The sequence below is a fragment of the Lynx rufus genome, unplaced genomic scaffold (assembly GCF_022079265.1).
Source record: "Lynx rufus isolate CCGP_SWC_20201006 ecotype Redwood Valley unplaced genomic scaffold, mLynRuf1.p SCAF_8, whole genome shotgun sequence".
In the NCBI taxonomy this organism is placed as follows: Eukaryota; Metazoa; Chordata; class Mammalia; order Carnivora; family Felidae; genus Lynx; species Lynx rufus.
The window spans coordinates 28,799,495-28,870,347 of NW_025814896.1; the positions used below are offsets into that span (position 1 = coordinate 28,799,495).

Sequence of the window (70,853 nt, forward strand, 5' to 3'; positions counted from 1 at the left end):
TGAGAGAAAAAAGTTGCTAAGTTGGACACCTGTTAAGCCTTTGCTCTGTAAACTGCACTGTTGTTTTTAAATGTTTTTATTTATTTTGAGAGAGAGGGAGAGAGAGAGAGCAGGGGAGGGAAAGAGAGAGAGGGAGACAGAGGATCCGAAGCAGGCTCTGTGCTGAGAGCAGAGAGCCCTATGTGGGGCTCAAACTCATGAACGGCAAGATCATGACCTGAGCCGAAGTTGGATGCTTAACCGACTGAGCCACCCAGGTGCCCTTGTAAAATGCACTGTTAAGAGGATGAAAAGATCCCAGCCACAGGATGGGAGTAAATATTTACAAATCACGTATCAGATAAAAGATCATATCCAGAATATGCACAAGAACGTCGCAAACTCACCAGGAAGAAAACAAACAACCCAATTTTAAAATGGGCAAAAGATATGAACAGACACCTCAGCAAAGAAGACACACAGGTGGCAAACAAGCCTACAAAAAGATTCCCAGCCTCATTTATTTTCGGGGAAATGCAAATTAAAATAAAGCGCAAATGTAAACAACGACTACACGCCTATTCAAATGGACAAATCCCTCCCCCCCAAACTGGCAAAAGCAAGTGCAGATGCGAAGCAGCGGGAACTCTTACTCGTTGCTGCTGGGAGTGAAAAATGGCACAGTTACTTTGGAAGACAGTTTGGCAGTTTCTTACAAAGCTACTTCTCAACTTACCGTATGACTCAGAAGTTTACCCAGCTGATTAGAAATACTACGCTCACACAAAAGCCCTCACACATATTTATAGCAGCCTTATATTCCCGACAAAGCTGGAAGCGGCTAAGAGTTCCTTTCATAAGTGAATGGATAACAGTGGTACATCCATCCATACGATAGAATACTATTCAATGATCAAAAGGAAGCCGCTGTTAAGCCGTACAACAGTACGGATGCATCTTAAATGCGTATTTGCTAAGTGAACGAAGCCCGTCTCAAAAGCTATACACTGTTTGATTCCATTTATATGATTAACAAAAAGCTAAAACTATAGAGAGCAAAGACAGACCAGTGGCTGCCGCAGGTTTGAAGAGAGCGGGATAGCCGATTAGGTGAAGCACCATTCTAGAGCCGTGAAACCATCCTGCCTGGCCCTGTAGCAGTGGGCACGTGACTATCCACTTGTCAGGACTCGGAGACCTTTACGAACAAGAATCGAAGCGAATCGTAATGCAGGCAGATTTGAAGAAAGTTTAACTGTATCATAAACGTATGACATAGTCTCACCGAGTGATGTGGGCAATAGGTGTGCCGACCTAAACAACTTTGGGAATATCTGGAGACAACACTAGAGGCCAAAGAACCGTCTGTCCATAAGCACTGTACTCTAGTTGGTAAAGTTATTTCTCATGGGAGTACGGGTTGAGAATTCCGAAACTCCCATGCATGTGTGCTGGAATTGCCCAATTAAATAAATTAGGACGCCAGATGGTGGGAGCAGGTGTCTCGCTGTTGAAGTGGGGGATTCTAGATAAGCAAGAGGAGAGAGATAGGATGAACGCTATGAATGGGGTTGAGTGGGAGGCATTAGCATGAAGTCATGTTTCGCTTAATATAGATGCTAATGAACAGATATAGAAATACAGTTATGTGTATATACGTGTGTGTGTGTGTGTATTACACATAGTACCCACTGAGAATGGACTCCAGTCACAACAAGCACACCCAGGGTACAGACCTTGATTAAAAAAAATTTTTTTTAATGTTTATTCATTTTTGAGAGACAGAGTGTGAGGGGGGAGGGGCAGAGAGAGAGAGAGAGAGAGAGAATCCAGAGCAGACTCTAGGCTCTGAGCTGTCAGCAGAGAGCCCGATGTGGGGCTCGAGCCCACGAGTTGTGAGACCATGACCCGAGCCGAAGTCAGACGCTTCACCAACTGAGCCACCCAGGCGCCCCAAGGTCCTGATTTGCAATACCACTCTCCAGTGAAAGGAAACAGGCTCCGTGGAGAAATGGCTGATTGTAGGGCTGGGGCCAAAAACAAAGGAGATGAACTTGGAGGTAGTTACAGTGCCAGAAAGTAAGCAAGTGCTCAAAAATAAAAATAAAACCAAAAACAAACGATGAGGGTATGTCACAAGGGCACGGGGGCCACTCATCTTACTAGCCCAAACGAGAAAAATGTGAGCAACAAAACATATAACATAGTGTTAGATGACGCGAAGTAAAGAAGAAATACCCATGAGTCCACGCTGATATGATACATGACATAAACAAGTAACAGTAGAGTTCCGAACACCTTGTGTAGACCCTGCCCCCTCAAGGAAGTGGGGAATAACTCTTCCTCTCTTAAGTGTGGGCTATGCACAGTGACTTCCCTTTACAGGGAAAAATATGGAAAGAGGGAGAAAAGAGAAACCTAAGGAGCTAAGATGATTAAGTGTAATATGGTACTCTGGATGGGATCCTGGAATGGAAACCAGACATTAAGGAAAACTAATGAAATCTGAATAGAGTACGGAGTTTGGCTAACGGTGATGCATCACTGATTGGTTCTTTAGTGGTGACAAGTGTCCTACAGTGATATAAGATATTAGCAATGGGGGAACCTGGGTACAGGGGTATATAGGAACTCCCTGTATTAGCTTTGCAACTTTTTTGTAAATCTAACTGTTGTAAAATAGAAACATTATTTAAACATATTGTTCAATGACCGCAACAGTTCACATCCCCTGCATCATCCCTTTTGCAATGTGACTTTGCCACCCTTCCCTTGGAAAGCTGGTTTCTATCTCCCCATTGAATCTGGGCTAGCCCGTGACTTGCTTGGGCTGAAAGAATGGGGACAGAATGTGGCACCAGTCATGGAGTTTCAAAGGCCTTGCACTATGGATTGAGACATTGCCCAAGCACCCTTCGTAGCCCAGCCAGGAGCCAACCAAACACCAGATACGTGATTGAGTCCCTTCCTCCTAGACAACGACCTGCAGACCTGCCCTCTGCTCCAGCCACAGAGAGGCAAGGCAAAATTAGCTCAGCCCTACCCAGATCCGCAGGGCCACAAGTGATTCATATGAACCATAAGAAAAGCTTTTTATTATACAGCAATAGCTAAGTAATGCATTCATACTCGAGCACACTGGTGTGTGTACAAGGTTATTTTGTTGCAACAATATGATTATAAAAGATTACGAGCAACCTAAAGGCTCATGCGTGGAAAACTGATCAAATAATTATGAGATCTGTACCAGGGAATATTATGCAGCTGTTCAAAAGAACGAGGCCGCTCCGTACGAATCGCCATGGAACAAATCCCATGATACATCTACTAAGTGAAGCTTCGAGATGCCGAGGAGCATACAGGGGCAGCTACCCATCCTGTGAAATATTTATATTTGCACAGACTTTCTGCTGGGGGATATACACAAGGTGCGTGTCAATCGCCGCCTCTCAGAAGGGGAACTGGCTGCTGGGAACAGCCGTGGAAGGGACACTCCCTTTTCGCTTTACCATCTTTTTTTTTGTCTTTTGAGACGTGGAAACGTGTTGTCTATTCAAAAATAAATAAAAGCAGAATGAAAGAAAAAAACCCCAACAACCTCCCGTGCCTTTCCATTTCGGCCTGTTATTCTCCACTCGCAAGATTCCCCAGATCCGCGGGGTTACAAAGAGCAGCGGGGAGCCAGGCTGCATTTTCTCCCGCCCTCCCCGCCGACAGCCTCCACCACGCGCTAAGGGAAGCCTGTTTCCGCGGTGCCCTTGTTTGCGAGCCCGGCCAGGCCGCCACGACCGCGCCTGCCACTAGGGGGCAGCAGGAGGCTACCTTCCCGGGCAGGAACTGCGGAGAGGTGGAGGTCGGCCCGAGTAGCATAGCAGGCTGGCTGGCTCCTCCCGAAAGGGCTCGGGCTTTACGTATGAAATATAATAATATCAACAGTAACGATAGAGAAAATAAATGGTTTCGATCTGGAACCAAAACTCATCCCCAAACCCCCTCCAGGCACTGGATCATCCAGCCAGTTCCCATAGCGTCCCCAGGGGAAGCCTGTGCCTCTGTAGGGGTTGGGGGGCAGGGTTGAGGGTGCGCGGCCGAGAGGCAGGGGGGGAGCGGAGGGAGATGACCTTGCCCTCCACCTGCACCCAGCTGTATAAAACCTGCCGGAGATCTCGCCCTTCAGGCTGCCGAGACCAACAATCCTTACACTCAGGAGATCTGGAGGGTTTGCCATTGACCCCCCCCCCCCCGCGCGACCCTGAAAAAGCCCCTTTCAACCTTGAACCTGCTCCACCTCTGTAAACTGAAGACGTGGCTGTAAGAACGAATGAAGGGATTCATTTGTGCCCTTGACCTAAGGACCTTCTGGGCTGTCTTATCCCCATTCTACAGAAGCTGTGGCTTCAGGGGGCAGAGCAACTTGCACCTGGCTGCACACCTGGCAAGTGGCGAGCTGGGTTCGAATCCAGATTTCCCTGGCTCCTGACTCCCAGCTCTTACCGCTTAACTTATCCTGCCTCCGCGGGCCGCCGAGAGGGATTGCACCGGAGAGGTGGCCGCGAAAGAGCGTTGGAAAGGGGCACGAGGCCGCGTTCCCGAGTCAAGTCTGCGTGCCCGGCGCGCACCCCTCAGGGAGGTGCTTTCCCCTGGAGATGGGCCGTGTGACCTTCGCGCCCCCTTGGGACAGGCGAGGAGCGGGAGGCGCCCTGCGTCTCCGCCCCCCCCCTCACCCCCTCCCCGAGAATAGTCTAGATGAGCCGGCCGCGGCTTGCTCCCCGCCAGCGGCGCCCGCGGCCCCGCCGCCCCCAGCGGGCCCGAGGAGGGCGCGCGGCTGCGGGGGGCCGGGGCGCACGCTGCACTCCGCAAACCAGGCCCTTCAGCAAGCGCGCAGTTCTTGTTGGCGTGCACAGGCCTTTGTTCGCGCACCGGGACAGAGACCTCTTTTCCTCGGTCGCTTGGGTCGCGTCTTGAAACACACACGCGCCAGGAACAGAAACGCCGCGCTGCGGCACCCCGCGCTCAGAGCGCGTCTCTGTGCCCGCCCGGCGGGCGGCGGGCGGCGGGGCTGGTCCCTGCGGCCCTTCGCTCCCAGGCGCTACACCCCTGCCTCAGTTTCCCCATCTGCACCGGGAGGTGGCGTGCATCAGGGCCCAGCCGCCGGCTGGAATTCGGTCTTTGCGAGCGCCGAGCGCGGGAGGCGGCGGGGAGCGGGGCAGACAGGGCTGCCTGTGGGTCGTCTGTGTTTCCAAGACCGTAAACAAGTAAAGGAGAAAACAGACAAGATCATTTGAAATAACACCAAGTGGTAACATAATAGAAGCACAGGTAAGTGTACAGCCTGTGCCAGGCTCCCTTCTGAATGCTGTCGTGTCTGTGTCGGCCCCAAGCTCACAGCAAACCTGAGTGAGAGCATGACCCCCTTTCACAGATGGGAAAATGGAGGCTGAATCGCCTGGTGGAGGGAAATGAGAAGTTGAAGCAGTTGAACGATTTCCCCATTTCCTCGAGCGTCCAGTACGTGGTGGAGACCAGATTCGGACCGCAGGTGACAGCTGGGCTCCAAGTGTGGCCGCGTAATCACTCGCACTGTGGCTGTGCGAGGAGGGATGATGACTTCAGAAAGAGAGTGCTGAGGCTAGAGGAGGGCTCTTCCCACAGGGAGGACGGGGAGCGTAAGTTGGTCACTTAGCTCTTAAACCCACCCCCTAGCCTTCTGATCTCCTGGCCTCTAAGAGATTGCTGGTGACATTCACCAGCCCTTGGTCTCCGACCAAGGTATGAGATCAGCTAAGTCCTCCTTTTATAGACAAGGTGACACCGAGGCCCAGACTGAAGGAATGGGTCAGGTGGCTTGTTGTTACCAGTTTCATTCGCTGATGAGCCCCACCAGCATAGGCCTGACCTGGCCCTTAGATCCAGGCAAGGGGGACCCTACCCTTGTCCTCACGCATTAAAGGGCCTCTCTCTGGCCCTCCTCCAGCTGTGTATGACCCCCCCAGGGCCAAGGGGAGATAGCCACCCAAGCCTTTATCTCTTTTCTAGACATACTCTGGGTTCCCAGGATTCCTGAAATCCAAAGGTTCCAAGCTGGCTTTCAGGGCCTGTGCAAGCCTCTTGCTGGTATGTTCTCTGGAGGCAGAACACTAGGCCTGGGGGGTAGGCAAAGGGCAGTGTGGAGCATGGGGGTGGAGGGAGTTTGTAAAGGCATGGGATGTCTACACACATGCATGTGGGGTCTGCATAGCGTGGCCTGGGGCTGGGGATGAAAAGGGAAGGGGCCAGCCCTCCCCACTGCCACCATTCTGCACGTCTGGGGGGTCTGAGGTTTCCAAACTGAACCTGGCCTTCCAGGTTGTTGTGAGGTTACTTACATTCATCGAGGAGAGGGATAGAACATGTTAAAAACAATATATTAGCTTGATGTATAATGTTTAAACATTTAGATTTGGGGGGATGGGGGGGAGCCCAGACCCCACCAATATCAGGAGTGGGTCTGGCTTAGCACATAGGAGATATTCAGCGTTTATCAGCCAGATGGATTAATCTCATTTAATTTAATCCTCACACAGACTCTACAAGGGAAGTAGGCATTGTCTGTTTTTTATTGATGAGGAAACAAAGCTCAGAGAGATTCAGTGGCTGGTCCGATTTTTCACATTAGAAAGTAGCAGAGTTGAGCCTCCAGTCCCAACATATCTGATTCCAAAACCCATTGCAGTTGGCCTCCTGACAAGTTCGTATCTGATTACCGACACATGAAATGTATCATAACGACTTGGGCACGCCCCATGGTCTTTTTGGATACGCACTGTTTGTGTTACATGCAAAAGGAGGCAACAGGGCAAGCGTTAATGCTCCAATGAATAATTGTGGGGAAACTGAGGCCATGAGCCACGACCCAAGGTATCATCAAAGCTTAAACAAACAGAGTCTACTTTTCGTGTAGGACAAAATATCCGGAGGCGGCCAGACCTCCAGATGGTGTAATTGTTACAGCATCCTCAACAAATACCTTCTATCTCATGGTCTGTTCTGGTTATGTATTGGTACCCAACAGACACTCCCCAAACAATAATCATGTTTATTATTTTCTACAGTTTTGTGGGTCTGAAATTCGGCCAGGGCTCAGCTGGGCGGTCCTTCTGATCCATGGGCGTTGACTAGTCACTTGGCCGCGTTCAGCTGATGATTGGTTTCATCTGGAGGACCAAGACGGTTTGGGAAGACCGCAGTGCTGAGCTCAGCCGGGTCCCTGATTCCTTTCCGTGAGGTCTTAGGGCTTCTCCAGGGGGGTCTCTCCAGCAGAGTGGTTTGACCTTTTCCTTGGCAGCCATGGATCCAAGAGACCGTGGCAGAATCCGCCAGTATCCTTAAGGGCAAAGTCTGGAATTGGCAGAGCATCATTTCCACTGTATTCTGTTGGTCCAATAAGTCACAGGCAAGCCCAGATTTAAGAGGAGGGGAAGTCCAAACAAACTCTTCCTCTTGAAGGAAGAAGGACCAAAGAATCAGTAGCCATCTTTAATTCATCACATGGTCCAGCATGGCTGTTTGAGAGCCAGTCGTCACGTTTCAGATTCCAGCCAGCAAAGAGAAAGAGAGGAGTGAGATATCTATTCTCCTGTTTAAGACATTTTCTAGAAGCCACACAAAACATTTCTCACTGGTAAGAACTCACATGGACATACCTAGGATTCGGGAAGAAAGCAGGGAAGTGTAATCTTCATTCTGGGCTGCCACGTGTCCTGCTGAAATTAGGGATTCTGTTGACAAAAGGAGAGAGTGGATATTGAGGAAAAACTAGAAATCTGTCGCACTGTTGGATTTTTTTTTTTTTTTTTGCTACCAGTAGCCAAACACACACTTAGCGGACATGTTTCAATTCCATTCTTGTCCCTCCTGCGACATCCTCCACGCTGTCACCAAAATAATAACCTTTCCTTCTTAATTATTTTTTTTATGTTCCTGAAAGGTAAATCTTTTAATCATTCCCATGCCAACAGCAAGTTCTGAAGTTTTTTGTGGGGGGGGGACCAGGGGATTTTAATGCCTAAAATAACAATAAACGCGTAGGCACTTTAACAAGCACCATATGAATATATCTTACTCTGTCCTCACAGTAACCCAATGAGAAAGGATCATATATGAGGAAAGAGAAGCCCCGAGAGGTTAAGTGGCTTGCCCCAGGCCACACAGTGAGTAGGTGCAAGGTGGAGATTCAAATCCTCGTCCATCAGATTCCAGGGAGGTGCTGAGGCACCCACACATGTGCAGCCCGGGATCATTTATTGGAAATTACCCTGGAGCACGGACAAGGCCCATGCTTGGAATGTAAGTGCCAGAAGGGGTGAACATAAGCCGTGAGCCTGCAGATGCCCCCTCCTTCCTGTGATCCTTTGGCCGGGGTAGCGGGCATATTTCATTAAACTAAGCTGGCACCAGAAATTCGTGTCATTCCACTTTCTTTATACCCTGAATGAACTCCGGACCATGAGCATGAGTAGGAGACTGTAGAACTGGCTACATTGCTAAGCAGTGGTCAGGATACAGGCCCAGTGACTTCCTGGCCTCTGTGGGCCCAGTGCAAGGAAGCGCCTTCCAGCTCTAATCCCAGTTTCTTCTCGCCTTAATTTTACCCAGTTCCAGAACATCCAGTGGCTCCCAAATTCCCTTCAGTTTTGCCCTGCGGGGCGTGGGGAGGATAGAGGAAGGGAAAGGGACAAACCTGAGTTCGAATCCTGATTCCCTTTTGGTGAGTCTCAGTCTTTGCATCCGTTAAATGGGAGGAATAATCCCTGCTCTGCTGATTTACCCAGGCGTTAAGGACCACACAGGACAAGGGATAGGAACGGCCTTTGCAGATCAGAGCTGGTGACCTGTGCAGAACGTACTTCAGCAGATTGCATTGTCTCTTTGGAGGGCAGGGAGAGCTGGCGTGGGGCTGGGGGCAGTTTCAGGCAGAGTGCTGCCCCTTCTGGGGGGGCTCCTACCCGCAGCCTCACGGAAGAAGTGGGCCACAGTGGGCAGTTACACATAGATGCGCCCGTCAGGAGACATGATGATTTTAGAGCAATGGTTCTGAGTCAAGGGCGAGTCAAACCTGGGTTATAAACCCGGCTCTACCCCCTCACTAGCTGAGGGACCCTTGGACAACTCACATAACTCCTTTGTACCTCCATTTTCACGTCCGTCAGGTGGGATTAAAAACACAGCCTGTTGCATTGGCATTTTTGTGAAGAATTGAGTGAGAACGTGCCTTTAAAACACTTAAGGGCAGAAGAACTGTCCGACCAGTAGTAATGACAACGGTGATTACATTTTTAATTACATTTTTGAATGCAACCCTAATTAAATATGTCCTGTAGATGTTTCATTGCCTAGCTTAGTAGTCCTCGCCGTAACCCTAAGACGTAGTTAACGTTATTATTCTCCACTTAAAGAGGAGGAGATGGGGACCCGGTTAGGTTGAAAGCTGCCCAAGGTCACCGTAAGTGGTAGGGGCAGGGTTTGAACCTGAACCCAAACTGCCTGATCCAGAGTCCACCATGATCAATACCTCACACGGCTGTTATTACTATCGCCATTGCCACGGTGGCTCTTAGAGTCTGTATCCACTTCCGTAAGTGCCCCAACAGCCGATTGGAGCAGGGGAAGTCACCTGACCCAAAGGCTGACAAGAGATAGGCTAGCCAGCAACCAATGATATAGCCTGGGGCAAAAGCTCCACCCAGCACAGCTGAGGGTGGTTCGACTAAACCAATCAGCATTAACCAAACCAATCGGCACCCCTCCGGGCTGCCGGTTGGGGTTTGGGTCGAAGACAGTTGGGTCAAATGCACAAAAGCTGGAAGACCAGGCCAGGTCGGATGGTGCCAAGACCGTATGAAGGCGCAGGATTAATGAGGAAGCCCAAACCTCCGGAGAGAGGAGGGAAGAGGGAAGGCGGAAGGGGAGGTGGAGGCCCGCAGACACCTGCTGCCTAGGAGGCCGAGAGTGAGCTCTGTCCTGGGTCCTGAGCCCTGGGTCCTGAATGGTCTCCCAGCGGCTAAAACAACTTCTGCGAGGCGCGCTCAGAATTCCTGCCTTCCAGTCCCTGCACGTAGTTTGACAACAGCTCCCGCGGCTCCAGTTAACTTGAGAGTTTCAGCCCTTTTCATCCTAAATGAGGCTGGATCAGCCTTCCTCTTCAACCTCAGGGTAAATGCTAATAATGGGAAGTGGCCAATGGAGAGGGGGCAGTAACCCCCTCCGTGTAAGCCCCAGGCGTGACTCTGGCCTGAGGAGGCCAGAAGACACAGCCTGGCCCGGTGCCTGGCTCACGAGAGGCCCAGGTCTGTGCTTGGCCCACTCCCCTGCCTATGATCAGGCTATCACACACCATCTGGGCGGCGGGACGCCAGGGCAGGCTGCTCCCCTGCACCCCAGGTTCATACGTCCATATGCATTTTGTGTTGCCTACGCACCTCAATTTTAACCTGTTCCAAACACAACTTCCCACCATGCCTCCCTAAAGCATCCCTCCTTGCAGGACTTCCATTTCAGGAAATGCCAAACCTCCCTGTCTAGTTGCTGAGATTAAACACCTTGGCGTCATCCTGACCCCCCTGCTGGTCTCCTACCCCAACATTCTTTCAGCCAACAAATCCCGTTGGCTCTACCCGGCAGACATTTCCAGAAACCGACCACCTCTGTGGTTCCAGAGACGTGCTCACCTTGACCACCCCGGTCTGGGCCTCGGTCCCCTGTTCCTTGGGATGAACACAGTAGCCTTCTCCAGTTTCTGTACCCACCTTCTATAATCGTTCTGCACTCGGCAGCCAGAGGGGTCCCATGAAAACAAAAGCCAGATCTTCCAATCCCTTTTCTCAAAACCCACCAATTACTCCCCCTCTCACGTGGGAAAAACAAAGGTCTTTACAGGCCTTCATGGTCTGCCACTCTGGCCTCACCAGTTTCCACGGCTGCCTCCCTGGCATCACCTGCCAGCCCTGTCCCCCACTCTCCCTCTGCTCCAGCCACACAGCGTGCTCACTGTTCTTGGAAGGAATGTTCCCACCACTGGGCCTTTGCATGTGCCATTCCCTCTGCCTCGAATGCTCCTCCCTCTTGGCTCCTCCCTCACCTTCTTTGGGCCACCTTGGCAGAGAGTCCTTCCCTGGGCATCTTACTAACAATTGCCAGCCGCCCTCGTCCACTTCCCTGCTTTATTTTTTTTTCTGTAGCACGAGTGCTACATGTCACAATCCGACTTGCTGCCCATTGTCCTTTCTGTTGACCATCCATCTCCTGCACTCGACTGTGTGAGCTGCGTGAACCCACAACTTAGAACACGACCCCTGGCATGAAGGAGGTGCTCCGTGAATCTTTGTCGGAAGAACAAAGGAGCACACAAAGTAGGACTTTCTGGAGACACCCTGGCCCAGCTGTCACCCTCCAGGTGTTCCCAGGCTACTCACTCACCTCCTTGATCCTTTTAAGGGGTAAGCCCCAAGGCCCTCTCCCCAAACAAGAGAACCAAGGAGACAAGTCAAGGAGGGATTAGGATAAATGCGTGGCAATTTCTTTTTGAATATAACTGTTTTTGCCTTAATACAAAAGTCCTGTGTCCCAGCTGTTGGCTCTCCTGTCAAATCACGTTCCAGCCCAAGAACTCGGCGCTGGAGTTCTGTGTTCCAGCCAAGGATCTGCTGTCACGGAATCACTGATGAGCAGTGTGGGCTTTCCAGGAGGCTCCCAGGGAAGCTGGGGCGCACCACCTGCCTGCAGCACGCACCTTAAACCCCCTCACACCGGAGGGACTCCGTGTTGCTGATTGATGAGGCTGGTATCAGGCAGTGGGGTCGTCGTACGATTCTCTGCACTTTTCCGTAGTTTGAACATTTTCCTAAGAGCAGAAACAAAAACCAGGGTGTCTTCTCCGAAGCTCCTCTTCCCGGACACATCCCCAGAGGACTTGAGATCGCCCTTCCCTCTCCACTGTCACCACCCACAACTTCTCTCTTCCCCTCCCCTCTGGTTTGACAAGAGATCAGTTCAGCTCTACTTACTAGCTGCCGCTTGGCCTACCGGAGTCATCTGAGGACACTTAGAAACCTTTGATGCCTTCTGGTCTCCCCACTTCCCAGGATTTGGAGCCAAATGGTCTGATGTGGGGGCGCTGGGCACTGGGTGTAGTAAATGCTCCCCAGGCAATTCTGGAATTTTCTCAAGTTGAACAACCATCTTGTCAACTAAGGCCAATCCCTGATTTTTTTTTTTTTTTGCTGCGCCCAGGGGCCTCCCGTTAACAGGGGCCAGCTTTCTTGGAAGGCCGCTTAGCAACACCTTTTGTTACCTGAGCCCATCCCTGGGGTCCCAGCACAAGTGACTTAAAGAGTTATTTCTTTCAAACCCAGACAATGTACTTCATTCACCACCAGGGTGCCTGGTGGATGGCGTTCTTTCCATTACCTTATGCAACATGGGTTCACTGTCATCATTTGAAAAGCACAGAAAAGCACACAGGAGCCGACCGCAGCTTCACTCTGGCCCAGTGATTCCTGAACAGAAAGGATCCATTGTCACCAAGTCAACTTTAAGGGAGCAGCTAAAAAACACATTCAAAGGGCCCTGATGATAATGAGTATGCTAATATGATTTCCATTGGGTGCCCATGTTACCTCCAAAAACACTGTCTGACCTTCCTCGTGGATTCAAAGCTTCCATTGAAGTCAACGGGGGATTTGGGTTAAAATAACATCAAAGTTTTCACTTAAATGGACGAAACTGGGGAGTTGTGCATTAAGGGTGAGTTTCACATCGGCCCTGACACTGCTGACCTTGAGGGGGAAATGCCTTCCCTGGTAGGGTGTGAGTGGAGCTTTCGGCCAAGCAGCTGTTGCCTTTGGGTGGGTCGAACCAGCAAGCGTTAAATGGGGGTCCCCTTCTCCATGACCAATGAGCTCAGGAGGCCTGGGTTCAAATCCCAGCTCTCTATTCATTAGCCAGTTGACCTTAAGCAAGGCAAATCACTTCTCTGGTTGAGCCTCAATGTCCCCATGTGTAAAATAGCACAGAGGAAACATACTTTGCAGGATTGCTTGCGAGAATGAAGTGTCGCTCAGTGTATATTTATGAGCTGCTTCCTGGGTGCTGGGGAGCGCTGTCTGGGTGCTGGGGAGACAACTATGAGCAAAACACCTGAACTCTGTTCTCACTGGAGCCCCCATTCCGGTGGGAGAGGAGAGAGATGCCAAACACAGGCCCAGAAATAATACATAAGTGGTGATAAGTGCTACGGAGAAGGAAAAGTCCCTAGGAAATGGACAGACCCAAACTCAAATCCCAACTCACCCCTTGCCGGCTGTGTAACTCTTGGGAGAGTAACTTTGTCTCCCTGACCATCTTTTTATATGTTCGGTGAGATCCATTGATCATTTCTCTACCCATTGAACAAATATTTATAGGATTCTGTCTTGAGTCAGGCACTCTTGTGCATATTGGAGAACTGGCAAGGAATAAAACAGACAAAAATCCTTGCCCTTGGAAATTTAAACTCTAGAGGAGAGAAACAGACACAGGATATATATATATATATATATATATATATATATATGGTAATGAAGGAAAAGGAAAAGCAAGCAAGTAAGGTAAGGGGTGGAGACTTATGGAGAAGGGTGCCTTTTATGTAGACTGGTCAGGGAAGGACTCTATGGGGAGGCAACATTTATTGTGAGGCCTGAAGGTCTTTGGGGAATTAGCCCTGTGGGCCTCTGAAAGAAGAGTGTTCCTCGGCCAGGGGAGAAAGCAAGGGCAAAGGCCCTGAGGTAGGACCGAGCGTGGCTGTTGGGAGGATTAGAGAGGCAGAGACAAGGTACGTGTAAGCACCTGGCACAGCGCCTGGCTCCTGAGTTAGAGTTCAAAAGATCGTGGTTACCGATTGTGCCCCTTTCGCGCAAAATGAAGGATAAGTCGCTGCTTCCCACTCACATAAACGTTCTTGGGGGTTCTGCAGATTGGTGACCTTTTCCTCCGCTTTTCTTCTCTTGTTCTCTGAGTGAGAACCAGCAAATCACCCTCCCCGGGGGCCTGCCTCTGTCTCCGGTCCGAGCCAACAGGAATGGTGGCCATGTGGCTGTGGTGCTGGGGGGGCGGGGGTGTGTGTCATGAACGATGGCCATTAAATAATAATGGCCGCATCTTGAATTTCTTTCCTCTCCGCAGCCTTACAAATTAAGCGCCCTGGAAACGCTGTGCCCGTTGCCAAGATGTGCCTCCATCTGGGGTGAAAGGCAACATCTGCTAAACAGCTGCATCTTGTTTAAGGGTTGGTACTTAATTAAATTACTCCGCTCCGGTAGGGGCAGGCGGAGCTGAGCAGGAAGTCACAGGCATGTGTCCCCACCCCTCCCCAAGCTGGCCCAGAACCCCTTTCCCGTGGTGTCCCTCCACGCACCTGGTCGTTGATCCCACCAACCTGGACAGCCACATATTTGCAGGACACTCACTTGTCCTGCCTCCTCACCCTTCCCCGAGCTGCCCCTCCAACATCTCAGACCTTCCAACATCTCAAACACCAACATGTCCTCCACGAGGCCTTTTCCAACATCCCAGGCTCAGTGAATCACGTCCCATGAGCCCGCGGGGTACTTTGCACTGGGACATTCGTTACCGTTACATTGCAGGGTCAGGGACCTGCCGTTCTGTGAGCTCCTTGCGGTCGGAAACCACGTTTAATTCGTCCTTATAAGCTCAGCATTGTGCCTGGCTCCCCATAGACACTTAATAAGTGTTCGGTTAATGAATGGATGGATGAAGGGATGAGGAAGGGAGGGCAGAAAGAAGGGACGGGTGAACAGATGGATCCACCTGCTACCATGTAGATCCAAGCCGCTGCCACTCCTTCCGGGGACAAACACCGCAGTCTCTTACTGGCCTTCCAGCTTCCACTCGTGCCCCACCCCCCCATAGTCCACTGTACTTAGAGCACCCAGGATCTTTTAAATATGGAATTACATTACATCACTCACTGTTTAAAACCTTCCAGTAGCTTCCATGTTCCCAATGCTAGCCGACAAACCCCTGTAGGATCCAGCCCCTTCCTGCCCTTCTGATCTCATCTCATTTTCCTGTCCTCCAATTGCTTTGGGAACCAGCCAAGCTCTCTCGCCCTTTGAATCTGCTGTTCTCTCTACCTGGGACTGTTCTCCCCCCCGGCTGTGAACCTGGCATCCTATCAGTCCTCAGGTGCGGCTTTCATGCTACCTCCTCAGAGAGGCCTCTCTTGACACTCCTCGTCAAAATGTCCACCATCTTGATCCCCAAAGCCAAAGGGGCCAGAGCGAGACATCCAGAGCGTTGGCCGCTGGTACAGACCTGCCCCACCCCAGGGCCGGCCGCAAGCCACCCCTTCTCCCAAGGGGCTCACTCCTCCTCTCCATCAACTGATGATCCCTCATGAATGGGCTTGTCTGGAGCTGCTGCAATTAAACCATCAGAGCAACATTGGACCATTTGTTTACTATGGCACTTAGAGCTGGAATGGCTTGTTGTTTTGACGGTTTCTATTTTCAGCTCCATTTCCTGGGGGTAGCGGGGAGAGGGTAGGCAATGAATCCTGGTCTATTCAAGCAAAAAGATGCTTCAGTGAATCCTAACATTTCAGAATCACAAAATTCTAGAATCATTTTCATGGGAGGCGAGAACAGTAGAAATGTGTAATTTTAGTTAGAGGTTCTTAGAGTCGTGGAATTCTAGAATCGTACACAACGCAGATTAGTATCTTAGTGTCAAACCAGTTTAGCCTCAAATCCTCAGAGGGATGGGCTCTCAGAGATTCTCGCTTTGCCGAGGTCTCTGCTCCAGTGTCGTGCTCCAGAAGCCCTCCTCCGATGACCTTACCTACGAGGAGCGCCTACGCCCACACCCTGTCACTCTCCATTGTTTTACGCGGCTTCATATTTCTTCATCGCTCTGCTCACCACCTGACATCCGATGTAGTTCTCTCTGCTTATTTGCTTATTGTCTGTCTCCCCCGCATGTTGGATGGAGGTCAGGAACTCTGCTTTGTTCACAGCCTAGCAAGTGTTTCGAAAATAGTGGCTGACGTGCCGTAAAGATTTAAAAAAGAGAGAGAGAGAGAGAGAGAGAGAGAGAGAAAAGAAAAGGAAAGTCTATTTATCCAACAAATATTTATCGAGTGCCTACTTTGGGTTGGCCTCTCAGAGATAACCATGTCCCGGGATGGAAGGTAGGTCTGTTTGCAAGCCAAATCCTATTGGTGGTAGACACCCAGAGAGGGCACCGCGCTGAAAAGGATTCTCAGGGCTCATCCAAGCTCCGTGGGGGAGGGCGATCGATCAGCGATGTCTGGCACGGACCCAGCAAGGGAGAGAGGCAGCTGTCTCCACGATGGGCTCTTATCTTACCCTCGACAAACTAAAGTCCCGAAGCCGGTGGGAGGGCACCAGTGTGGGCCCTCCCGGGCTGGCTCCCGAACCTGAGTCTCTCTGGGGCACGGGTTGCATGCCCTGCCTCCTCACCCGGCCCTTTGGCTTTCCCTCCGCCCAGGCCTTCCCGGGAGCGAGGGGCTGCTGGAGTGCCTGGCCTTGAACCCCAGCCTGGGAACCCAATTCTGGAATGCTGCCTGCACACACAAGCCGGTTATTTTTAAAAATCCAAAAAGAAAAGGAAGAAAGAGCAAACTCACTGCTTCGGTCTGTGCACCAGCCCCAGCTGAGAGAATAGAGGCTTGAAAGGAACAAAGAGTTTCCTCAAACACAGCAGATCAAGGGCTTGGCTTATGTGGTAACCGGTGACCGACCACCGCGCTTTGTGACCGAGCCTTCAGAAGGCGCTTGGGCCTTGGTTCCTGCTGCAGTCTGTGGGGGAGGGGGAGCCGGGAACACCCTCCCCACCCCCACCCCACCCCAGGTCAGGCTGCTTACAATGACGGGCTCCTAGAACCCTGAGGTCAGGGCCTCAAAGGCCCTCTCAGAGCCTGTCGTCTGCTACCCTTGGTCAGACTGGCAGACGAAGCCCTGGAGGGGCTCCAAGTCACGCAGGGAGCCGTGGGCCAGGGCACTCCCCTTCTTCCCGCGTCCCCTTTCAGGGAGGTGGAGGCCAGTTAGGTGAATCCAACTGCCCTTGCCTCTTGTACCCACCAGGGCTGGCTGGGAAAGCCTTTTCAGAATCTCTCCCAGCCACTAAAACTTCCTGTTCCCTTCCCTCCGCAGATTTCCCCTTTTGGGGTGCCTGTGGGGGAGGGGTTTTACACCTAGGTCCCCAGGGTCAGCCCTGACTGGTGAGTTCTGAGGTCTACAGAAGGATCGCAGTTGAGCTCTAGACTCCACCATGGGTGACGTCTACCCCCGTTCCCGTGAGGGTAGCGATCTGGGTGCTGTGCCAAGGCCTTTACGGGCAGGTGTCTCACAGCGGGCGGCCCAACAGCCCCGCGATTGGGTATCACCGTCCCCCACCGTGCAGGCGAGAAAACCAAGGTTCCATAGACGGCATGACGTGACCAGGGTGACGTGGCGGTGATTGGCAGAGCCGATGCTTGAACTCAGGTCCTTCTGTTGACCTCTGCCCTCTGCCCCCATTCCCCCCGGATGTCAAAGGTCAGCAGGGCTTAATGGGAATCATGGGCCTGAGGCAGGTGCCAGAGGGCCCGGGCTGGGGACGAGGAACTTCCCTCCATCAGATGCCATCCTGCACACGAGTCGTGTTTGTCCCCAGCACACGCTGGCCTTCAGCCTGAGGGTGGCACAGGCCCATCCGGTCTCCTTGTTCCCACCGCCCCCCCCCCCCCCGCCCCGTGTGTCACCATCCACCTGTGTCTCGCTCCCATGGTTCTTCCCTACCCACCTGTCAGTCAGTGTCAACTCCATTCTGTGGGCCTCTGGCCTCATGGCCTCCTCCCACTCTGCCAATGTCCCGCTCCCGTGTCTCCTTTCCCCGCCCCCCACCCCGCTTACATCTGTGTGCTGCTTTCTGCCCCCGTATTCTGTGTCCCCCCGATCCTCCGCCCGAGCTCGTGTCTCTCTCAGCAGCCTGTCTCTGTAGGGGACACATGTCTCTCCCTTTCTCCCCAGAGCGATTTCTCTCCCTCCCTGTCTCTGTCTCTCTTCTTCTCTCTGTCTCTGTCTGCCTCCATCTTTGCAGCCTTCCTCCTCTCCTCCCCTCTCCCCTCCCCTCCCGAGCCTGCGCCTTCTCTCTCACACCCTTCACGCTGACGTGTAATATTCCAGTAAAGCCCAGTTTCGCTGTAAGGGGACAAGGAGGGAGTGGTCAGGGATACTCCGAAAGGTGGATCTGGGGCAGGGTCACGTAAAAGGGAACTGAGCCAGCCTTCCTTTCTTCCTCGGAAATGACTGGCTGCTTTCCTGAGAGGCAGACAAGAAAGTCCCTGAATAGGGATTTAAAGCACTAAGCTCTGATTCCTTCTTTTTAATATTTATAAAGAGAGAAAGGGGATAATTTCAGGAAGATCATTTCAAGGCGAAAACCCACATATTTTCAATAGAATTATTCCAAAAGCCCCTTTCCGGCTCATTGGAGTGTATAATTTTGTAAGTTAAAGACACGAGGCCTGGTTTCCAAGTTCCCTAAAATGACGCAGCTAAGTGAGGGCCAGAAAGGAAGTGTAAGATGAGAAGAGGGGGGATGGCGCAGAGGAGAGGGACAGGCTCATTCCAGGGCCCGACGGGCCACACGTGGGCCAAGGGACAGCGGCAGCCCAGCGTCCTGCCTGACCCTTCTCTCCTCTGCCCGTGTTCCTCAACCAACCAGTCAAACTCAAGGTATAACCACCGTCAAATACAATTGTGCCCCCAATCCTGAGACCTCTCCCGCAGTCCAGACCCACAGAACCAACTGCCCCCGGGGCAGAGGGCTCACAGGCCCAGAGCCACCACTGTCTTCCTTCCTGCATCTCTGCTGTCCTTGTCTTTCCTCTCAGCTACCGGTGTCCTGAGCTGGCAAGCCGGGAGTCCTCCCTGGGTCCTCCCTCACCCCTGCCACCTCTAGGTGGTTGACAAGGCTGTTGACCACCCCTTCCCTCTGGAGTCTCCTTCCATCCACACTCCCATTGACTAAGCTTGGGCCTCAGCATCCCTGGCCTAGACCACCGACCTGGCCCCGGGGCGAGGGTCAGGGCCGTGGGCCTGTGTACAGGCAGACAGAGCGGCCTTCCTGAAGCTCAGCTGTAAGGACAGTCCTCTCTTCCCCAGGAACAGTCACAGCCCCCCACCACGTCCAGAGTGCAGACAAAGCCTCCCACTTCTGCATCCATGGTCTAGCGACGATCCAACAACTTGATTTCCTCATGTTCATGCTCCCACCTCAAACTTTTCACTGCAGCGTGGCCCAAATGAACCTCTCTTTCGTGTCTGCCCCAAAGGAATAAGAAACGTTTTCCTACGTCCAAACCTTGGCTGAGTCTCCTCTCTCCCCCCAGAAGGCCGCCCTGCGGTCTTCACATGTGTAGCTCCAACCCCCCCTCAAAGTTCATCTCCAATGGCACCCACCTGTGAGGCATGGATCTAATCGCTCGTTGCCCTTCTCTGTGCAGTTTCTTTTTCTTTCTCTTTGACCCACGACATTTCACTTTGACCTTGAGATGGGCTGCGAGGCCTGAGGGCAGGTGAACTCTGGGGCTCAGACGTTTCCCCAAACCAAACCGAGCTGGATTCTGTGGCTCTGATGGGTTCCTCAAAATTGTTACCCTGCTGATAATGACTGTTGTCATTGCAAAGATCAATTACTGAGTACTTACTCAGTACTGTGCGCTAGGTGGCTGGTGTCGACAGACACCTACTAAGTGCTTCGTACACGTGATCTCACATAGTTCGTGATGACCCAGTGTTGTGGGGACTTTTGTCACCTCGTTGGTCCACACGAGGGAACTGAGGTTGGGAGAGGGGCAGCAGCCTGTGCAACGTCACGCTGTGAGTCAGAGGATCAGGAATCTGGCGAGGTCAGCCCAACGCTGGAATCTTTGTGTTTCACCTCAGGCACACTGAGATTCCTGACATCTTGGTACCAGCAGGAACTGAGCCATGTGGTACCTGACTCAGCCCCACTAAAGAAGACCTACTCACCGTGAGGCCAAAGCCACATTCCCCTCCCTTGGGCCCTCGCTTCCCCATCTTCTCGATGGTCAAGTTCCTGTTTGAAAAGCATGGACCTTTTCACTGCCACCTCCACCACCCTCAGGGATCACAGCTTGCCCTCTTTTCCCCAGAGAAAAGCACGGCTGGGAGAGGTGGAGCCCAGAACTTCAAAAGAAGCCCACGGGAGCCAAAGCAGCGCCCTTCCACTATCTTGCCCCAGCACCAGACTGGGTTTGGCTTGGCTGGGGCTCTTCCCAAGTCCACCTGTGAAAGCCCTCAGGAACGCTGCCATGGTGACTCCTGCCCAGGGCTGCCTCCTCATTTGCAGACTCTAGCTTCATTTCTCACCAGGGCGTCTACACCAGCCTCCTCACCGGTCTCTCTGCTTCTACTCTAAGCCTCACCCGCACAGCAGCCTTGTCTCATTTTAAACAAATGCACGAAGTCTTTCTAGTTCTTAAAGCCCTCCATGGGTTTCCATTACAATTAGAGTAAAGCCCAAACTGCTCACCCTGGCCCCCCAGGCCCTGTCTTCTCTGACTCCCTGGGCTTCAGGCACATTAGCCTTCTAACAGTGCCTGGGACAAACCAGGTTCTTTCCTGCCTTGGGGCCTTTGTTCTTGCTCTTTTCCTAGTTCCTTTCTTGGATTCTTCCTTCCCCTTCTTCAGTTCAAAAATCATCCCTTTCCCAAGGCTTTTCCTCATTCCAATGATCCATAGTAGCTTCTGCCCTGCACACATTCACTCTAGCAATGCAGTTCACTTCCCTGTATTGTGCAGTTGGATATTTGGGCCGTCCCTAGTATATTGTCCATCAGAGTCAGCAAAATGGCAAACTGGGAAGCTCTAAGCCCCCGTCCCTCTCATGGAAACATCAAAAACAAACACAAAAATCTAGAAACTGGGCTGAGCCAATATAAAAGCTCTGGAAAAGAGTCAAAGGTTTACAGCAACCAGCTGACCATCCAGTCAAGAAAAGGCCACCCTCAAAACAGCGTAAAAGGTTCGTGGTAGTTACTCTAGCCCTTGTCCCCTCCCCTCCCTGGAAAAACAGTGTTCTTGGGCTGGACGAGGCAGCAGTCTAGTTCCCAACTGCCTCCCTCAAATCACAGTTTGGGAAGCAGGTCTTATTTGCAGCATTCTAACCTGATGAGTGCTTCCTGAAGGGATGGTACCTTTTTCATCCAACTTGGATCTCAGGCAGGAAGAAGCAGCAGGCATTGCTTACGAAAACTGCAGGGAGACTATAGACCCACAGATGCCTGGGTCCATAGATGGTCTATGGTATGTGTCCACCCATAAGACCTTGTACCAGGCATTTTGATTGGATGTTCAATTGGTTACTATGAGCCTCTGACTGTTTTCCAGGGCCCCTATATTAGTTCAGTGCAGTTTCTAGTTTTTATTTTTGTTTTGTTTTGATGTTTCCATGGGGGGGATGAGAGCTTGGAGCTCCTAGTCTGCCATCTTGCTGCCTATGATGATGAGCAATGGATTTGAGCTGAAGGAAGAAGACAAGACAATTGAAATGATCGAGTCTGGGGGCACCTGGGTGGGTCAGTCAGTTGAGCGTCCGACTTAGGCTCAGGTCATGATCTCGTGGTCCGTGAGTTCGAGCCCTGCGTCGGGCTCTGTGCTGACGCTCAGAGCCTGGAGGCTGTTTTGGATTCTGTGTCTCCCTCTCTCTCTGACCCTCCCCCATTCATGCTCTGTCTCTCTCTGTCTCAAAAATAAATAAACGTTAAAAAAAAAAAAGAAATTATCGAGTCTGAAAAGCGGGAAGAAAAAAAGAATGAAGAAAAGTGAACAGAGCTAAAAGACTGTGGATACCATTAAAGGAGCAATATATGGATTATGAGAGTCCCATAAGAAGAGGAGAAAAAAGGGGCAGAGAGCTTATTTGAAGAAATGATGGGCAAAACCTCCTAAATTCAATGAAGTATATGTATCTGCAAATCCAAAAGGATGAACCAACCCCCAAGTAGAATATACTCTGATCCACACCGAGGTGCATTATAATCAAACTGTAAAAAGCCCAAACAGAAGCCAAAATCTTGAAAGCAGCATGAGAGAAGTGACTCATCACATACAAGGGATCCTCAGATACAGTTATCAGCCTATTAGCAGAAATTTTGAAGGCCAGCAGGCAGTGAAGGGATATACTTGTAGTGTTAAAAAACAAAACAAACAAACAAAAAACATTTCAACTAAGAGTTCTATATCAAAAAGGAAAAAAAATCTATATTCAGCAAAGTTGTCCTTCAGAAGTGAGGTAGAAATTAAGATATTTGAAGATCAGGGATGCCTGGTGGCTCGGTGGGTTGAGTGACCGACATCAGTTCAGGTCATGATCTCAAAGTTTGTGAGTTCGAGCCCTGCGTCGGGCTCTGTGCTGACAGCTCAGAGCCTGGAGCCTGCTTCGGATTCTGTGTCTCCCTCTCTCTCTGCCCCTCCCCCACTCATGCTCTGTCTGTCTCTGTCTCAGAAATAAATAAGCATTTTAAAAAATTTAAAAAGAAATTTCAAGATCAACAGAAGTTGAGGGAGTTCACTACCATGAGACCTGCCCTACAAGTTTTGCTAAGGAGAGTCCCTCAGGTTGAAATAAAAAGATACTATACCTCAAAGCTGTAGAAGTAAAGACCTCTAGGAAAGGTAAATAATTGGGCAAATATAAAGCAAATGTTATTATAATTTTGGTTTGTGACTCCATTTTTTATTTTTATTTTTTTGTGACTCCATTTTTAAAATTTTCTACAAGGTTTAAAAAACACACAAATAAAACATTCTTATAAATCTCTGTGAGGGGGTATGTAATGTACAAACGTGTAATTTGTGACATCAGTACCATAGCTGTATTGGAATAGAGTTTTTGTATGCAATTGAAATTAAGTTGGTATGAACTCAATTAGATGGTTATAACTTCAGGATGTTCTACATAATCCCCATGACAACCATTAGCAGATTTATATTTTATAGGCATTTCTATAGATATCATAAATATCTATAGAATATACACAAAAGGAAATGAGAAGGGAATCGAAATGTGTCATTACAAAAAAAATCGACTGAACACAAAAAAGGAAATAATGGAGAAAATGAGGGACAAAAAGGCTATACCATACATAGAAAACAATAAAACGACAAAAGTAAGTTTTTCCTTTGCAGTGATTACTTTAAATAAAAATGGATTAAACTCTCCAAACAAAGAGCATAAATAGACAGAGTGGATTTAAAAAAACAGGGGCGCTTGAGTGGCTCAGCAGGTTGAGCATCCACCTTCGGCCAGGTCATGATCTTGCATTCTTGGGTTCAAGTCCCACATCAGGCTCTGTGCTGACAGCTTGGAGCCTGGAGCCTTCTTCGGATTCTATGTCTCTTTCTCTCTCTATTCCTCCCCCGCTCACTCTCTGTCTCTCTCTCAAAAATGAATAAGCATTAAAAAAAATTTTAATAAAAAAAATATATCCTAGGCTGTTACAAAAGACTCACATTGGATCCAAAAACCCAAGTGGATCAAAAATGAATGGATGGAAAAAGATAGGCAATTCAAGTAGTAACCAAAAGAGGGCTGGGGCAGCTGTACTAATATCAGACAAAATAGACATTAGGCCAAATGCTGTTATAAGAGACAAAGAAGGACATTATATATCGATAAAAGTGTTGACTCGACAAGAGACTATAACAATAATAAACGTATATGTAGCAAACAGCAGGGCTCTAATGCATTGCCTGTTACGCGCCCTGAATGTTAGTTCCATGCAAGCAAGAACTGGATCTGGGTTTCTCACTGCTTTACTCCAGTGCCAGGCACTGCTTTCCATTCTCACTGCTCCCTGCATGTGATCAGCAGCAAAGCAGACCAAGTTCTGCTTTGGATCTAGGAATTGTTACCAACCCTCAGGCAGGGGTGTTGGCCACTGGCTGTCCTCAGCTCTCCCAGTTGCTTCTTCCCACCCCCACCTCAGGAGTCTAAGATTCTTCCCCCGCCCCACCCCCGCTTATGGCCAATCGTGAAGGTGAAAAGGAAAGTGTTTAGAATCTCCCCAGCCAAGCCAGAAGCCAAGGACTTGTGGCCACACAGCAAGAAATCCATTGGAGTTCAACCAGTCTGACTGGTTTATGGTATCTATGAAGACATTGAAGCCCAGAGAGGGCAGGGGGCCAGCTGAAGGTCATACAGTGACCTAATGGCAGACCTGGTATTCAGACTCAAGTCTGCTGACTGCTCACACAGGCTCTTTCTGTAAGTTGCCCAGTGGACTGCCCCAGGAACTGCCCCAGGAACTGCCCATAACATGGCCAGTTCTCTAAATTCTCCATTCCCTCCCCACTTTTCCTTTCACCCTTCCCTTTCTTCTCTGTTTCTGCAAGACATTCTGTACTCTCCATCCCCACAGCACACAAGGCCACTGATGGTCTTTTCTAGATGTAAGAGTTATATCACCTTATTTGACCCCCAGGATGGCCCAAGAAAGAAGTGCCTTTTTAAGCCTCGCTTTACAGATTAGATAAACAAAGCCATGTGATAGGAAGAGGTGAGCCAATGAATGTGGGGCTAGAACCTTGCCCAGCCTTTTGACGCCAGGTGTCAAGGCCGGGTCTGCTTTCTCAGATGACCCCCAAGGTGGGGGCCTTGTAGGTATCAAGAGACTTGTTTCAGCAAAAACCATCAGGCTCACTTCCTAGGGAAGAAGCCTTCTAGGCACAAGGGTCCCTGGCTCCCTTTATCCTATGGATCCCCTCTTTCATCTCAGCATGACCATGGGTATGGATGTTATTCTCCAAACTGGAGCATATGGAGAGGTGGGGGCCCAGACTCCAGACTGGAGGCAAGGGCCAGGGTGTGGGGTGTGGCCAGATCTCAACAAACTCAGCACACTTGTGCATTGATAGATACTGAGCTCAACGCTTTGCAGATGTGATCTCAAGTTCATGCCCAACAGGCCCAACAAACTCCAAGCCCTCACTCCCACTTCGCAGGGGAGGACACACGTTCGTTCAGAGGAGGAAGGAGCTTCTAGTACAAGAGTACTCGCAGCTAGTAGCTGATCTGTGGGACATGTGCTTAACCCCTTCAGTGCCTTAGATCATGGGTCACAGGGTGTGTGAAAACCCTGGAAATGTATGGAACAGAGTCTGCGTGAGCATGTGGATTTTCCCAGGTCACCCTGATATCTTGTGATTTCTCTTCTCAGGAGTAAGGAGCAGTGAAGGTTGGGGTTGAGGAGGCCAGGATATTTTTGCTCAGATCACTTGTCTAAGGCCTACTTCTAAAGGGGCCTGACCCACAGGGGGAAGGGGCAGAGCTGTGAGATGAGGCAGGTCTGGCCAAAGCCTGGTGGGGGAGGGATGGCTCAGAACTCAGCAGTTCCTCCCTTCAGTCAGTGGTGGGGAACCCAGGACTGTGGTCAGTGGTGGGGTCTGGAGAGGGCTGGGGGTGGGGGGAGTGGGGAGTGTTTCAGGCGGGGGGGACAGGGACCCTGCTTCATCCTTGGATTGGGGAGGGATGGGACGCCTGTGCCTTCAGGAAGACAGTGAGCAGTTGGCAGGAGGCCCTTCGTTCTGGCTGCTGGGAGTTTCTCTCACCCTGGTCACTTGATTCTCTTACTTTTCCTGTCAGTGAGGAAGCTGTTTACTCCCAGAAAGTCATTTATTCCAGATAAGATCAAGCTCATTGTTAACCAGAATTCTCACTTCCTGCCCGGGAGGAGGGAAAGGGTAAGATTCCAACACTCAGAGCCCCATAAACATTCAATGTGAGGGAGGCTCTAGAGAACACACTGTTCAACAGCCATTGTCTTAACAATGGGGAAACTGAGGCCCTAAGAGAGAAAGAATCAGGGAAAGGGTCAGGTTGCAGCTGAGCCCTAATCCAGCCTCCTGAGATTCCCAGGCTAGGGATCACTCTGCCCCCCATCCAAGCACCCAACAATTCCACGAGCTGGCTTTGGATTTTAAGATTCAACGTGCCATCCTAAGAAAACATGCTAACGAAACATTGCGACACAATATTTTATTGTAACACTCTAATATAGTCTTATAACAGAACCCTCAACTATAACATTCTGACACAGCTTAATATTCTAATTCAACATTTTAGGACAGTTCTAACCCACATTCTAATCAATGCTCCAAAGCAACACAGTACTCTAACACATAACATTACATAACGTCCTGATACAATATTATAAGACATTGTAACACAACATTCTAATCTAAGCTGCTAAAACGGTATGACATTTCTATATTATTTGAACACAATTCTAATGCAACGTTTTAGAATAACTTTCTAAGTTATTACTCTAATACCGAGGACTCTGAGATTCTAAGCCTCTGAATTCCACTGGATAAGGTGACAAGAGCCCCAGGCATGCCGATCAGTGCTCGCGGCCCCCCACATCCGGCCGTGCCCAGCCTGTCTCTGATCTACAAAGGCCAGGGCACTCCCCTGCTCTGGGGGCCCCCAAGACCCAGGTCAGATGGACTCAGCTTTCGAGCCTCATGGAGGATACTTCTTGAGACATGGGGTGGGGCTCCTTGGCCTCCGGTGGCTATCTCTCCCTACCCTTCCACCCCTAGGCCCCATGCTTCTGTGGGCTGGGCTGGGCTGGGGGGGTGAGGGGAAAGGAAGAAGAGTTGGTTTTGATCCCATTGTGAGCACACTGGGACAGATGAGGACAATCCCAATATTTGGATCAGGCTATTCTTACCACCTTCTACTAGGGTTACTAGGGCCAGGGGTAAGAGAATCTGCCAAGAAACCACAGCCAGGAAGAGGAAGAGAGTCAGGACCTCAAAACAGCATTCACTCTGTCAGGCCTGGGGAATCAGGCTACTGGAGCTTACCCATCAGTAAGAGCAATAGCTTTAGGACTTTTTCTTGGCCAAGGATTCATCAGTCCAGCTAGAGTCTTACCTTGGCCACTCCCTTCCCTCAGGCTTCCCATGATTCATTCCCTCGCTGTTTTTTGGGTCTCTCCCGCTCTAGTGTCACCTCCCCAGTAGCTCTCTCTGACCAAGTTGTCTTAAACAGCAACCCCATCATGTCTGATGAGTAGTAGGTGCTCAGTAAGTATCTGTTGAATGAACACATTCAACGGATGTTTCCGTTAAAAAATTTTTCCACACAGCATACATTTGAAACAGTATGAAATGAAGAGTGAATTTCCTGCTTCCCTAGGCTAAGTGGAGTCTTAAAGGCAGGGCACCATTAATCTGTCCCCCTTCCCCTCAAAAAGGACATGGCATTTCCTATAGAGACACAGCACGTGCAAAGACCCGGAGGTGTGACCTAGCATTAGTCTCTGGCTCTCGCGATATTTGTCTCTTGGCGATTCTGTTACCATCTCTCGAGCTGTCAGCCGGGGCCACTCATAACATTGCTGGTCTCCTCTCAGAATACCTCAACTCCCCAGGGGTTCAGATTCTTCAAATTTCCTTCAAGCCTCCCTCTCTTCTTCAGCCAATAGGAATGGCTATCCTGCCTCCTTAGAGAGGGTTGGGGGGTGGCATTCTGTGCATAGAACGAGGTCATGGATGTAAAGTGATATATAAACTGAAATACTGTGCATCGTAATGACTGAGGGCCCTCTCTGTGCCAGGCATGTGCCTTATTCTTTAGAGATGCCATCACATTGAATCTACACAATAGCTGGAGGGTGAATTACTCTTGTGCCATTTTGCAGAGGGGGAACAGAGAGGTGGGGTGAATTGTCCAAGGTCACCCGAGCTGGAGCCAAACCCAAGAAGTCTGCTCATGTCCAAAGGTTGTGGAAGCTCCAGGGCCACTGATCCCTCGAGTACCAGGTCTGTAGGATATGAGAATTCCCAATTCCATGAGTACCAGGTGGCCATGACAGAGCAGACGGTCCGGCTTCATAATTTATTTCACTCCCACCCAATTGTTTGCCAAAGGGAGGGGTGGGGGGTGGCTGGTGGCTAGGAGCCTGGGCTGCCCAGTCACGGGGTGGACTTGTCTGATGGCCAGCCAATCCCGGCTGCCGGAGCTGGTGTTGGAAAGGCCCTGGCCCCATCTTGCTGGGACACTCTATCTTTGTCCCTGGACACAAAAGGGGCCTTGTCTTGGCCCGGCAACGCTTATTCCACATGCTCCCGACCGCCCCAGCCCCTCTGCCTCAAGAAAGGCCCACTTTGTCGAATCAAAAGACTAACTTGTTTCTTTTTCATCGAAACGTGTTGACTGACCTGGTTGATTTATCTTGGGAAAGTGGTGGGCGAGGGAGGGGAGTGAGGTGACAGAGACCAGCAAAATCCAGAAGGCCATGCAGTCGAGCCTGACTTGGGGGTAGGCAGCCAACGTTTACCTGAGACAGAGGCATAGTTGCATACTGAATCTGATCTCAGGGAGTCAGGACAGTCCCGCAACCTCACTGGTTGCAAAAATTCCACCATTTGCTATTCATTTATTTGACTTCAACCTTTGAAGGCAGCTAAAAATGAAAACTTCCTTTGAATGTGAGTGCTCTGCTAATTGCACCTGAGCATGAATTAGTTTTCCTGAAAACAGGGGTGAGTCAGTAGCAAGAGAGAGCAAACATTAGAGAGGGGTCACGAGGAGCTGAGGAGGAGGCCTAGGAGAATGGAGGAAGGTACTACTCACAGATGATGTGGGATTAAGTGAGGAAATATACGTAGACTTTTTTTCTTTTGTAAGTTTCCCCCAAGATTAGTCCTTCTCTATCCACATCCACCAAGCCCTATTGCTTGGAGTTTTCATCCATCCATCCATCCATCCATCCCTCTGTCCATCCATGCATCCATGCATGCATGCATCCATCCATCCGTCCTTCCATCCATCTGTCCTATCCATCTGTCTTTCCATCCATGCACCCATGCACCCATGCACCCACCCATGCATCCACCCATGCATCCACCCATGCATCCATGCATCCATGCATCCATCCGTCCATGCATCCATCCATCCATCCATCTGTCCATCCATCCATCCATCCATCCATCCGTCAGTCCATCTGTCCATCCATTCATCCATCCATTCATCCATCCGTTCATCCATCCAGCCATCCATCCATCTGTCCATCCATCCATCCATCCACCCATGCACCCATCCATCCATCTATGCATGCACCCAGGCATGCATGCATGCATTCATCCATGCATCTGTCCATGCATCCATCCATCCATCCATGCATCCATCCATTCATCCATGCATCCAGCCGTCCATCCATTTGTCCATTCATCCATCCATCCATTCATGCACCCATCCATCCATCCATGCATCCATCCATTCATCCATGCATGCATGCATCCATCCATCCATCCAGCCGTCCATCCATCTATCCATCCATCCATCCATCCATCCATCCATTCATGCACCCATCCATCCATCCATGCATCCATCCATCCATCCATGCATCCATCCATTCATCCATGCATCCAGCCGTCCATCCATCTGTCCATTCATCCATCCATCCATTCATGCACCCATCCATCCATCCATGCATCCATCCATTCATCCATGCATGCATGCATCCATCCATCCATCCAGCCGTCCATCCATCTGTCCATCCATCCATCCATCCATCCATCCATTCATGCACCCATCCATCCATCCATGCATCCATCCATTCATCCATCCATCCAGCCGTCCATCCATCTGTCCATTCATCCATCCATCCATTCATGCACCCATCCATCCATCCATCCATCCATCCATGCATCCATCCATTCATCCATGCATCCATCTATTCATCCATGCATGCATGCATGCATCCATCCAAGAAACATCTGTTAAGCATCTACTGTATGCCAGAGATTCTTTTAGGCACTGGGGCCACAGTGGAGAACAAGACCCCTGCCTTCAGGAAGCATCCACTGTTGTGGGGGCTCCCACTGATCAACAAATAAGCAGATGAGCTAACAGGGTAACTGGGTAAAGCCGTGTGCTATGAGGAAATAAGGCAGGGTGGCAGAGCAGAGGTTGGCTGGGGGGTGGTGGGCTGTCTGAGGGGGGATGTTTGCCCTGAGATGGGGAAGAAGGAAGGAACCAGCCATGGGGACCCTAGGGGACAAGTGTGCAAGTCAGAGGGAACGGCATACAGGAAGGCTCTGAGGTGGGACCAACTTGGAATCTTCCAGATACACTGAGGAGGCCAACATGATTAGAACCAAGCATGTGAGTGGGAGATTGGCAAGGAGTATAGATCCATAGGGCTCGTGGATCCTCCCTCAGTGATGCCTTGGACTTTTATTTTGAGTGAGATAGGAAACTGGAAGAGTGTGCACGTGGGTAACATGATCTAATTTTTATTTTCTAAAACGCTCCTCTGGGTGCTGTGTGAAAAATGATAGAGTCTCCTGCAGCCATTCAGGTGAGAGCTCCCAGGGGCTGGGCCTGTGGGATGGGGCGGGCGGGGGGGGGGGAGTGAACAGAAGTGAAATATATTTTTTAGAGCTAGGACACAGACAATGAATGAATGAATGAATGAACCCTTGAGGTGGGAGCTAGCAAATGTAGATTCTGATTCCTATTCTGTCACTGAGAACCAGTGTGTCCCTAGGGAAGCCCCCACCGCTCTTGGGGCCCTAGTTTCCCCATTTACAAAGTGAGGGACAGGCAGCTTTGAGTTCCCGAGCCCCTGACACTCTCAGGGGCGGGGACTGTGATCCAGTTACTAATCCAGTCAGGCCTGGCTGGCCCGAGGGCAGCTGCAGAAACCTGGTGTTGATGTAGTGATTCACTCTTGGTCCTTCTGGCTGTGGGCAGAAACTGGGACAGCCGGGGGCCAGAGACTTGCCCGCAGGCTTGGAAAAGCCTGGCAGGATGCCACCACTCAGCTTGGGGGGAGGGAGCCAGGCTGCCAGCACTGGGCTTCCTGATCCCCTCTGGGGACTGATGTCGCAGCCACTGGAGCCACCAAGCGTTCCCCCTCAGCCCAAGCTTGACTCTGCCCCACCTCTGTGGGTGAACGGGAGCTGGTGGTGGGAGAACAGGACCCACTGGGTGCCCACTCAATCCCCTCTCTGCCAGGCACTGGAGGAAGTAGATGTTACTACCCCCATTTTATGGATCAAACTGAAACCCAGAAAGTCGTGGATGGCCAAGCCAAGAGTCACATGTACATTTGACTAATTCCATGCTCGCTCTACTCTGCCTCCTAAGTCTGGAGAGAACAGGGGTGACAGAGAAGAAAAAGAGAAGCTAAATATCTTTTAATACGTATAGACACTCAAATACGCACTTTCACGCTTACCCAGGGCTGAGGACTTTCAAACAAAAGCCTCTTTTTACAGTCTAAGTACAACCTTTTTGCAATGTGGATAAGCCACTTGGCCATTGTTCACAGCTCTTTGGCTGCTCATTTATTCATCTGTACGTTAGGCAAATATTTATCGAGAGCATTCTACATGCCGGGGACTACGTGGGGCTCTGAGGAGGGGCGTGCAATGATTAACGAAGAGTGATTTGGTGCCCGTGCCCACCAGCTTATGGTAGAGAGGGTGAGACAGATATGAACAAAAAAACGTTGCTGGAGACTACGTTCATGTTGCAATCGTGGCTTTGAGTAAGTTACTTCCTTCTCTGAGCTTCGGTTTCCTCGTGGTAAAACAGGATGGTTGCAAAAGGGGTTGGTGGAGACACAGCCTGGCCCATGCATGATATGTGCTCATTAAACACTAGCTGTGGCTGTGACCATTTGCTGGGAGCAACATAACTTCAACGGCCAACCAGTTGATAGCTGTGTTAGCGTGGTCCCCCAAGAAGCAGGGGTCAAGATTGGATTCGACAGGCAAGAGATTCTGAGAGAGAGCGAGAACAGGAGAAAACAGGGAGAGGCTTCTGCCGTAATGATGCAAGTCTGGCAGTTGGGGGTGGCAAGTGGGGGAGAAGGTCGATCGGATACGGAGAGTCCCAGACCATAGCCCCGTTCCAAGAAAGGCTCGACCGTGCTGATGGGGAGTCCTTGAGCCAAAGTCGGCGTTGGGGGAATGCTGCGTCTCTCCAGGATGGCCTTGTCTTGGAACCCCCCCCCCCCCCATCACGCACAGTCAGGGGCTGAGAGTAGCCCACGGGAAGCGGGGGCTCAGCTGGGGCAAGATGGCTGGGGCTGTCGGTCAAACGTGCTCCCTGGAGCACGAGAGCTGAGTGGCACATTTCCCCGGCTGCCGCAGAAACCACGCTCCGCCCTGGACCCAGAGAGTCCCCAAAACCTACCCCAGCGAGTTCGCGCAGCAGCCTTGTGTGCCCTCAGTGAGACAAGTTCACCGACTAGGGGAACTATGGGGAGGGGACTTGGCCAATGTCAGAAGACACACACACTCTGGAGAAGTTTTGAATTGTGCAAGATGGAAAAAATCGTGGGAACCAGACCAAAGGAGGGCCCATTGGGACCAGACACTGCTGCCTTTAGGAAGGGGAAGTTGGGACCACTCTTGCAACAGCAAGGCAAATCCAAAAATACACCGAAGAGACAGCTGCTGTGCGCCCTTGCTGTTTAGGGGAAGTGAACTCCGGTGAGGGGGTCCATCTCTGTGGAAGAGAGGTTGCTGGAGTGCCTGGGTCCCACCCAGTTGGCAGGGTCTGGGGTTTCTATGGAAACCTCCCTGCCCAGTTGGGAAGGGACCTTTCACTCATCTGGTCCGACCCTCTTATTGTAAAGATAGAGAAACTGAGAACCAAATGGGGGCCAGAGCTGGACAAAGTCCCCTACGAGTTACAAGCTGCTGAGCTGAGTCTCGAGCCAAGATTCCTGACTCCCAGAGCAGGGCTGAGTCCCCCACAGCCAGCCGGGCCAGCACGGACCAAGGGTCTGCTATGGGAAGAGGGAGGGAGGCAGAGGGGGCAGAGCAGACGCCCAGAGTGGGAGACAGAAGGCCTCGGAGAGGGGACAAGATGACATCTGGAAAAGGATGTGGAGACTCGGCAAGGAGGTTGAGGTTCAGAGAGAGGTATGAGAGCGTAAGAAGGGGGTGGACAGTCAGAGGGGGTTGCGGCTCAGAAGGCAGGAGCCCTGAGAGAGGGACCGGGCCGGGACGTGGACCCAATGGCTGGGTCCAGGCTCCGGGGACTCACAGCGGCCTCAGACATGCCAGCAGCTCCTGGAGGCGGCAGGTTCCTCTCCATACCGGTGGTTCCCCACCTCACACCCCTATACTCCTGGCCACTTGTGCTGCCACCGGAGCAGGAGGGACCGACCATCTCGGGCACTAGTCAGCTCGCGGTGGTTAAAAAAAAAAAAGCCTCAGTAGCACCCGTGAAGAATGCATCTCCCAGCTTTGGGAGCCGGAGCTCCCAGTGGCTGGGCTCTACCACAGGGGGTGGGGGATGGGGGGAGGGGGGAAGGTGCACAGGAGGGGGCCCAGAAAGGGCAGAAAACCTCACTCCCGCAAGACGATGCCTTCCTCCCCCCTGGAAGCACTTAAATGATAACAATAGTACAAGGATGCTTGCCATTAAGAGTATTGTTTGTGAAATCGTGACTCTTGCACCAGCCCCGGTAGGTGGGTAGGTGACGAAGGCTCTGGTCCCCACTCTGCTCACATCCGGATGCCCCACCTTCTGGGCCATGCAGAGGGCAGGGGGAGCATGGGCCTGGTCAGAAGAGTGGCCGGTGTGCAACTAGTTACAAGCGGCAAGGGACCTCAGAGGTACCCGCCCCACCCCCCCTCCACCCGCACCTTTCTCCACTTCCCAGATGGGAGAGCTGAGGCACTTGGAGAGCAGTGACAGTCCAAAGTCACACAGCAGGGTGCTCGGGGCTCCTGTCCCCAGGCAAGGGGTAATTCCAGCAAGCCCACTGGTGCCTTGAAGAGCCCGGCCCAGCCAAAGGGCAGAGAGTGATAACTGTCATTGGCTAGTGCTGACTCTGGGCAAGGCTGGCATGAAGGTTCATGAGATCCTTAGCGGTGCCGTGAGGCAGGCACGACTTGGGGTCTCATCTACATGAGGAGGTTTAAACGCGGTACCAAGGGCCACAGAGCTGGGAACTGGTAGAACCAGGACCTGAACCCAGGCAGGCAGTCTCCAGGGCCCAGGCAGTTAACTACTGGGCAGCCTGGCCCTTGTTAGGCGGGCACAGACAAGACTCGGGTAATGACAAGGGTTGTTGATTGGAAGCTGCCATTCTTTGACACTCATGACGGCAGGTGCTGTGTTAAGCGCTCTGTGAAAACGCATCCATAGGGGGCACACGGGTGGCTCGGCTGGTTCGGTGTCCAACTCCGGATTTTGGCTCGGGCCTCGAGCTCACGGTTCATGAGTTGGAGCCCCGAATCAGGCTGCGTGCTGACAGCGTGGAGCCTGCTTGGGATTCATTCTCTCTCTCCCTCTCTCTCTCTCTCTCTGCCCCTCCCCTGCTCGCGTTCTCTAAACAAACAAACATCACATTCTAATCCCCCATGAGATAGTTTTTTTTTTTTTCAATTTTTTTTTAATCTTTATTTATTTTTGGGAGAGAGACAGAGTGTGAGCAGAGGCAGAGGGAGACACAGAATCCGAAGCAGGCTCCAGGCTCCGAGCTGTCAGCACAGAGCCCGACGCGGGGCTCGAACTCACGGACCGCGAGATCATGACCTGAGCCGAAGTCGGACGCTCCACCGACTGAGCCAGCCAGGCGCCCCAAGACAGGTATTTTTATCCCCATTTTTAAATTTTTTTTTTTCAACTTGTATTTATTTTTGGGACAGAGAGAGACAGAGCACGAACAGGGGAGGGGCAGAGAGAGAGGGAGACACAGAATCGGAAACAGGCTCCAGGCTCCGAGCCATCAGCCCAGAGCCCGACGCGGGGCTCGAACTCACGGACCGCGAGATCGTGACCTGGCTGAAGTCGGACGCTTAACCGACTGCGCCACCCAGGCGCCCCTTTTATCCCCATTTTTAGATGAGGCACAGAGACATCGTGTCACTTGCCCATGATCACATAGCAAAGCCCACTGTTTAGACTAGGCCTGGCTGAGGACTTGTATCTTGCTTTTAGGGACCCTTTTCCAGCAGTATCCCCGGAAGGGGCTGAACCAGAGATGTCTGCACTGGGCCCTGGATGTTTGTTCAGGGCTCAGACCCTATCAGAGCCCCAGCCAGCTTTAGCCTCAGTCCCTCCCTGGCAAATAGGCTGAGGGCCCTGCCTTCCTTAAGCTGTCGTGAGGATTCCTTCCTTCCTCCTCCCTCCCTTCTTTCCTAACACTAATTATGATACCGCATGGCATTGTACAGACATCAGAGTTTATGAAACCTCCCTTCCTTCTCTGACAGTGGCTGTGGTCTTCAGTTGGACAATATGAGGTGACGCTGCAGGGGGTGGGGGGAGCTGCGGAATAAATACTCCAACCTTACCCTCCTTCCTCCCATAGCCTGCCAGGGCTCCCCATGGGCCAGATCCAACTGGATGCTGGAGAACAGGCAAGGTTATCGGCACGCTCCCGAAAGGCCAGCGTCTCAGGACAGACAGCAGGGAGAAGGGTGGGAAGGGGATCCAGGAGGAAAACCACAAGCTCTCCAGCCAAAGGCAGATGCGTTATCCTTATTTACTGCCCTACACTCGGCGTGAGCCGGTCCCGCTGCCTAGACCCGCGAGGTCACTCGTGAACGTGGAGTAGGCGGTCCGGCTAGGTCATGATGCAAAAAGACACAACCCCCAATTCCCAAGGCTTCTGACGAGGTGAACAACTTTGGGCCCGCCAGCCGGCCACTTGATTTTGGAGACACGGTTTCGACAGAGCAGAGCGACAAGCACTCGTTCGCGCCCCCGTTGTTGTCCGCGGCTCCTTATCTGGCCGAGAGGGTTGCCAACGCCTGGCTGGAAAACACAAAGGTTCGTTTCTTACCCTGTGGCACGTCCATCTCTGGCTGGCAGCGCCTCTCCTCCGTATTGTCCTCGGTCAGGCACCCAAGCTGGCCAGTCACCCCGGCAGGGGTGGGGATGAGAGGTTGTCACCGCTCTCAAGGCTTCCACTGGGAAGACGCACGCTTCCCTTCCACGCGCCGCGGGTGTCTGGCTAATTCAAGCCCCACAGCCACGCCCAACTCCGGGGGCAGGAAAGCGCGATCCCTCCGCGTGTCCTGCACGAGGAGAGGCGGACGCCGACGCTGGGCCGCGCGCCTAACGACTGTGGCCAGCGAACGTGGCAGACGGTACGGAAGGGGAGGGCCGGGGAGGCCGTGTTTCGCAGCGAACCTCGCTGGACTTCCTCGTGGGCGCAGGGCTCAGCTAAGCCAGGAGGGTTCAAGCGCAGGGAGTGGAGAAACTGGAGAAGACAGACATGGCGCCCCAGCCTTGCTCCCCCGCGTTGTCATGGCACCTGTGACATCGACAACCGTGAGACCAGAGGATCGCCGGGTCCTTTCCTTAGGATGCAACATTGAATGTGTGTCGGGGGTGGGGGGGGGGAAGCTAGGTCTTGGGTGGGGTGGGGGGAGGCTAGGTCTTGGGGTGGGGAGGGCGTGAAGAGGGTCTTGGGGGTAGACTCCCAGGAGCTCCCTTCTCTCCCCATCAGGGACCGGAAGCCAGCCAAGGATCCCAGAGGTCTTGGCCCAATTGCGGGCTTGATGACCGGTCACCTTCCAGCCATGTGAACTTGGCAGGTCTCTGAGCCTGTTTCCTTGGCTGTAACCCTCGTGTGGTTCTCATGATGAAATCCTGGCATCAGTGGCATCAGCACCCACGGGGAACTGGTGAGCACTTCTAAGTTTTGGGCCTTGCCCCGCACCCGCTGAACAGACACCCCTGGCCGTGGGGCCCAGCACTCTAGGTTTTCACACGTCTCCCAGGTGACCGATGCTTGCTCAAGTGTGACGATCACTGGGATAGAGAGAGGCTGAAACCGATGGAGGTGCGCAAAGCCCCAGCACAACCCCGCAGTTGCTTGCAGCCTTCCCCGCCTCCGTGACTGGCAACTGCATTCTTCCTGCAGACAAAAGGCCCAGAGTCCTCCCGGATCAGGGTTCTCCAAACCCAAGCCTGCGGCAGAACCTTTGGTTCTCATTAGGAGGTTAAAAACTTCTTGTTATAAAATAAATACATCACGGGGACGTAAAGCGCAGCGTAGGGAATCTAGTCCATAATAGTGTCATAATGCCGTGCGGTGACAGATGGTAAGTGGTCTTACGGTGAGCGGTTCGTAACGTGTATAAATGTCGGATCACGACGCATACACCTGAAACTCACATAATATTGTGTGTCGACGAGACTTCAATTAAAAAACACGTGTCTAAGGGTGCCCTTGCTCACCGCCTCCTCCACTCCCGCGGCACCAGCCTCCTCCGTCCTGCACTTGCTGTAATAACTTTCCAGCCACCTCTACCCTCGCCCCTGCAGCACCTCCTCACCCCTGCAGCCAGAGGAGCCTCTTAAAAATGAAATCAGATTATTCTACTCCTCTGCTCAGAACCTCCGACGATTCCCATCTCACTCTGCTGCCGGCCAGGCCCGACCCCCCTCCGGCCCCCCCATCCCACTCCGCCCCCCCCCCCCCCCCCCCCCCCCGCCAACACCCTCCCCTCCCCGGCTCTGCAGCAGCCCCTCCGACCTGCCAGACTCACTCCCACCCTGGGGCCTTGACTCCAGCCCTTTCCTCGGCCATACACCCTTCTCTGGGTGTCCCCGCACGGCTCTCGTGCCCTCACCTCTAGATCCTGTTCAAATGTCACCACCTGAGAGAAGGCCTCTCTGACGCCATTGTGTGCTGTCCCCTCCTCCCGCCCCTTTTTTTTTTTCCTCCATAGCACTTACCACCACCTGACACACATCTTTATTGTTTCTCTGTTTATTGTCTGCCTCTTCCCACTCGGACGCGAGGTCCGTGGGGCCAGGACCGCCTGTTTTGTTCACTGCTGTGTCTACAACGCCTGTAATATTGCCTGCACAGAACAGGCTCTTGGTAAATGTTTGTCGAGTGGATGATTGAATAAATAAATGAATTGTTTTTTTTAAAAAAAACCTAATAGGGAAATGCCGGTTGCCCATCCTGCTCCCGCTGGCATTGAGTCCGCCCAGGGCCCTGGCTGCGGCCAGTCCAAGGCCACCTCCGTGGGCACCCCCAAGGGTGACACGGCAGAAAGCTCCCAGGACTGGGGATCTGGGCTCTGATGCACGGCTCGGGGATCGGCAGGTCGGAGTCCCCATCTCTGCTCTCCAGCTGTCCAGCCCTGTGACCCCGGGGCAAATCCCACTACCTCTCTGATCCTCAGTCTTCTCATCTTTAAAATGGGAATGATGAGGGGCGCCTGGGTGGCGCAGTCGGTTAAGCGTCCGACTTCAGCCAGGTCACGATCTCGCGGTCCGTGAGTTCGAGCCCCGCGTCGGGCTCTGGGCTGATGGCTCAGAGCCTGGAGCCTGTTTCCGATTCTGTGTCTCCCTCTCTCTCTGGCCCTCCCCCGTTCATGCTCTGTCTCTCTCTGTCCCAAAAATAAATAAACGTTGAAAAAAAAAATTTTTAATGGGAATGATGAGAATAATGTGCACCTTCTACCTTCTGGGGCTTTACCTTCTACGTGTAAAGGGCACAGCACGGCTCCCGGTATCTCCTAGGCACACAGCCCGTGGGGATTACTAGCGCAAAATTATTGCTATTGTTTTGTTCCCTCCTCAGTTTGGCTCAGTGGCCCAAGGTATTTGGGCAGCAGGAGGACTTGTCGATAGAATACTTGGCTTCAGGGAAAGAGGGCTTGAGTTAGAGCCCTAGCAGCTGCTGCCTTGCTGTGTGACTTCGCACGAGTCTCTAGCCCTTTCTGGGCCGCCAGTTCTCCATCTGAGGAATGGGAGTACGGGGTGTGGAAGGAGACAGTCCCCATGATCCTTACAGCTGGCCTCCCCGGTCCTTCCGGAGGACCAGGCCCCGCACCCACGGATCCCTCAGCGTGGCTCACACCAGGGCAGTCCCACGCTGCCCTCCCTCCCTCTTCACTGGTGCCACAGGGAGGGGTGGGAGGAGCCCCGGGGTGAGAGGCAGTACGAAGTTGGGGCCCAGAGTGCCTGAAGTCCGGATCTAAACTGGAGCTTCTCCTCCGGGGGCTGCCCCACTTGCAGCAGGTGGCTTAGCCTCTTGGGCCTTGGTGCCCTCATCCGGAAAATGGGAATAACTGTAACTTGGGAGGATGAAGTCAATTGTTACGTGCAACGCATTTAGACAAGCGCCTGGCACAGAATACCCCTGTTTTACTATTTGCTGTTATTACTACTAATAGCCACAGCCGGGCTTTGGACCAAGCACCGTGCTAAATGTCTTACTACCTTGGATTGAATTCTCGCAAAAACCTTATGACTTTCTGGTCTCCCTTTGAGAGGTGAACAAGTTTGGCTCAGAGACTTATGCCACTTGCCCAAGGTCACACAGCTTACAGGGAGAGCTGGGTGCAGGCACAGTCCTCTATCAGAGCCGCTTCTTTCCCTCCCTATGGTGTGTCCCCTCAGGTCTCTGTTACACTGATGGGGAAACTGAGGCTCAGAGAGCTGAATCCTGGGCTCTCGTCCTCCTGGGCCTCTCACCAGAGCCTTCTTGAACCCAGGCAACATGGTACCCGGAGGCAGATCTATGGGACAGATTCACTCCCATTCATGGAGAAGAAAACCGAGGCTCAGGAGACAAGGGAGCTCTCCCCAGGGGCACAAGGTGGGGGGCAGAGACAGTTCTGGGCCCGTGGACGGGGAGGCTTCTGCAAGAAGGGGCCCATCTCTCAGCCCTGCAGCCCCCACTTCTCCTCCATCTGTCTGCTTTATGACCTGTTTTATGAGCACGGCCTGGCGGCTTCCACGTTGCCATGGGAACCAGCCTGGTGCGGACTCCAGGCAGCTCCATCTGGGATTGGCAATTTTAAGTCGGGAGCTGCTCCTGGGGGGTGGTGGGGATCCAAAGGTTGGGGTCTATGGGGCCCCGGGGGTGCACGGTGCCTGCCGGTTCCTCTGCTCTGCTCCGGCTCCTGGGTGCCGAAGAGCTCAGGAATCTTGCAGCTGGGAGATCGTGGGGCCCCTGAAGTCCTGGAGGGGACTGGGGTTGCCTGGGAAATGAGACGGGCCACTGAGCGGAGGCATGGAGAGCCAACAGGGCTGGAGGGGGTAGACCCACATGCTAAGGGACACACAGAGACACAAGGACAGCCACTCTGAAAGTCGTGACACTCACACACGCACACGAAGAGAGAGACGCACACGGCAGCCCCTGGGAAAGAGGCAGAAATCCAGAGGGGTGCTCGGGTGTCCAGAGAAGCACACAGAGGGCACCTGAGCACCCAGAGACACATATAAACATACAAAAGGACAGACAGACATGCATCCCTCACCAGCTGCGTGACCTAGGTCCATTGCCTGACCTCTCCGAGCCTCAGTCTTGTCTTCTGTCAAATGGGCCTCATAATCCCCAGCTCATGAGGACGGGGGAGGGGTGATGAGAAAAATGCCTACACGAACTTAGAGGCCTTCCTTCATCGACTCTACCAATATGTGCCGGACACCTTCCATGTGCCAGATAGCTCTTCTGAGAAGCAAGCTAACAAGAGTCTGCTCTCAAGGAGCTTGCGATCTAGTTGGGGAGATAACAAAGGCACAAACCAAGCAGTTTTGAATGGTGAGACCCGGCCAAGGAGACAATAAGACAAAATGAGTGACTCGGTCGAGAGAGAGAGATCAGGGTGGTCAGGGAAGGCTTCTCCGGGGAGGCAATAGTCGCCTGAGTTGGATGGGATGGGGCTGGACGTGGAAGGATGGAGAGAAGGACCTTCCAGTCAGCAGGAGCAGTGGGTGCAAAGGTCTTGAGGTCAGAGCAGGGCATTCCTGGAGCCCCAAGTAGGACACTGCAGGGGAGGGTGAGGGGCAAACGAGGAGTCTGAGGGCAACTGGGGGCCAGATCAGCTAGGACCCTCTCAGGCCACGTTATGGGCTGTGGGTTTCATGACGCGTGAGACGGGACCCATTCAAGGGTTTCCATCAGGAGACGAGCTGGTCAGAATTACATCTTAGTAAGTTCACCTTGGCTGCTGGGAGGAAAGTGTCTGCATGGGGTAGGTAACACCGGACATGGGAAGACCAGAATGACGGCGGTGGCAGCATCCAGGGGAGAGACGACTGTGGGCTGTCATCGGATACCGGCCATGGCGGTGGAGAGAGATGGCCCGTGAACTTGTGCCTTCGGAGCATTTTTGTTGAGCTCCTACACCGTGCCAAGCACACCATCACAGGCACTGGAGGCACAACAGCGCACCCCTCCCGGGTTTACGATCCAGACAAAGGTAACCAGTAAACGAATTGTATTGTAACCGAAAGATCAACAGGTAAAGAATGGCTCTGTGTGCTGTGGAGGAAAACGAAGCAGGGAAGGGAGGGGTGGGGAGGCCAGGGAGGGGCAGAAAGGCCTCACTGGGAAGGTGACATTTGGGTAAAGATCTTAAGGAGGTGCCAGAGTGAAATCAGGGGTTAGAGAGCTCCAGGCAGAGGGAACAGCCTGTGCAAAGGCCCTGAGGCAAAGATCATACCTGGGATGATCCCCGTGTGGAGGAGAGCGAGGAGGTTTAGGTGACTGTGGTGAAGTAAGACAGGGCAAAAAGAGGAGAGGGAAGGAGAGAGGGAAGGAAGGGAAGAGGGAGAGGAGGGAGGGAGAGGAGGGACATGGATGTTTATAGGGGGGAGGGGAGGCAGTGGGGGAGGGCAAGAGCTCCAGGTCAGGCCTGGTCCCTGTCCCCATTGGCCCCGGGAGACCTGGGCCAAGGAAGCAGAATTTCCTCCTTTTATCCCCTAAACTTTCATCGGCCAAAGAGTTAAAAAAAAAAAAAAAAAGACAAAGGGGAGGAGGGACAAACTGTCCCTTGGAAGGGAAGCCACTGAAATTGTGCCCTCACGCAGGACAGACCCTGGGCTAGGTTGGAAGGGACTTCTTCCCGTGGCTCCGGTCACAACTCCTGCTGCCCTCGGGTGCAAAGGGGAGGTGGGCGGGACAGAGGCAAACAGAGCTTGAGAGTCAGGTGGGCCTGCCTTCAGCACTTTCTCCCAGAGTGCCTTGGGGCAGGTTTCCCCCGCCACCCCCGCCCCCGCCCTGGAGCTTCTGCTGGTGGCCCGACTATACCCTCATCCCTGGGATATCAGGACGGGGTTGGGCATGTGTACAGGACTCGGTGAATCCTGGTTTCCTCAGTCGTTCATTTTCCTCAGCAGATGTCTTACGGTGGCCTGTGGCTGGGGGTGTGCCCTCGGACTGGTGTCACGGGGCCTCAGAAGGCACAGAAGAGGGGTGCACGGTTTCAGGGCTCCTAAACCTGTTCAGAGACACCCCAGCCTTGGTGCGGGGCAGCCGGTGGTCCCCGGAGGTGAGCCCCCTCAGCTTCGGGTGACAGAATGGATTTCCTAGGCGGCAGGCAGTTAATTAGGACGCTGCCTCCGGTTGCCTTCCGGGCCGCGGGATGCCCCAGGTTGGATTTTAGGCCCATCAGTGTCTTGGCACAGATGAGCAGAACCTCCCTGGCCGTGAGCTGTCCGGCTGCCCAGCCCTGCTTGGCAGGAGTGGGGAACCGGAGGGAGATACGCAGTGACGTGGTCCAGCCCCACATCGCAGTCACCTCCCAAGGCAGGCCGGGGTTCAGGCAGCCGACTGAGGAGCGCCCCCCTGCCCGGAACCTCATCCTTATTCGTTCAAAGAGGATCAGAAGCCTTGTCCCCCTGACTCCCGGGGCTGGGGTGAGGTAGGCGAAAGCATGAAAGTCAAAGTGCCCCGAATCGTGAAGGGGACAGGTAGACCTCCGGTGCCACTGTAGGTGGGTCTGAGGACAGTAGCCTGCAGATCTCCCTGCCTCTGCCCTTCCCCGGGGTCCCTTTCCCCCAAAGCCCCGGGATGCCCTTCGTTGAATGCTAGGTGAGTGAAATCAGGGGTTAGAGAGGATCCAACAATATGCCACGTCTGGGGATAAACCCCAAAGAACCGAGAGCGGGGACTCGAACAGACATTTGCATTTGCACCCCACGTTCACAGCAGTGTTAGTCATAACAGCCAGGAGGCAGAAGCCACCCCGAGTGCCCACGGATGGACGAACGACTAGAGAAAATGTGGGGTACATGCCCAAAGGAGTATTATTCAGCCTTTAAAAGGAAGGACGTTCCAACACAGGCCACAGCATGGAGGGCGCTTGAGGACGTCAGGCTCCGTGAAATGAGTCAGTCACAAAAAGACAAACGCTGCACGATTCCACTTACATGAGGCACCCCGAGGAGTCAACCCAGAGAGACGGGGAGCAGAAAGGTGGCTGGCAGGGGCCGGGAGACGGGTGAAGTGGGCCGTTAGCGTTTCCGGGGGACCGAGTTTTGGGTTTTCAAGAGGAAAGTTCCGGAAACGGATGGCGGCGGTGGTGGCCCAACACTGATACGTAATGCCACCGACCTTACGCTTGCAAATGGTTAAGATGACCAATTTCACGTCGTGCTAATTTTATCCCAACAAAAGCCCACGCGCGCATGCTCGCACGCACGCACATCCCCGTAGGAAAACCCCAAGCCTTTCTTCTTCTACTCGGCGCCTTCCTGCAGCTCTCGTCACACCTCCTGCTCACTGCAGCCCCCACGGCGCCCCCTCCCCTGGGCTCTGCACCCCAACCTCTCTGACCACAACCCCCGCCCCCGCTCAATCCGCTCTAGCCCCATTGGCCACCTTGCTCTTTTTCCAACCCATTGATTTCATGGCAGCCTCAGGGCCTTGGCACCACCGTCCCTTCTGCCGGGAAGGCTCTGCCCCCGATTTCCACAGGGCTGCCTCCTCCTCGTCTGCCAACTCTCAGGTCAGATGACCGCTCCTCGAGGCTCCCCGACCACATGGACTCATGGCCCCCAACCCCCCCTCCCATCATTCCTTCCCCCCTTTACCTGGACTTGTGTCTCTTCGTAACATCTATCACCACCCGAAGCAATCCTGTACACTTACCTGCTGTCTCCTTTACTAGAATGTCAACTCCAGAAGGCAGAATCTCACTTTTATATGCCCTCGAACAATACCTGGTACATAGTAGGTGCTCAAGAAACCGTTTTTGAAGGAAGGAAAGAGGACCCCGCTGATGTACAGTATTTGTTATATCTGTGCAGATGTGAATATACCGGAAAGGCCTGGAAGGATACCCACCAGGCGTACAACGGTGAGCCAAGGGGAGCAGGCGGAAGGGGCTGCGGGCCGTGGATCTTTCGTGGTTTACTCAGGACCCCCAGGTACTGTCTGAGACTTCCAGTGGAGAACAGGGTCCGTCCTGTGGCATCTGTGTGATTTATTTATTTATTTTTTTTAATGTTTATTTATTTCTGAGACGGAGAGAGACAGCGCATGAGTGGGGGAGGGGCAGAGAGAGAGGGAGACACAGAATCCGAAGCAGGCTCCAGGCTCCGAGCCGTCAGCCCAGAGCCCGACGCGGGGCTCGAACTCACCAACCGCGAGATCGTGACCTGAGCCGAAGTCGGTCGCTCAACCGACTGAGCCACCCCTGCGCTCCCACCTGTATGATTTTTTTTTGAAAAGAGGTCCGAGGTTGTGGTAAATATCCCCGTGTGATTCTCTCACCTACCCTGCCAACCACCTGTAGTGGGGGGGGGGGTATGGCTACCACCATCCCTATTTGAGAGTGAATCTCATTCTCCATGCCAGGCACTGTTCTGGGCTCAGAGACACCAGAGTGAAGAAACAATCCCGCCTTCATGGGGCTTACACTTTAGGGGGCGAGACAAGCAATAAACTGGTAAATAGAACTAGTCCGTGGGGGACCAATGCTACGTATAAATGTAAGAGAGTGACAGGGCGGGGCCGGCGGGGCAGGGGAGGTATGGGGAGAAGGGGTAGCAAATGAAGTAGGGAGGTCACCAGGACCCTCACTGGGACGGTGAGGGAGGCCACTGTGGCTGGGGGCGTGCTCTAGGTAGGGGAGGCTCAGCCGAGTGAAGTCACTTGCCTCACAAGGAGGAGGGCAGCCGAAAGTACTATGCCGGGCTTGACTGTAAAGTTGGGGTTCTTACCAACAGAGGGCCTGACAGTCCGGGGAGGAAAGTGGAAGGGGTTGAGAGTCAGTCCCGGCACCCTGGGTCACCATGCGGGTGTAGCCCACCCTCCTGGGGCTGTTGTTCCAGAGGAAAGAGGGGAGGAGCCTGTGCGGAGTCGGCGGAAGGTGAGGCTGGTTTCTGCAAGAACCCGTGTGAAGTTTCCACACCTGCGTGTGTCGACGGGGTGGGGCGGGGGTGGGGTGGGGAGCCGGGCACAGGTGCACACAACGTGTGTGCTCTGAGGGTGCATCTGAGCGCGCCTGTCACGCAGCCTGGGGGGGGTCTGGAGTTAAGTGGGGGGTTGCTTAGCCCCCCACATCGGGGGGTGAGTGCGTGTGGGAAGCCTCGTCTTGCCCCCGTGATCACGCTAAGAGCAATGCGTCAGCTGTCATTACGTTGGGTCTGCAGACGTCTGTTGGTCGGAACGTGTTCCCCGTCCGTGTGTCTGTCTGCGGGCACAGCCTCGGTCTCAGCCGTGCGTTTGCAGGGCTTAGTCTCCTCTCTGGCCTCCGACAGCAAATGTGATGGCTGGGGTGGCAGCCGGGGAAAGGCCTGGCAGGAGGGGGCTCCCTCCATGGCCTGGCCAGCTGGACTTTTCACAGCCCAGTGACTCGGTCTGTCCGTCCGAGTGGCCGGGCGGCCAGAAAGGCAGGCAAAGGAGGGGCCCCTCCCCGGGCTGCCACGGGCTTGCGCTGGAACCATCTCGAGCCCTGATCCCAAGGCTTGGGTTTACATGCCTGACGCTCCCGGGATTGAGAGACGTCAGAGGGTAGGGCCATGTCTGAGTCACTTCTGAGTCCCCGTGTCACGGCGTTCAATCTTTGACTGAACTGAGTGCCTGGCCCTGGTCTATACTCATACCTAGGCTGACTGGCTGAACCCTCACGGCAGCTTTCGGGGACAGGTCCTCCCGTCGTTCCCACTTTACAGATGAGGGAAGCGAGACAGGAGGGATGAAGTGCTTGTTTAAATCACGCAGCAGGTAAGTAAAAGACCAGAATTCAGACCTGCTTGCCGGGCTCCAGAAGCTGCCATTCTCTACCCTGTCTCTTTTACGGAGTTAATTACACTGAGTGAAATATATGTTAAGCGAGTGAATCAGTGAATGAGAGAGACAGAGAAGGCGGTTTAGGGAGGGGTGAGGAGGCTGAGAAAAGGTGGTGGTGATCCTGGCGGAAGAGGGGACCAGCTTGGCACCCTGCTGGGAAGCCTTGGGGATGGGAGGGAAAGGTGGATGGGGCCAGATGGTGGGGGTCTGCAAGGCCGAACAGAGGGGCTGGAATCCGAGCCGGCTCCACTCTTCAGAGACCTGGCCACACCGAGGTGCCATGGGGACAGGCCACCTGGATCCTTCTTTGTGGATAAATTGGTGAGCTGAGTCCAGGTCTCTGGGAGCTCCTGACTGAAGTCGGGCTAACAGGGTTGGATAAAACAAAAATTCTACAGCCAGTTTGGGGTTGGAACCCCAGTGCCCGTAACATCCTGGCCAGGGGATCTGGGGCAGATCACCTCCTACTGTCAAACCTCAAATTTCTCATCTGAATCAACGTGTCGAAGAGATAAAAGTCATTAGCCCGATGCCTGACACACAGTCCTCAATAAATGATCATCTACTAGCAAATGAGGACTTTAAAATAACTATTAGAAAAAAAACAATTAAAAGAAAGGGTGGTGGGAATGCAAGCTGGTGCAGCCACTCTGGAAAACAATGTGGAGGTTCCTCAAAAAACTCAAAATAGAACTACCCTACGACCCAGCAATTGCACTACTAGGCATTTATCCAAGGGATACAGCTGTGCTGTTGCGAAGGGACACATGCACCCCCATGTTTATAGCAGCACTATCAACAACAGCCAAAGTATGGAAAGAGCCCAAATGTCCATCGATGGATGAATGGATAAAGAGGATGTGGTATATCTATACAATGGAGTATTACTTGGCCATCAAAAAGAGTGAAATCTTGCCATTTGCAACTACGTGGATGGAACTGGAGGGTATTATGCTAAGTGAAATTAGTCAGAGAAAGACAAAAATCATGTGACTTCACTCATGAGGACTTTAAGAGACAAAACAGATGAACATAAGGGAAGGGAAACAAAAATAATATAAAAACAGGGAGGGGGACGAAACAGAAGAGACTCATAAATCTGGAGAACAAACTGAGGGTTACAGGAGGAGTTGTGGGAGGGGGGATGGGTTAAATGGGTAAGGGTCACCGGGGAATCGACTCCTGAAATCATTGTGGCACTAGATGCTAACTTGGATGTAAATTTTAAGAAATAAAAAATAAAATTAAAAAAAAAAGAAAAGGTGGACAATATGCACAAACAGGCAAGGAGTTTAGGAAGAGAGAAGGAACCCCTGAAAAACAAAAGAGCTGACTGGGAGTTCTAGAAAGTGCTAAAAAGACAGGAAGAATTCTTGCGAAGAGATTATCGGCAGACGGAACTGAAAAGAGGCAAGTGAACTTGGTGATGGGTCACGAGAACTTCTCGCAACTGAATAAAGTGAAAACGAGCATCAGAATTCATAGTGCGGGCTCCCTAGACGTGCTAAGATGGCTGAAGCCCAGGGCCAGACATGGGACGGTCAATGACATCCGTCTTTCACTCGCCTAACAAAGACGTATTGCGCTGGTAAGACGTACCAGACGGTGTTTTTGGTACTGGTATCTCAAGAGTCCGCAAGAGGACGAAAGTTCCTGCCCTCATGGAACACACACCTCAGGAGAGAGTCAGACTAATAAATAAGTAAAACATAGGGTATATAGAGGTGCTCTATCTTATGGAGAAAAAATTTAGGAGGGGTCAGGAGTAGAGGTGGGGATCAGTTTTAGAGGGCTGCTCAGGGAGGCCTCAATAAGAAGGTGACATTTGAGGGAAGACCCGAAGGAGGTAATGGAAGGAATTGTGTGATTATCTAGAAAAGCATTCCTGGCAGAACAGCAGCCGGTGCAAAGGTCCTGGGGCATGGGTGCTCACAGCATTAGTGGGAAATCTAGAAGGCCAGGGTGGTCAGAGCTGAGTGATCAAGAATGATGGGAAATAAGGTCAGAGAGGTAAGTGGGAGGTGAGGGCCACCAGGGGATGGTTATGTAAGGATTTTTTTGAAATGTGTATTTGTTTTTAAGACAGAGAGAGAGACAGAATGCAAGTGGGGGAGGGGCAGAGACAGAGGGAGACGTGGAATCCCAAGCGGGCTCTAGGCCCTGAGCTGGCGGCGCAGAGCCCGACGCGGGGCTCAGACTCACGAACCGTGAGATCATGACCTGAACGGAAGTCGGATGCTCAACCGACTGAGCCACCCCCGCGCCCGATTATGTAAGGACTTTGACCTCAACTGTGAATGAAACGGGAGCCTTTGGAGGATTTTAACCAGAGGAGTGACACCACAAAACTTCGGTCTTAATGGGATCCCTCTGGCTGTTGTGTGGACAGCAGATGGGACGGAAACCAGGTGAAGCAGGAGGCCAGTGGGAAGTCTCCCAGTGACCACCCAGGTGCAATTATGACGCCCGGAGTGGGAGGTAATGGCAGTGGAGGCCCTGGCCTGTTTTAGAGTCGGGGTGCGTTTTGAAGGCTCGGCTGACGTTGGGAGAATCATCGTCGTTATCGTTGCCGCTGTGAAGGCCAATCAGCACCTCGAAAGCTTGGTCAGGGAGTCCCCGCCCAGAGAAGCACAAGCGAAGCGGGTCCCGCTGGGTGGCCAGCCGCCAATGACCATCTCGGGACGTGGCGGGGCAGGCTCCTGGGCCCAGGCAGCCCGGAATGGGTGGCAGGCTCAGGGCAGCTCCTCCGGCCCCAGCTGCCAAGTTTCCAGCCCGACTCTTTGGTTTGCTCACAGTCGGCAGGGGTCAACAGCAGACTCGTCAGGAGAAGCTGATCCCTATAGCAGGTGGCCCCACCTCTCCCCCGAAACCCTCATAGAGGAACCAACCTCTCCAAGACGCCCGGTTCCCCACCCCTCCCTCTCCCTCACAGCACTGCCCAGGCTGGCCCCCTCTCTCCACCTGCTGGCTGTCATGGGCTTTTTGCTGGGACGTCCCCTCCGTCCCCCCTTCTACCCACCCCACTCACAGCAGCACAGGGGCCTTTCTGAAAAATATGTCAACAGGGGGGAGTCCCTTTCTACCCTTCTGAACCGCGCAAACCCCCACTGGTCCGTCACGTCCAGTCTCAATGCCCTCCTCTCCAGAGGGGCACACGTGGCCCTCCCCACTGTCCATGGGAGACATCACTGAGCCATCAGGGCGGTCTTCCCCACTGAGCCCAAATACAGCCTTCGGACCGCGGCACCCTGGGACCAACGGTAATCGGAAAGGGACGAACAGATAGGTTAACACCTATCTTTCCATCTCCAGTTGCCTGTTAACGTGATGCACCGCGCATGTGCACACACATGCACACACACGCACAGCCATAGAGCATGGCTTCCCTGAAGGCAGAGTTAAGCGACTTCTTTCTCTGTCTCTCCGGGATGTCACAGAAGGCCTGGCACTGTGTGAAGTGTTCACCGAGGCTCATCCTACACTCAGCCCTGCCTGCGGCCCGGAGGCGACTGGAAAGAGCGACACTGACCGCTGGCTCTGTCCCCTTTCACAGGTGGGACAACTGTGGTCTGGGAGAAGGCGTCCCCCTGAAGCTACCCCGAAGGACAAGCAGAATCCGCAGGACAGAGGCCTGGTCACCTCGACCTCCTCCGCCCAGCGGGGGGACTCTCTAGGCCACACGGAGCCCCCCAGAGCGTCCTTTGTACCCGATTCCAATTAACATCTGTGTGTAACCTTGTCAACGCTGGCCCTCCCTCAGGATGAAACTCGCAGACCATTCGGGGAGAAATTTGGGGAACTGAAACTTTTACCCTCTCTCGACTCTCCTCCCCGCTCTGTCTACATTGACTGTTGTGTCTCATGGCAAGTTAAAAGCCGAGGTCTACGAGGTAGGGGTCAGGCTTGGCAGCATTTCTCAGTGATGTCCTACGTCCACTGCGAAAAGGATTCTGGGGACAGATGTTCTGGAAATTCTATGTGAGGTCTTCCCCCTCGGGAAGCTTCACGTTACATGTAAGCACACGAAAGAATCTAACTCAGGCAAAAAGAAACAAAAAGTTTGTCAAACTCTGTCTAACCGGGTTCTTCAAACTTATTTGACCGCATACCCTTTTTTTCAAAGTTCCTGTTTGCCTCTCTATCAGTTACCATTCATTCTGTTGTTGCATCATACACCCCACCTGAGCCAGTCTATACAACCGAAAGGGTACGTTAGCCTTTGTGACTGAGAAGTCTAGAAGTCACGGGGGCCTCGGGTGTGGTTACATCAAGAGCTCGACTCCATTTCTGGGGAGTTCCCCTCGGATGTCTATTCCCTCCTCTGTGAGTTTTTCAGCTTCATCCTTAGTCTGGCTTCCCTCATGGCAGCAAAAGGGCTGCAGCAGTGCTGGGCATCACATTTGAGTACCCACTTCACAGTGGAAGAGATGCCTTCTCTTCTCCCCATTATGCACTGCATGTTCGGACCCTATTTAGACCAAGTGCCCATCCCTGAGCCAATCCCTGAGGTGAGAGGAATGGGCCAGCGAAAGCCCACCCCAAGGATGAAATCATAGTGCTCTCTGTAAAGCCCATGACAATGTCCTCTCTCTAGTAACACCCACCCCACCTACCCCCACCCCATTTTTTCCTGTTAAGATCCTAAGGAAGGTAGGCTCCCTCCTGAGCCCCGGGCATAAATCCTGATTTGTCCGAAGGCCATGTAATTCTCTTCATTAACAGTTGGTTTAGGCGTGTCGTATGGAAACCAACTTGACAATAAATTTCGTATTAAAAAAAAAACAAAACCACAGTTGGTTTAGGAATGGCTGTAAGACGTGGTTCTGGCTGATTAGATGCAAACAGAAATCTGCTGGGTGGGGCTTCTAGGAAAACTTTTGCTTTTCTGATATACAGAACAGACTTCTAGGCATGCCCCTTTGCCCACTTACCATTCCTTCTCCATCAAACCGAGAGTGAGGATTTGATACGGTAGAGGTGTGGCAGCCATCTTGGGACCATGAGGCAACCACTGTGAAAACAGATGCCCCCGTACCCGAGATGGCAGCACAGAAGGGTGGAGCCCGAGGCCGGACAACAACACCAGGCAGCTGCACATCCCCTGCACTGCTATCTTCAGTACAAAATTAGAAATTCGTATTTGTTTAAGCCAAAGGCATTTCTTTTTTTTTTTTCAATATATGAAATTTATTGTCAAATTGGTTTCCATACAACACCCAGTGCTCATCCCAACAGGTGCCCTCCTCAGTGCCCATCCCCCACCCTCCCCTCCCTCCCACCCCACCCCCCCACCCCTCAGTTTGTTCTCAGTTTTTAAGAGTCTCTTATGCTTTGGCTCTCTCCCACTCTAACCTCTTTTTTTTTTTTTTTCCTTCCCCTCCCCCATGGGTTTCTGTTAAGTTTCTCAGGATCCGCATAAGAGTGAAACCATATGGTATCTGTCTTTCTCTGTGTGGCTTATTTCACTTAGCATCACACTCTCCAGTTCCATCCACGTTGCTACAAAGGGCCATATTTCATTCTTTCTCATTGCCACATAGTACTCCATTGTGTATATAAACCACAATTTCTTGATCCATTCATCAGTTGATGGACATTTAGGCTCTTTCCATCATTTGGCTATTGCTGAGAGTGCTGCTATAAACATTGGGGTACAAGTGCCCCTATGCATCAGCACTCCTGTATCCCTTGGGTAAATTCCTAGCAGGGCTACTGCTGGGTCCTAGGGTAGGTCTATTTTTAATTTTCTGAGGAACCTCCACACTGTTTTCCAGAGTGGCTGACCAATTTGCATTCCCACCAACAGTTCAAGAGGGTTCCCGTTTCTCCACATCCTCTCCAGCATCTATAGTCTCCTGATTTGTTCATGCCAGAGACATTTCTAACTGACAAGAGGCCGAGCCATTTTTTGCAGACTAGGACTTGTGTGGGTACAGAGACACAGCCTTGGAGGCACATTTCAAGATTCATTGGCTCCCAGGGGTGCCTGGGTGGCTCAGTCGGTTTTAGGCGTCTGACTTCGACTCAGGTCACGATCTCACTGTTGTGGGTTCAAGCCCCGCGACGGGCTCTGTGCTGACGGCTGGAGCCTGAGGTCTGCTTCGGATTCTGTGTCTCCCTCTCTCTCTCTGCTCATCCCCTGCTCATGCTCTCTCTCTCTCTCTCTCAAAAATAAACATTAAAAAAAAAGATTCATTGATTCCCAAAGACTTCTTGAGCACATTCTGCCCCATGGATGTTCATGAGAAAGCAGATTATCTCTCCACTCCGGCAGAGGGCCGAATGTCCCCTATGTTGCATGAGGTGCCAGGAGCCACACATCGAGCAGCCACACACTCATCTGCTCCCCTCCCAGGGCACCCCAAGGTTGCTCTGGGGCTGATTTCAGGGGCCTTTAGCAATGCCAACACAAAAGCGCATTCTTCAATCCAGATGCCAGTTGGGGCTCAGCAAAACCCCTCCGGAGCCTGAAACTTACTCCCCCTTCCAACCCGCTCATTCTGGGGTCACCCCAGAGAAAATCCCCCCAAAATAAGCAGAGAAAAAGCCAAGGACCTAAACATCATCATCCACAGCCTCATAGGCCGCAGCCAAAAAACCGAACAAATCTAACAAATCTAACAAATCCGTCCCATCTCGAGGGAAGGATTAAGAAACTGTAGGGGCGCCTGGGTGGCTCAGTTGGTCGAGCGTCCGACTTCAGCTCGGGTCATGATCTCGCGGTCCATGAGTTCAAGCTCCGCGTCAGGCTCTGTGCTGATGGCGCAGAGCCTGGAGCCTGTTTCAGATTCTGTGTCTCCCTCTCTCTCTGACCCTCCACTGCTCACACTCTGTCTCAAAAATAAATAAACGTTAAAAAAAAAAAAGAAAGAAAAACTATGGTGGAATATTACATGGACGTGAAAATACTCCTGTGAGCAGAAAGAACAAAATTGACTTTTCTTTTTAAAGCTTCCAGGACCCTCCCCTGCCGGAGCTCATTGCTGTCGTCTCCCCTCCAGTAAAGTGGCTAATCAAGGACTTCCTAGAGCCGATGACCCCTTTTGCACCGGGCCAAAATAAAAACCAGCTTCCAATCCTGGCATATTTGATCAGCAGCTTGAAATTGTTTCAATAGGCAAAGGGAGTGGTGGGGAAAGGGAAGATCAACACCCTATTTTTAAACGCTGACGTAAACTTACAGGAACTAAATTCGAGAAGAGGTACACACCATTCTAGGCCTTATGCAAATCTATGCAAATGCAACACGGTCCCTGGCTAAGTGAGAATTCTGGGCCTGAGCTCCCACCTGGAATCTTGGGTCTCCCGGAGCCGGGCCGGGAAGAGAGGAGGGGGGAGGAGGGAAGAGTGGCGACCCCCATTCACTGAGCACCTACTAAGTGTCTGGCTCGCAAGTCAGTTTCACAGCCTGGAGCTCCTCTGCCCCACCTCTGAGCACACCCGGAGGTATTAGTGAGATGATTTCTCCCCCACTTGGCAAGTGAGTCAGACGGGGCTCAGAGAGGGAGATGATCCGTGCAAGGTCACAGAGGGACCGGCTGAGTCCATAAGCCGGTGGTGCCTGGGACCAGGCTAGGCGGTCCTCGGGCACCGGGGGTGGGATCTCTGGCCCTCCAGTCCTCCGGTCCTCTAGTCCTCAGTGCGGAGGAGAGAAGGGAGAGGCAGTGCCATTAGATATCCAGGCAAGACATGTGTACAGATGTTCCCTGGCCTTTGCACAGGCTGTGCCCTCGGCCTGGAATACCCCACTGATGTCAACGGGCTCGCTCTGACTCCCCAGCTCACCTTACCAGAGGGGCCTCGGCTGACTGCTCTTTCTACCACGCTCACCTGCCCCTCACTCCAACCCCAACAGCTATGCCCTGCCCTGCCCTGCTTGTTCTCTCTTCATAGGACTTATCGCCTCTCTTCTATATGTATTTGCTGATGGCAAGAAAGTGCGCTCTGCGACAGTAGGGAGTTCAGCTTTGGGGTTCACCTGGGTGGCCAACACCTGGTGCATACCTGCTGTTCAAGAGGTATCAGAGGAATTAATGAGTAAATAAATGAACCTCCGCTCTCTCGGGACTTAGTTATACAAGCTTAGGCAATGACCCGACAACAATAATCACAGCATAGTTATGAAAGGTACGTTCTTACGGTTATAAGGAACATCGCGGAGCACGTGTTTTGACATTCCTTTCCTCCCTTACCCTCTTCTCGACCACCCGAGGCAGAGAATAATTGTTTCCATTTGACAGCTGCAGAGTCTGAGGCTCCAGAAAGTCCGGTCCAACGCCCAGAGTCAGAGAGCATAACCAGCGGAGCCAGGACTTGGATCAAGTATGTCTGATTCTAGAACGTACTTCCCTTCCCACCACGTGATGGGGCTGGGTGGATTTCACCCAAGGAGAGGGCAGGTGTCCCGTCTGCATTATTCATTGCTGTAGCCCCCCGTGCCCGGCGCCAACTTGCTCTGGATGAGAATGGGTTAAACAAATCAGCGGTTCTCAAAGTGAAGTCTCCGCGCAGCAGCAGCAAAGTTGGGAACCTGTTACAAATGTTGCTTCTCCGTCCGCTGCAGGCCGACTGAGTCACACTGTTGCGCACCCACCCGGGAGTGTCAGAACCACAGGGATAAATGAACCGAGGCCCCCCACCTGTCGCCCTCCTCCGTCCCTGAAGCAGGGCTGATCGTTCGGTAGGGTCCTGGCGAGGGCAAAACGAGAAACGGGACTCTGACTCTGTGCCGGACCCGGCAGGGGTTCTCAAGCTTCCCTGGGTCCTCCCACGAGCTGCTGGAGGACAAGTTTTCGGCTCACTTTTCAGGCCTTTGATTTTGGCCTCATCTGGCGCAGGAGATGCCAGCTTGTCAGAGGGAGGGGGGAGCCGGGAGTGACGGCACTGGAGCAGGAGGATCCATTATTAATTACCATGTAACATTGATTAAGAGCCCACAGGGCACGGCAGCTGCAGGAGTTTGGGACAACCTCCACTCGTGCCTGGAGGGGAAAATGATTAGCAACATTAGGGACGGGAAAGATTCATCCTGTAGCAGGCCCTGAGCAAATGCCTTCAGGGGCGGGGGATTTTCTTCTCCCGGGGATCTTTCTCTCCTCCTGGAGCGGGGCAGCCGGCTCCACGGCCTGGGGCAGGTTTGTCCGGTGGGAGGCTGGCCCAGCGGACCTCAAACCCGCCTGCAGTCGGGGGCCGGACTGACAGATCTGAGAGCACATGTTCCTCCATCCAGTCCGAGGTGGTCTGAGATGCCCAGCTCGACCTCTCTCTTTCGAGAAAGCCGTTCCAGGCGGCTGGATCTTTCGGACTGCCTGAGCGAGAGCGGCAGACTGGATTTCGATGTCAAATCTCCTGAGTTTTCAATAGGGTTAAAATAAATTCTGGGTTTCTAGCTACTCAGCTGCTGTCGTGGCATTTAATCTCTTCAACGAAGCCATCTCCATTTTCTAGATGAAGAGACCGACGCTCAGAGTGGTCACCAGCCCAGCGAGTGAGTAGAGTAGCTGGGATTCAAGCCCACGTATTGTTCCTGAGTCCTACTGGACTGCTCAGGTGTCTTCTTGCCCCTTGTGTCCCCAAACCACCTAAACGGACTCCAGAAAGTCTACGATTATGGCCCAGCCCAGGCTACGCCCCACCCCTGCCCGGCCAAACTGTGCCTCTCACCCAGATGTAGCATAGAAATCCCTTGTCAGACAACAAGTCTAGGTGTTCAACCAAACACCTATGCTATGTTTCTAGAGATAGCTCCCTGCTGCTTCCAGAACCAAGTGCCCATGAGGCGGCACCCTCCCACTGGGCCAGCTTCTGATCTTTGACCTCACATTTCCAAGAAACTCAGATGGGACTCACTTTGGAACTGTGAGGGCATCACTCATCTCTCACTTTGGAACTGTGAGAGCAGCACAAGACTCTGTTTTTTTCTGTCACTGACTAGCCTCAAACTTTAGGCAAAACCCTACCCTTCTCTGGGACTCAATGTCTTTTATGTGCCAAAGAGGACCGCTTAGACCCAAGGATCAAGTTCCGGACCTCATTGGTTCTATGATGAGTCACTGACCAAGTGATTCCTAAATTCCAGAGCGAGAAGATGGGCTTCACCGATGGTTGTGGTGTTGGTGACGATACCAGATGCTTTAATTTTTTTTTTTTTTACTGTTTATTTATTTTTGAGAGAGAGAGAGAGACAGAGACACAGAATCCGAAGCAGGCTCCAGGCTCCGAGCTGTCAGCACGGAGCCCGACGCGGGGCTCGAACCCATGAACCGTGAGATCACGACCTGAGCCGAAGTCGGACGCTCGACCGACCGAGCCACCCAGGCGCCCCAATACCAAGATGTTTCAATGCAACCAACCTATGAGCCGGGCCCTTAACACGGATTATCTTGTTTAAGCCTCATGCCAACCCCACAAAGTGGCATTGTGAGTGCCATTTTACAGAGATGAGATTAAAGCCCAGGGAGGGAAATTACTCCAGAGCACACGCTCTGAGCCGCCACTCCGATGTCCGTCCTGCATGCCCTCCCATGGCCCCTAAATACATTGGCTCCTTCTGAATTTCTCCTTCTATAGTCCAGACCACGTCAGCTCCCTGGGGCCGAGCAAGTTGCTCTGTTTCCCAGGAAACCATTTTGAGCCCTGAGGACTTTTTAAGGAGCCCGCGAACTTGGCGGGGAGAGCTCTCCCATTAATGCAGATGGCTACCAATCCCCAGGCAGGTAGTGAGCTCCCCATCCTCGCAGGTGTGCAAGCTGAGGCCGGGCGATGAATTCCGGGGAATGTGGTAGCGGTTTCTAACACCAGCTGGGGAGACAGAGGATGAGCTAAATCAGCGGCTTTCTGGAAGAAAACAGAAGCGGAGAGCCAGACCGCCTAGGTTCAAATTCTACTTGCTTTGCTGTCCGACCTTGGGCAAGTTACTAAGGTTCTCTTTGCTCAATATCCTTTCCTTCAGAGCGGAACTGGTGATAGGACCTATCTTGCCGCGTGGCTGCAAGATTACACAAATTAATACGTGTGAAGGAACATTTAGCAGAACGCCTGGCACGTGGCAAATTTATAGCATATAAACTTCTAGCATTCGCTATTACTTTCAAACTTTTGCTTTTAACTTTGGAGTCCGATCTTCCAATCAAAAGTTGGGTGGATACCAGTATTAGAAGCGGATCAGGGAGAGGCTGCTCGCCCAAGGAGGTGGGGGCAGGCGGCGCAGGAGCCCCGGCAATCGTGACGTCCTCCTGCCGCGGTCTCAACACCACGTCAAGGGTCTCTGTGGCCGACGTGCCAACCACAGCCTGTGCCGCTGTTGGCCCTCCACCTGGCTCAGAAATGCTCAGAAATGCTCAGAAATGCTCCCTGCCGTCAAAACCGTCCAGGCTTTTCAGGACTCTCAGCACTATGGCGGTCAGCAACCATACTTTACAGATGGGGGACACTGAGGTCCAGAGAGGAGGGGGAGCTCGCTGAAGTCACCGGCCAGTCGACGGACAGAGGGCAGAGGGGCTTTTCAGCCCCGTTTCCAGAAAACAAAAACAAAAACAAAAAACACTGGGCCACAGAGGGGCCCGGGGAGCCTCCCCAAGGCCCCCTCCCTAAAGCGGGGCCTCTCACCGCAGGACGCTGGCTTCAGAGGGCCGTTGTGGTCTCCTGGAAGTGATATTTGAAGAAGGAAAGAGGGGTGGCAAAGGAGAGAAGGTTGGGGCAGGGGGCGGGCAGAGTGAGGCAGCTCAGGCCTTCCAGAGGCAGAAAGAGGCTCTGCCCAGCACCATTCGCCTGGGAGGGAGGAAGCCGTTATCAGCACACCTAGAAAAGCCCCCTGCACCCCTGCCAGCCGGGACCCCCTGCTCCCTGTCCTAGGGCGGGCTCTCAGGGAAGGCATGGCCACAGGCTGCCTGAGGGGTCCTGTCTGATAGGATTCTGTCGGAGTCCCACCAGGCGAGGCTTGTAGCGACCGTCGGGTTCTAGACCCTCACTATAAAGAGGGGACACCAGGGGCGCCTGGGTGGCGCAGTCGGTTAAGCGTCCGACTTCAGCCAGGTCACGATCTCGCGGTCCGTGAGTTCGAGCCCCGCGTCAGGCTCTGGGCTGATGGCTCAGAGCCTGGAGCCTGTTTCCGATTCTGTGTCTCCCTCTCTCTCTGCCCCTCCCCCGTTCATGCTCTGTCTCTCTCTGTCCCAAAAATAAATAAACGTTGAAAAAAAAAAATTTAAAGAGGGGACACCAGCCCAGAGAGGGGCAGCGGCTTAGTCAAAGTTACACAGCGGGTCGGGGCAGAGCTGGGATCACCCATGCGACATGGGGGCCTTATCGCTTTCACCGGCATCCCAGTTCGTGATAACAACGACAATTTAAGGACGACATTTTGGGCTTGAACGCCCACTGTGGGCCAGGTGCAATTCTAAGTCCTCGTGAAACAACCCCGTGGGGAAGGACCATAAGCCCCGTTTCACAGATGAGGCACAGCAAGGCTACAGCACCTGTCTGGCACACAGCTGGTACTCGGGAGAATGGGGATTATGCCCCCGGCATCTGGATCTCTCCTCTGTCAGCGGGGAGAGGACCTTCTTCCTGGAAGTTCGAGCATTAGTGAACGCGGGTGAGGGGGACTTTAGCATTTGGGGAGCCACTCTAGAGCTGTTGAAACCGTGTGTGGGCAGCTGCCTTCCCCACAGCTAATATTCTCACACTGGCTACAGGAAAGTCAGAAAACTGTTTTTCCCAGCTTCCCTTTCGGGCCAGGGGTAGCATGGGACACAGATATGGTTGATGAGATTTAGGCATCATTTCTCCACAACTAGAAAGCCCTTTCTTGTGTACTTATTCCTTCCCCTTCTTCCTCCATGGAACAAAGATGCAACGCCAGAGACCTGGCAGCCATCTTGGAACCATGAAGAACCAGGGAGGAAACCAAGGGCTACGCGCTGAAGGTGGCAAAGGAGTAGTGAGTAGAGCCCAGGTCCCGAGAGCCACCCTGGACTTCTTGCCACATAAGACAAGAAGCACCAGCCCGATAGTCAGGTTTCTGTTATTTGTAGCTGCGTGCATTACCAATTCTGCTAATGGTGGGAACGAGATGGGACCGCAGTCCCGTGTGACCCCAAGTCCATGCTCCGTCTGTGGAACCCCACGGCCTCCCAGGGGTCACCCTTTCCCTCTTCCTCTCTCTCCCCAAAGGCAGTAGCCACAGGCCTCTGCCCGGATCAGGGCTCGGAAAAGGCTTCCGAACAATCAGTCACCCCTCGGGCCACACCCTTGAGCCACCAGACCAACGGACGTGAACCCACTTGAGGACTGCCAGGAATGGAGAGGGGGTCTTGCCCTGAACCCACCAACATGACAATTCCAGGGTGTCGAGTATCTGGCAAATTGGACCTCCGGGCACCCCGTTTGAGTTGGCCCGCAATTCCCCACGGCACCCATCCTTCGCCTGACTATTGAGCAAGTATTTATCAAGGGCACGCCAAGTTGCAGGTGCTCCCAGGTGAACCAAGCCTCCAGTCCCCGCCGGCAGAGCTCACATCCTAGCGGGAAGGCAGACAAAAAGCAAGCCAGCAGATGTAGCCCTCTGGTTACCACCCCTCGTCCTTACCAAGCACTTGGCCGTTGACGTTGCCTAACTCCATCCCCCTCAACGACCCTGCCAAGTCGGGGCCACGTTCTGGTTTTACAGAAGAAACAAAGACGCCAGACGGACACTAAGCTGAGACTTCCCCAAGATCACCCAGCCGCAGAGGGGTTCGAACCTTGGTCGGTCTGGCCTCAGTGGCCCTCCCTCCCCAAAGCATGTGCTCTGTTCACCAGAATGATCAAAGCAGGTCCCTCCGCCATGTTGGCGCCTGATGGTTCTTTAATTATTCATCCCCGCTGAACACCGGCCCAGGGCTTCAGCCATGCTGTCTGGAGCTCACCCATGGGGGAGCCAGGGTAATGAGTCCAGACCTGTCAAGAAGTTTGGAATCTGTCTGCCCACAAAATGTTCCCTGGTCCTCCCACACCAGCCCTGCCAGGCACAGTGGAGTATGGGCTGGGTTTGCAGTTTTGAGGGCTGAGACCTCTTGGCCCGATCTCCATCCCATCCGGCCCAAGGTCTTTCAGACTTCCAGCTAAGCAGAGGAAGTTGGGAGGGAGGGTAGGTGAGGGGTGAGGGTGGGGGAGTCATTTCTTCAGGGCAACTGGGGCAAGGCAGTGATTCAGGGGTCCAAGAAACCGCCAGATAAGAAGGTCTCCACACGGACAGAGTCAAACAGACCTGGCTTAAATCTTGGCTCTGTCAGTGGCTAGCTGTGTGTCCTTGGACAAGACACCCACCCTTTCTGATCAGGTACCTTGAATATGAAATGGAGATTCATCCATCCCATGAATGGGCCCCCAGCGTGCTTTAGGCACCGGGGATACAGCAATGAAAATAGCAGACAAGCCGCTGTCCTCACAGCGGGGCTTTTGTAAAGACTGGAATGCATAGGGGCGCCTGGGTGGCGCAGTCGGTTAAGCGTCCGACTTCAGCCAGGTCACGATCTCGCGGTCCGGGAGTTCGAGCCCTGCGTCGGGCTCTGGGCTGATGGCTCAGAGCCTGGAGCCTGTTTCCCATTCTGTGTCTCCCTCTCTCTCTGGCCCTCCCCCGTTCATGCTCTGTCTCTCTCTCTGTCCCAAAAATAAATAAACGTTGAAAAAAAAAAAAAAAAGACTGGAATGCATAGATAGCATTGTGGCCCATATTCATAAGGACTCAGGACCCGGTCGTTACTACTTTACTTATTATAAGAGAACTTAGGCTTTACGTATACAACTATTTTCTATCCCCCCCCCCCCCGATGATCATTTTTACCACAGCATTTTGGCCCCCCGCACACCTGTGCACGCGCGTGCACACACGGACAAAAACACCAACTAGTTTCAGAGAATTTATTTCCTCCTTCAGAGTTGCTTTGGACACTCATATCTCCTACCCTGTGGGGTTTTTGTTTTTGTGACTCATTCGCTTCCCCTGTGTCCCAAAGTATCCTAACTTGTCCTACCCTAGTGTGGCATCTAGCAGGGACCAGGGACTGTTTTCTTCACGCGCGCACTCACTCGCTCACTCACTCATCTATCCATCCGTTCGTCTATTGGGCAAATATTCAGTAAGTCCTCTGGGGTGCCGGGTCCTGCTGTGACAGAGACAGAGCCTCACGGGATTTATATCCCCAAAGGGAAGACAGACAACAGGCGGGCAAAAAGTACGCTATCCCCCCAGGTGTGGAGGCTACAAGAGGGTGAGGCGGGAAGGGTCGTTCTGAATTGGCTGGGGAAGGAAGGTCCCCCTGCGGAGGTGACATCTGAGTCCCACGGGGTAGCCTGCCCTGGCTTCCCAGCCGGCCACCCACACAGGTGGTCAGGCAGAAACACAAAAACAGGCACTGATGAAGCCGGGAGGCTCCCTGGACTCCTCAAGCTCCTAGAACGGGGGCTTGAGAGGTCATCTCAGACTCCAACCCCTCTCCGGAGAGTTGGGAGAACAGGGAACAGAGAGGGAAGGGGGTTTCCCAAGGTCACAGAGCCAGCAAGGGCACGCGTCCTGACTCCAGCCAGTGCTGTCTTCACAAAACCACTCACTGCCTTTCTGGACGTCACATCAAGGGGTCAGGAAGATCCTGGGAGACACAGAGGATCACACGGGTTCGGGGACAATCTGGAGACAGAGAAACTCAAATTGTCCCTCCACTGCCAGCCACGCTCGTCCTCCTGTTCAGAGAACCGCAGGAACCCACAGCGAGCAGCCCCCATCCTGGCTCTGCATCTGGGAACCATGGTTACAGCTGCCTTTTGATGGGCAGGGGATCTGGAACGCCTCGGAGCCGCCCCCTGGCTCCTAGAGGTTGTGTAGAAGCCGGAACCAGGTTCCAGGGGACAAGCTGGAGGTCACCAGCCGCCCTGGGATGCCACCCCCTTCACCTTCCCCTCCCGAGCCGATCATCCGGGCACCCGACACCACCGCGAAATCCTTTTTAGAGCCTGAATTAAAAATAAATTTGCAAGCACATAACCAGATGTTACATGGGGAAAAGATAAATAACTCAGCCTGTCAAGGAACTGCCTCATCTCAGTCAACCCTCTCTCTTTCACAAGGTTTTAATTTTTAATTTCACAGCGGTAACTATAGCAACCTGCAAAAATAATATATTCCAAAGCAAAACAACTTTCTTGGCTCTGGCTTGGCATCTCCATGTTCCCTCCTTCCCTCCTCTGTACCCACTTCATGCAGGTCTGTGCCCAGAGTGGATGAACGTTCTCAGCTTTGAACTCGTTTATTCATGAAGCAATTCATTCATTCATTCATTCATTCATTCACTCATTCATTTGCAAGTATCTCTTGCACCCAGATCCACACCACTGCTGAGTTCCGATTACAGGATGTTGGACAGTGGGTTCAGAATCGTGAGGGACGCCATGTTATCTAACGTATTTGGTTCCTAAGTTTTGAGTAGATAGGAGCAAGAGTCTGGGTAGCATGGGACACCTGTATTCACTGGAAGCCTAATTTGTCCCAGGGAGAGTGCTGGGCTTTGGGGCGAGACAGCTGAGGAGGACTGAGCCCGCCCTCAAGGAGCCCAAAGCCCTGTGAGGAAGACAGGCATATAAACAGATCATTGCAATAAGGTAAGACAAGTCTTGGGTAAAAGGGGTGAATTATGTACAAATGGGGCCCCCAAGAAGTTCAATATCTAGGGTGGTCTGGGAAGGCTTCAGAGAGGAGGGGACTCCTGAGATAGGTCTCGCCGATGAGTAGAAGTTTCCTGAGTGCCTAAGATAGGAAAGGGCACGCCAGGTAGGTGGAACAGCATGTGCAAATGCAGAGACACGGGAGACAGGTTGGTGGGGCCCCACACAGGGCGAGGGCTGTGCCTCAGTGGGACGCCGGAGACACCAGTGGAGAATAGTCAGACAGAGCCTGGATCACTGCACTGAGGACCTGGGCTTAGAGGATAAGAGAAATCAGCGAAGTAGGGGGGGTGAACGAGACATACGTTGGAAGGTGACTCTGGGGACAAGTGCGGGGAATGGATTGGAGTGGACAGACGGAGACAGCCCGAATGCAGTGGGGAGTGCCCTAAACTGGGTGGTGGCTGCAGGGAGAAAGGAGTTAGTTTGGGTTCCCTAAGAAGCAGATCTGAGCCAAGGGTTCAAAAGAACGTGGGAGGTAATCCCCAGAAGCAGCGATTGCGGGTGGGGATGTGCAAGGGAGGGAGAGGAAGCCAGTGAGCGTTTCGCAAGGAGCAACCAGAACTGAGCTCCGCTGGGGAGCCCTGGAGCCAGTGTCCAGGGCGCCCCGGGGCCGTGCCCCCTGACGGCAAAGGACCTGGCGTGTTTAAGTGCCAATTTCTGTATGAATCGGCCGAGAGCTGCTCCCCGGGGGAAGCATCACTTCCCGGGCACGTCGGACCTGCCATTCAGGCTTAGGAGCAGAGCCGCTCCAGTGGCCAGAGAAAGTCCCCACACTGACTCGTGTGCGGGCAGCCGGACGCAGGGCCAGAATGCCTTGAAATAGGAGAGAGAGGCCAAAGAGATACGGATGGGGCATCAACAGCATCAGCCCGAGCGAAGTTCTGAAAGATAGTAAGTGGACACGATGAAGCCTGCCATCCGGGGGGGTGGGCAGACGCACTGACTCATGCAGCCCGGTCCAGGGGCCCCGGGCAACATGCCCCAAGGATGGACCCAAGGCCGTCTGGATCCAGGCAGGTTAAGGCTAAGTGGAGACTGATCAGATACCGGGCAGGAGGCCCCAGAGCAGCTCTCGGGGCCCACACGGGGTGGGCTAGACGTTCCTTCCGAACGGAAAGCCTCGGGTCTCGGGGAGACAGAGCTACTCCCTCAGTCCCTGACGGAATGTGGAACGTGGCAAGCAAATGCGTCGGTTGGGAAAACGCACGTGCAAGGAAGCGTTCACGCAGAGATGTAGCACGGATGCGTAACCTCGGGCGAGGGACTTCGCCTCTCCTGGCCTCAGTTTCCCCCCCCGCTGTAATGAGACGCGGTTTATAGAAGGGTCCGCTGCGCAGGCTTGTTGTGAGGATGTAATTAGACGCTGCTTCGCGATGCCCGGAAGTCACCTAAAAAATATGACCTGTTCTTGTTGTTATTTGGGGGCCGTATTTCCTGAGCACGGCGTGCACATCAGGTCCCCGGGGATCCGGCGGCCATCAGACACCCACAGTTCCTGCCCCTGCCCTCGTGCAGCCCGGAGCCTCGCGGACATGCTGAAGCGCTTTATATAGAATGTTAAAGAAAGCAAGATAGAAAATTATGCATAGAGCTTGATTCTAATTTTGTTTAAACACACACACTCACAAAGGCCCGAGGGATATACACCAACATGTAACGATACTTAACAGTAGATGGGGGAGTTGAAGGTGGCTGGCATTTCTACAATTCTTTTCTGTGGGGGTTTTTTTATTTTTCTTTCTTTTAAAATTTCACAGAGGACTGTATTATTTAAATTGCCATTTTCTAAAAAGAAAGGAAAACAAATAGGTTTCTTTCTCTGACTTCCCTACCCCTCACCAACTTCATCCGCTTTCTGGGGAAGCAGGAGATCCCCTGTCCAGGGTCCCGGGGCCTGGTCCCCCCCCAAGTGCAGTGCGCGGTGGAGGGCAGCCGTTGGAGCGGCTGGACCCACTGACCGCGAGCTGGGAGAAAGAGTCGGGCTCCCCGTCAGTCTGCCCGTGAAGACCGGCCCTGCCCCTGGTGTCTGAGGACTCAGTCTGGGCTTGTCCACCGACCTACGCCTGGAGAGGAAAAGCTGTCCGGTGCTGTGGACAGGTGCGGGCACTTTCATGCACCCGTGTGCCCAAGCCACCTTCTCTAGATGGCCTTTCTCCAAGCTGACATTTGTTCTGCATCTCTAGGCGCCTGGGCCCCTCTACTGCTTCTGCACTTGAGTCGGGGAGAAAGACAAGTTGTGTTGATTGCTGATCTCGGGGCACATGAGTCTGGGTCTCCCAAGAGTAGCCTTCTTCCCTGCCACGTGTGGAGAGCCTGCTTATGGAATAAAGCCAAGCAGAAAAGATAACTTTGTTGAATCCCTCTGTCCAGCCATTCCTGAAACTGCTTTCCTAGAAAAGAGCCGGTACATTCCCTTTCCTTTTTAAGTGGGCACGAGTTGGGTTTCTGTCTCGGGAAACGGAAGGAATCCTGCCCAGCTTCCTGGAGGGGACATCTACCGGACGAAAACTGATGGTCAGCGAAAATATCTGGAAGAGTTCCTGGGTCATGACCTGGTCCCTCCATCACCGCTGGGTCACTTCCCTGGATCCCCAAACAGACCGGGTGAGTTAGCCAGGAGCCTCTTCCAAGCATGCCCATGAAAACTCTTACACGGTCCCCCAAGCCCTACCCTTTTCCTCTCTGGACACAGAAGATCCAGCAAGGATCGTCCGAAGGTACGTCAGAGCCACTGGGTGGAAGGTGGGGTGTCCGAACGACCGTGACAAGTAGACCCACGTAGGACTAGAGCACGCGTGAGAAACACACACATTATTGGGCCGAGCCACTGAGATTTGGGGGCTGTTTGTTACAGCAGCTATCCTGCCCTGATCGCTACAATAGGGTGGCACTTTGGAGTTCATACCCGAGAGCTGTGACCCCGCGGGGGTCTCAGAGCTTTCTTTCCACTGAAGATATTTATTGAGCTCCCATTCTGAGCTTGCACGGCCCCACTCTATTTCTCTTTATCCTACTCTGGCCTCGATGGCCTCCTTTCCCATCTATCTGTCTTATCCGCGTGGACCCTAAGCTCCCCCAAAGCGGGGTCCTCGGTCTATCTTCTTCCTATGCTGTGTCCCAGTGACTAGTTCAGTGCCAGGCATACATTAAGTGCTCAGTAAATATTGATTAGCTGGCTTTGCAAAACGGCCACATGCACAGAATTGTTTGAGGCTTAAGTGAGGTTTTGACTGTGATACCACAGGGCACACAGCAATTCCTCAGGAAATAGAGTCACAAGGAGATAAGAAGGACACCCATGGGCTGGGGAAGGCTCTCAGAGGGAGGGCAGAGGTTAACCGGGGCTGTTCTGCCCCACATATTCCAGACAGTTCTCTCTGGTCTCTGGCTGGCCCCAGAGTCCCTGCAGGAGGCAGAGCCCGGGAAGGGGAAGGGGTCAACGCTTCTCTGAGGGAGCCCCGGTCCCAGGAGGTTGAGGCTGTGGTCGGGGTGAGGAGACACCATGGGTAACAACCTTCTGAAGGCTTTGGCTGCGTGAGCAGCCTTGAGGCAGACTTCTTTCTCTCCTTTGCCTCGGGACAGAGGTGGGTGTGGGATGCCTGATGTGCCTCTGGGGTAAAGCTTCCCTGAGCAGCCTGAGATCTCATCTCAGGAAATGGAAACTCCTCGCACCCAGTCCTACTTGTCCGACGCAGGCTCCAGGGATCTGGCCCAAGACTCCCGGGCTAAGGTCCAAACTGCCTGCCTGGGCCGGCATTGGGGGCGGCTTGTCCAAGCAGCATGGTGTGGTCGTTGACAGCTTGAGCCAGAATGCCTGGGTTCAAATCCTGGCTCTGGCTACTCACTAGCTCTGAGGCTTTGGACTCCTTAGTTTATCTGAGCCTCAGTGTACTCATCTATAAAGTGGGATGATAATAACAGTAACCGCACTGGAGGGTTGTTGGGAACATTAAAGGAGTTCCCTCGAGGCAGGACACGGCTGTGGCCCCTGGGTCTCTCTCCGGGGGGTGGCGGGTAGTGTAAATTTCGTGTCTTTACTCTTGTGACAGCACAGACCAGTTAAAAGCTCTGATGTTCCTTATCCCTATGATTGCACTACGTTGCATGTTGGGCTCTTTCTTTGGGATCTTTGAGACCCTACTTACCTCATCCCCTCAGCTGGGCAGCAAACCCTTCCTTCCCGCGCGGGAGCTGGGGACCCACCACACCCGCTTACTTGCTGTGTGACCTCGCGTAAGTTCCTTGTCTTCTCTGAGTCTGTTTCCTCATAGAAAAAAACCACTTGCAGAGGGATGATGATGATAGAATGAGATTCTTGCTATTTATAGTCATCCAACAACCGCTTTTTTTGAGCCCCTACTCTGTGCCGGGCATCGTTGTAGGCTCTGGGGACCCAGCAGGGGACAAAACAGACCACATCCCGGTCCTGACGGAGCCAATGCTATCACAGGGCCACCACGTCCTAAACAAGTAAGTAAAATACATGATGTATGGGATGATGATAGGGGCCGTGGAACGTAATAATTAAACCAAGAAAGGGGAAGGGGAACGGGGGTGCGGGGAGGGTGGCCAGGGAAAGCCTCTCCCGGAAAAGAGTTGGGTCAGGTGAGGGGGCCACAGAGCTATCTCAGGGAAGAGCTTTGCAGGCAGGCATGTTCTAGAACCTGATGAGCGAGGGGAGACTGGAGAAAGGGCAAGGTCAGAGGAGCAGTAAGCTCAGTAGGCCGGGGCCTCCCAGGCCACTGTAAGGACTTTGGCTTTTCTCTGCACACAACTGGGAGCCCCGGGAGCTTCTGAGCGGAGGAGGGTGTGACCTCGCTTACAAGCAGATGTCACCAGTCGGCAGGAGAATAAGGCTCACAGGCCCCGCCCGGCAAGCCCCAGGGCCCGCACTCCACGCCCCCAGCCCCTCCAGCCAGGTCTCGGCCTTGACTCCTGCTTGTCCTCTGCTCGCCGTCTGTGTCCCCCTTCCTCACCTGCCCTCATCCTTCCCTTCCCAGACAACCAGGAAGCAGGAGCAGGCGACGGGTCTCAGCGGCCATGCACCACGTTCCAGTCCTCCTAGTTAGCATTGCTGGGCCTCAGTGTTCCTCATCCAGAAAATGGAGCGATGACGACAGACTCGCCCTCACCGAGTCCGTGGAGTCCCAGAGATCCGATCGCGGGCAGTGCAGCCTGGTGCAATCCCAGGGTGAACGGACACCCGAGCTTTTACCTGGTCTGCTTTGTCGGAAGAGTGAAGACAGGAAAGTCACGCGGCCCACCCCCCACCCCCGCTGCACAAAGGTCATGCCCCGCCGCCCCCGCCCCCCCTCTGCCGCGACTCCCCACTCAACCCAAGACCGTCCACGTTTCTGAACAGGTGTTGGACCAAGGTTGGCTGCTTCTCACCAGCCAAGGGATGTCAGCACCTGTGGGCAGCGGTAATGAGTCCCTGAGTCCCTGTGTGAACCGTCGTGGGGAGCGTGCCCCGCGCGCTCGGAAACGTCAGCCGCTGCCTCGACTCCCCTCACGTCGCCTGGGAAGGACATCCTTCCTCCGCTGCTTGGCCCCAGCCAGTGAGACAGGCTCACGTGTATCACCAACGCCTGGGACAGAGCAGGGGCTCAGTGAATCCTCACCGGCCGCAGCCACAGCACAGCTAGAGGCGCGTGCGTGTCCTGCTTTGTGCCATTTACCTTGTGGCCTGGGGCGAGTCACTTTACTTCTCTGAGCCTCTGTCTCCTCATCCATAAAATGGGAGGACTCATTCCTCCCAGCAGGGTGAACAGGGCATCCCCGGGGCTCTCGTGCCTCCCCTGGGTGCTCACTAAGGTGCCCAGAGGATACCTGGAGGGGAGGCCCAGTGGACACGGTGGTGGCCATCCGAGCCACCGCGGCATCTGGGAGCAGATTGGGGTGTGAGCTCTGTTGAGTCCCAGGCTGAGAGCGCTCCATAAGACCCAGTGAGGCTCGCTGGGGCTGGGGGCCTGTGGCGGCAGGTGTCAGCGGGGGTGGGGTCCCTGTCTCTGCTCCGTCGGGGATCCTGTGTTTACCCTGGTCTCAGAGAAGAGCAGGACTCACTGGGAACCTCTCACCTTCCCTTGCCGCAGTTCAGGGCAAAGAGAGCCCCTAAGGAAGACACGATGGGTGAGGACCTTCTATAGGACCCCTGCACTTCTAGGTACTTGCTGACAGCTGGCTGTTACTCAGATGCCTCAGTTTCCCTATCCAGAAAATGCAAGCAATAAGACCTGTGTCATCTCATCCTGAGACTCTAGCGAGAGGCTGTGTTTAGAAGGGAGATGGTCTATAAGCAACAGAGCTCCCTCCGGTCCTGCCAGATCCCTCCTTCCCTAAAGTTCCGCGCACTTCTCCCCCGTGTGTCTCCTTCTGCCTGTTTCCCTCTCTGTCTTCTCTTCTGTGGCAGAAAAGCTTCTCTTTGTCACTTTCCTCTCTTTCTCGCGCCCTCCTGGGTCCTAAATCCTGGCTCTGCGTGTCTGTGCTGCATAAGCTCGGGCAGGGTGCAAGGCAGACATCCTCTGACAGTGGACATTCTCAAACTCGACGCTCTAGGAATTTTTTTCCTGGGGAGTTCCTAGGTGCAGATTCCCGGCCCCACTCCAGAGAGTCTGATTCCAAGGGCCCGGGGCAAGGTCAGAGAACCTGCATTTTATCCAGCACCCTCCCCGCCACCACCCAGGGGAGATAGGCTGGCTCTTAGACTATCCTTCGAGAAGCCCCGCATTTGCCCTCAGTTTCCTCATCTGTAAAACGGGAGCAAAGAGAACCCACCTCCCCAGCGGGGTAAAGATGAAATGAAGTGATTTGTCTGCAAGGCAGTTCATGTTTCTCCATTTTTCTCTGTCTTGGCTTCCGTATGACTTCTTTTGTCTCTGCCTTTCCCGTGCTCTGTTTCTGATGTTTTCATATTTCTTTCTCTCTCCTCTCTCCCCACCCTCTACCTAGAAGCGAACCCAACCCCAGAGCCGAAATGGAAGAACTGGGGAGAAAAAAAAAAAAAAAAGAGTGGTCCTTCTGTAAGGGCCGGGAGCCCAGTGACCACTCAAATCCTCACCTCCTCACCCCTGGCTGTCCCCCCAGACGGAGCATCTCCCACCCCTGCAGCCCCCTCGGCAGCAAAGCCCAGGGAAGGTGGGGGATCCATTGTGCAGGAATGGCCTTGCTGCTATGGAAACCAGCGCTTAGGAACAGCTCAGAGAGACGATCCATTCTGGGGAGCAGCCTGGCCTTGGGGGAGGGGGGGAGGCCAAATTTCAGCGCCTTGGACCTTGCCCTCCCATTAGCAGCCGTGTGACGCTGGGCAAGTCACTTAACCTCTCTGAGCCCTCTCTCCCTCACCGGCCTGGGAATGCGGCCCCCATTAGCAGTGGGTAATCACGGGCCGCCAATGACGGAACGCCCGTGCTGCGGCTTTCAAGCCTGAAGCCCCGCCAAATTGCCGTTTGCTTTCATTACCGCGAGCTCAAAATATTCTTGTGCCAGCTTGCCGTGCGACCCTGTGCCACCCGGGGGGCCACCAAACGATTTCCATGATAGAATTCCCTCTTGTAGAGGCGCGGGGTCCACTCCGAGTCACCCTGGAAGGAACACACACACACACACACACACACACACACCAGCCACGGAGCTCAGCTGCCCAGACACCAGCCCCAGCCCCAGCCCCAGTTGAGAAAGGCTCACTGTGGTTCCTCTGTGAGGAAGAAGTGAGCTTGAGGTCTGGGTGATTACTCCATCTACAAAATGCCCAGTGCCCTGCAGGGCCGACAGCCACGGGGCACTTCCCTGATGGTGCATTTGCTTCCTCAAGAAGAAAATGAAGAAGCCCCAGGGTTCCCTGGGCTCCTCGGGCCTCCACTCCCAGGTCTGGGCTCATCAGCCTGACCTTCACTGGCCCGAAAGTCTCTCTCCTAAGAGGCCTGCCCTGTTCCCCCGCTCCCTAGCATAGCCCCCCTCGACTTGGTCTTTCCCTATGAAAAGGTGGGAACTGCCTGGCCCCCCACCTCTGAGGGGCATCGGGCAAGGGCTTTACCCCTCTCTGTGCCTTAGCTTGCACACACACTCACACACACCA

The 70,853-nt window shown here is 53.1% G+C and overlaps 2 long non-coding RNA genes across 11 annotated transcripts; one reads left to right on the forward strand and one right to left on the reverse strand.

Moving 5' to 3' along the window:
• Nucleotides 1-6,557: 6,557 nt before the first annotated feature.
• Nucleotides 6,558-19,983, reverse strand: LOC124503528 (uncharacterized). Of its 10 annotated transcripts, none has more exons than XR_006960200.1 (7): nt 16,661-16,876; nt 15,853-16,053; nt 13,942-14,094; nt 12,424-13,509; nt 11,747-11,857; nt 7,662-7,736; nt 6,558-7,520 (listed from the first exon to the last, which is right to left on the reverse strand). It is a non-coding gene; the product is annotated as an uncharacterized LOC124503528 (long non-coding RNA). The 10 variants fall into 10 exon arrangements; XR_006960201.1 differs by having other exon boundaries at nt 12,424-12,512; nt 13,306-13,509; nt 13,942-16,053; XR_006960199.1 differs by having other exon boundaries at nt 12,424-13,168; nt 13,306-13,509; nt 13,942-16,053.
• Nucleotides 19,984-36,551: 16,568 nt separating this feature from the next.
• Nucleotides 36,552-37,980, forward strand: LOC124504087 (uncharacterized). The gene is made up of 2 exons (XR_006960299.1): nt 36,552-36,716; nt 36,813-37,980. It is a non-coding gene; the product is annotated as an uncharacterized LOC124504087 (long non-coding RNA).
• The last annotated feature ends 32,873 nt before the right edge of the window (nt 37,981-70,853 follow it).